This window comes from Leuresthes tenuis, unplaced genomic scaffold (assembly GCF_036924035.1).
Source record: "Leuresthes tenuis unplaced genomic scaffold, fLeuTen1.0.hap1 SCAF_2, whole genome shotgun sequence".
NCBI classification, from domain to species: domain Eukaryota; kingdom Metazoa; phylum Chordata; class Actinopteri; order Atheriniformes; family Atherinopsidae; genus Leuresthes; species Leuresthes tenuis.
In genome coordinates, this window is record NW_027325356.1 from 11,950,822 (window position 1) to 12,022,910 (window position 72,089).

At 40.5% G+C, this 72,089-nt stretch overlaps 1 protein-coding gene across 1 annotated transcript; it reads left to right on the top strand.

Annotated features, from left to right (window-relative positions):
- Nucleotides 1-13,109: 13,109 nt before the first annotated feature.
- On the top strand, nucleotides 13,110-17,486 carry irx5a (iroquois homeobox 5a). The gene is made up of 3 exons (XM_072380196.1): nucleotides 13,110-14,362; nucleotides 15,188-15,593; nucleotides 16,229-17,486. The coding sequence occupies exons 1-3, from the start codon at nucleotides 14,120-14,122 to the stop codon at nucleotides 16,936-16,938; spliced, it is 1,359 nt and encodes a 452-aa protein (XP_072236297.1). The 5' UTR covers nucleotides 13,110-14,119; the 3' UTR covers nucleotides 16,939-17,486.
- The last annotated feature ends 54,603 nt before the right edge of the window (nucleotides 17,487-72,089 follow it).

Consider the following 72,089-nt stretch of genomic DNA (forward strand, 5'->3'; position numbering starts at 1 on the left):
CAGACATATTAGTGTACAAACATTCTGAAAAAAGAAGCCCTGCATTTGATGGAAAAGACTCAGGTGTGATAAGAAGGGAGAACTCCATATATGTCACACAGATCCGTTCAGCTTTCACCTTGTGATCAGAAGCATAATTTAGACAAAGAACAAAAGATGGCAAATATTTTGGGAAAGAAGAGAGAAATGGTCCTGTGTAGTGAGTTGCAAGAGTGAAACTGAGCAGGGCGGTGCGCCCAAAGAGCCCGCTGGTGTAGGCTACAGTTTGCGATGCGTAGAAGCCGAGATCTATGAATACAGATCAGGGGAGATGTGAGGGAATTTTACAGCAGGTATTGTCTATCACTCACCCCGTCTGTCTGTGTGATCACTGCCTCCTCTGCTACCGTTTCATCTTCCACTCCCTCATACATTAACACTCACATACACACACAAACACTCCTCCCCCAGTGCTACCACATAAGACCTGGTGCTATGGTGTGCCCTTGCCAAAAAGTGACAGGTGTTCCAATAAGAAAACCAAAAATCAAAGGGCCATTATTCCTATTATACGTTATGATACCCTGCTTATGTCTGGCTTAGTGTAAGTTACTGACATCTGGATTTGACAGAGAATATAGCACATATAATACAGAGTTTATAATCATACTTAGCCATCAAATAAATATCTAGATTTCTTTTAAATCAATTTTTCTCAATATAAACAAAGGCTGTGGTTTATTTGTGTGTCTGCATAACCTCGAGTCCTTTTACACAATATAACAGTGTTGCCCAGTGGCATGTAAAAATCTGGACACCAGGGGTCAGAGGTTACAGTAAATAGCCAGCAAGTAAGTAATCTAATTATATTAAAAGAGAGCAGCAAAGGTTTGGTCAGGACTAAGTAACCAAGCATCACGGCATGTAAATGCTTTTTTTACCATCTTTCCTTTGGTGGATTTTCACCCATTCTTCCAATAATCATCTGCGAGATCATCTGCGAGATCCTTGGGCTGTCTTGTTTTTAGTGATGTTCATTAGACTATGTTGGCCAAAACCTGAAGCTAGCGTGTGTTTAGGTAGCCCCGTGTAGACTTTGAGATGTGTCAAGCATCAGTATCCTGTTGTAGATGCCAGCCTCGCTTCATCCTTTGTACTTCTACCGATGGTGTGATGTTTGCTTCCAGAATTTCCTGGAATTCAATTTAATTAATTTTTCCTTCGTACTGTATCAGTGAAATGTTTCCTTTGCGACTGAATGCAACACGTCCAAACATGAGCGCTCCACCCCCGTGCTCAGAGAGTTGCATAGAGTTTTTTTTCTCCACAAAACATGCCTTTGTTTTATTTCCATCATCCCACAGCCTTGTTTGAATGTTGATGTCAAATTTATTTGACCGTGTCTCTTGTGGTTCAGGAAATGTTTTCCCCCGATGACACTTCCATGAGGGTAGTATCTACAGCAGGTGTCTCTACAATGTTGACCAGAGCAGCAACACTGAACCAGAGCCTACTTAATGTTCATCAAGGTCTTTTGCAATCTATTAAGGGTTATAATTTGCCTTTCTACCAATCAGTATGAAGTTCTCTAAGGCAGATTTCTACCAGATCAACTTGATGACCTCCACTATTTACATAAATGCCATTCGATAATTACATTATGAACTAAGAAACCACCAACATGAGAATACGTTTTCATATCTATATCTATAAAAAGATACCATATCTTTTTATATGCCTATCCCACATTATTGGCTTGGATCATTTTAATTTTCAGTATGCTATACGGTTACTTTGTAAAGCCAATGGCTGTTAATTATTGGAACATGGTTTGAGGACTGATACTGTTTAAAACCACGTCCTCTCTCCCTGAAAACAGGCATGTTGGGAAGATGACCAAAACACTAAACGAAAAGAGCAGAACTTTTGCCTAAGAGTGTCAGTGTTGATTTCTAGCACGAGTAGACTAAAAACACACATAAATCTGCCCCAACTGTTCACTCACAGTTCTCTGTAAATGGGGACGATCTGCATTCTCTGTTAGCTAAGTGTAACGGACAGCTGCTGTGTGCCGAATGGAGAGCGTCGTTAATTCTGTAAATATAGAGCTTCTCTCATGTGTCTGAGAATCACCCACATTTAGTCCATATGAGCTACAGCTTCACCAGTGTCTGGTAAACTGGGCAAAATGCAAATGACTCAGCAGAGCACAGAGGAAATTCAAATGTTCCTTTTGGGGAATCTGATTCTTCTTTTGAAAAGAAACCACGGTTGCCAACATTACTACAAGGTTTTTAAATGTGAAGGAAAATGAAGCATCTTTTTTAGATAAATAGAAGTTATTGTTATCTGTTCATGTTCCAGTTGTAGCTCCATTTTGACTTCGCTGAACAACAATGAGAAAAATAAATGCTCTACTCTTTCAGGAGCATAGCAGCATTCAAACTGATGGGTTAGCACTTGTATTGTTCTTTAAAGTTGGAGCAGAGAGGCAGCAACATTCTGGCTCTTCTTTTATGGGCTATCAATAATCTTTTTTCTGACACATTATTTGCTGGGCTGGAGGAAAATAGGGAACAGCACGGTCAGTGGTTCACCACAAAGACTTCTGGGAGCTGGCGAGGGCAGTGTACGTGGGCGATGCATCCACCCTGGGACTCTGCCAGGATGTCTTTTTGACCAGGCTGCTGGAGCACTAAGAACCCGCGACAGAGCTACACACAGCCTCCGGGAAAAGCAGACCCAAGCAATTAGATGACATGACAGTCACGAAGATGATAACACTTTGGGAGCTCAAGCTCAATTCAGTTTTTTTGTGTACATTCTTGTGACTTCCTGGTACATTCTTATATTTGTGATATATGTTTTTCCAGTGCAATGATGCTTAAACTCTTCAGTATAAACATTTATTTCACTTCTTCTTGATAATCTTAACTATCACTCTCTTTTTCATCTCTTCTTTTCATTACTGCTATTTTTCCCCTGATGACCAACGTACTGGTGTGAGGAGTTTTACAACCATATTACTTCTAAATTCAGCACAGCTATGGCTTTTGGGGAAATTAAATAACCTGAGGATTGAGCTACTTTAGGAAGCCCAATTAACATATTTGCCTCTAGAGGAAAATATTGCCTGAAGTTGAATGGACTGCAATTTTACGCATGGATTTTTCCATCGTAATTCTCAAAGCTTTGAATAATCCGTAGAATTTGTTTTACAGAACAAGGGCTTTTGCATTCTGTGTTGGAGCTAGGGTGGTTGATTTTTTTAAGAGAGCTGTATGTCAAAACAAATAACACAGCTTTTCAAAGGGGTTACATTTTCTGTTGTGGTAATTGAACATGGTTCGGTGATTCAATTTGGTGCAATCGTCTTCTTTTTTCTATTCTGTGTTATTGCAGATTCACTAGAACAAGATCCAAGTCTTAATGATCACTTACTTCTGTTGTGGCTCATTATGGTTTATCATATTTCAACAGAAGCTTCTTTGATCATTGCAATGTTGGACAATCTAACAGTCTGGCTAACTCCTGTGTGCCTCCCCTGAGTGGCTAATCCAAGACATCCATATCAGTGAGGCCTACAATATTTTACAATCCAAAATGTTCATCCAAGCTTCAGATTTAGAGCTTTTAATTATCTCTCTGTCGCCAAATCTGCACTTAAGTACACATATCAAATAGGGGTCAACTTCCAAGTCCCATCTTAGAGTACCTTCTATAACTAATGTTGAAATCCCATTGCGGACAAAGATCAAAGTCTTATAAAGTTGGAATAACCCTTATTACTTCTCATTAGTGGGAAACCTGATGCACACTGACATGTCTAACAGTTGCTGCGGTCAGCTGCTGATGCCTCCAAATGGCCCAGCCCTTGTGTGAAACCAGCTGACCAGACACCAAAGTAGTCCCTGAGTCTAGTCTAGTGTAGTGTGGCTTAGCATGAACTCCATTTGCGCTGTCGCCTCTAGGCCCAAACCAAAAGGGACTGTTAAAAATGAGCTTTAAGTCTCCAACGGCTCGGCTGACATCCACTTCTACAGATCATTACGGCTCCACAGCTTCTCCCTCGGCAGCCTCACACTCACACACTAGCAGAGTCATTAAAGGCAATGTGTAATTAAAGTTGGAATAAACAAAGGCTTTTCTCCAGGTCTTTTATTTCTCCCTCAACCACGTGTGCATCTCTCTTTCGCACATTTTCACACACACTTTCTCTTTCCCTCCCTATTTACATTTCTCTTTTTTCTCTCTGTGTCTCAGACTGAGAGTTTGACACATCTGAGAGGAAATTCTCATTGGCTCCCATGGTGGTGGTAGGCATGGACGAAGGCCCTCAGCCTAATTAGAAAACTAAATACTCTGAGTAATGCCTAACCCCTGGGAATACAACTGCCATATCTCTTACACATGTGATGTGGAAGGACCCGGAATGCCACTGGGGTGTCTCGCTGAAATATCCTGTGCTGTTCCCCTTTGCACAGCTGTCCACACAGACTCATGCACTTAAGACAGGCTCGCTTTCATAGTTAAAATAGAAATTTGTGTCCTAAGTGCTGCAACACAGCTAATGCTAAATATTTAATTCCCGTGGGTGCTAATTATGGGTGAGTACTGGCAACACGGATTCCCTTTTTTCACTCCACATAACAACTGTAAAAGCAATTTAAGCATTTTTCAATTAATTAAACACATAGTCTTCCAGTAACCTCTTGTCATTTTGCCCTCCAGGACCATAGCTAATTTGTGTAGAATAGAAACCAGAGAGAGGAAGGAGTGGGGGAGGGTGCTGTTTTCATCTTTGCTAAATGCTTCTACAAAGGAATTAAAAGGAGACACAAAATTTTCATAAGAGTTTAAAAAGATCACACTCCATTATTCTTTTTCAAAAAGCCTGTAGTATTGTAAGAGCACTTTTGAATGTTATGAACCTTAATATCAGATGATTGTAACCATGAGCAACCAGACCCCATTATGTTATCAAAGCAATAAGAGATAGTTTGGCCGTGAAGCTAATCCCTCATGTATTTTTAGTCACAACTGACTGATGAAGTGAAATTACTACATCAGTGATAAAATGAGGCTCTCTGTAAAGCCTCTACAGGATCGTGCAGCAACCAAGAGAGCTCTTTAAGTGACTGCACTTTGAAATCAACATGTACAGAAATGGTGACATATGACAATATGGTTAAGTGTCAGTGAAATTAAGATAAGGGTTCTTTGTGCCTTTATAATACACTTAATTTTTTATTTTTGTTTTAAATCTATGTTATCATTGAGGTATAAGGCCATCTAAAAACACAAAGTCATCCTGTTTAATTTGTGCCTAATTTATTAGTACAAAAAAAACATAACTTTATGAATAATTTTTTTAAATGCACAAAAAATCATTTTAAAGAAAACTGTACTCAGGTGGCATATACTATCATGCTTCAAATATTAGACAAACTCATACTCATATCGCTTTCCATTGTGTATGTGCCATTGAGTAAATGTATCTATGTACATGTATGGGGCTTATAAGGAGGGGCAGTGGCTCACCCCTCCTCTTATAAAGGCCCCTGTCATTGCAAAAGATCAGGCGCAGGCTGTGAAATCCAGCTAATAGTCATTATGGGATGCCGGTCCCTGCACACGCTACCTGCTTGCCAAGGCGGCTCCCTCACACTTCATATTTGCATTGTGTCATCTTATCAGCATTCACCCAGAGAGAGGACAGATCATGTTGTAGAGTGACAGCCGCATCACTAATATCAATAAATAGGAGTATTGGAGAGGCAAGCAAAGGAGAATTAAGGTGCCTGGTGCTCAGCAGAAAGCACAAAGAAGTTAAATAAGGCAATAAGGCAAGATACAACCTTGTGTCGATTAAAATAGGCAGAAAAATATTGTTTTTCTCCTGATGTAAAATTAATGTGCTGACACTTTGTAGATGGCCCTAGCATGCAATACACCCCCTACTGTTCAGAGCGACCAGGAAGGGTGAACTCTAAGAACACTGTGTGCTCAGTCACTTCTGGGCCCATGCAGTCAATAAGGCTATTTCTGATCTCCGGATGGCTAGGGTTTCAAAGCCTGTTTAAATGGGCTCCCACAAAGCCGGAAGCACCAACCTCAGCCCTCTCCCTCCCTGTCTTTCTCCCTCTCCCTTTCCTCCTCCACGCTTCCTCAAAATATTGAGAGAGAGCTCATCTTGCCTACCCCCTTGGTAAAGGGGTAGAGGGTGAGTCGAGGGGGGCACAGCCCTTCCACATGCACGGTGGTGAGGAAAGACAGGGAAGCGCAGGGTCAGGGATCCCGGTGCTAAGCTGTGAAAGGCAAACGTTTGGCAGAGTAATTACACGCCGCACTGCTCTGGGAGTGATTAGTGATAGTTGTCTGTTCAAAGTGTTTGGAGCTCACAGCCTTTATGGGCTACGCTTGCCTTCCTTTCGCTTAATGTTTAGATTGCATTTGCATCAGGAAGAGAGTTGCATGTGTCAACATAAGCAGTGTGCCTGGAAAGCTCACCAAGTGTGCACTTGAATATGTTTCACGGATGCATTATTATTAATACTATTATTATGTATTATTGTGGAGCACAGTTGTACAGTTCATCCATGTCAATTTCATCAATATGGAGCATAAATTATCCATGACTGAAATTTTAATCTTGCACTAAGATCTCAAAATTCTTGAATTTCTTTCTCAAAATCATATGTTTTAACTCAAATAAGAAATTTTCCGACATCCTTGGACTCTTAGACACTGCTTTTGAGAGTGTATTACTATCACTGAATACTTTGTTACTAGACCTAATTTGCTTTTCTTGAATTTTAACGCCCCTACTTGGCAAAGTAAATCCTCTCCATGCCCTGGTCAGCTGACACTGCGATGCGCTTCGATCAGCACGCTCAGGTGGTGCGGCGTACGATGCCAGCTTTCGATGTCCTTACTATGTTTATGTAGGCCAGCAGTTCTGTCTCAGTACAGCCTGCAGATGTGACTGTAAGCTGTAAAGTGAACAGCAGCACTGCAGAGTAACATGTCCACTTGTATAGCACACCTATCTGAGGGTGCTGAGGGGGCTTCAGTGGTTGTAAAGAACAGGAACAAACAGATAAAAAGAAGAGGACAAATAGGAATAAGAAAAAGTAATGAGGTTAGCATTGGAGGTGTTTTTATGCCAGTAGTCATTCTGACAAAGTCAACTAACTTGGTCAAACTTAGACCAACTCTAATTATGTGACAGATTAAACTTCTTAATTCCAGTATTCAAAGGAGACATGAACTTTAAACAAATGTTTATTATCATTATTGTTTTGTTGGATGAGAAGAGGTTCAAAACTGTTGACACAAAACCTGTGATACAGCTGTAATAAGACTTTAATCCCACTGAAATAATTTAGAGCTTCGCAAATATCAACACAAATCACAATCATGTGTATCAGAGGGATGATAGGTGTCATATTTCAGCACCCTTTTACCCTAATCCCACACAGAGGACGACTGAAAGAGGCTGGATAGATGGGTGGCAAAGCAGAGCAGAAACAAACACAGCCGTGGACAGAAAAGGAAATGCCTCAGGGAATTTCTGGGATTGGTGAAGAGGTAAGGGAGTACCTGTAGTGCAATCCCTTCCAAATCTGCACCAGGTGTCAGGCATTAAGGGGAGCATCTCCGCTTTGGATTTCCACGTCTGACTCAATGACCCAGGGCAGTGTGTCAGATGTTGGACAAAACGGGTACTCTTGCAGAGGAGGAGGAGAAAGAAGGCCTGCAGCTCAGCGCAGTACAGAGATTTCTAATTTCACAGAAAAACATATATCTGTAAAATAAAAACACCCTGATGTGGGGGAAATTTAATTATTTTGCAATAATCCACACCCAATGTGTGACATTTAAATATGAAATCACTTGTGAAAATAGTCTTGTGAGAATAAAATATACTGCAAAAGACTGCAGCGAGAAATTATGGGAAGTAGAACTGGACACTTTGAGTTTTAATGAGTTAGGATAGATTTAGAAATACATTACAATGAATCCCACTGAGATTTTAAGTTAACTACAAAGACAACCAAGGACTGACAATTCCCCGAGTAATAACACAAAGCAAAGGGTGCTCTAGAGTACGCGTTGCTCAGTATTAATATTACACCCTCAATCATGAAGACAAACTCTAAATTGAACCCCTGCCAACTTCTCAGTTTCAAGGAAGTAAGCATTTTGCAAGTGCAGCTGTCCTGAGACAAAACAGTGGCATCAGACTGCTACAGTACCCAGTGAGGGACAGGGACATAAAGTCATGTTGGCATTGTTATTGCTACAGATTATACATGACACACCGAGTAAGAAGGGCTGATTGTGAGACGTTTAAATGTATCAGAGGCATGGGAGAGGAAACTTAATACCTCAGTGCTGGGAGATGGAGAATGTGACCGGGCACGTGCGGAATGCAGAATGGCAGGAGGAAAGCAGCAATCTAAATTTCTAATGCTGAGGATGTTTCCTATTCTGTGTTTATGAAACATGGCTACCGGGACTACAAAGGTAAGGGGATACAGCATCAAAGCCTGCCCTGACAAAAACAAAAAGCAACAATGCTGCAGAGGAATGCACGACAGAACATTGTACTCCACCTCCTTCTCTGCTCCCCTAAGCAGTCTCATTTGATTACAGTGTAGTAGGCCCAAAATCAACCCCTTAATCCCAGTCCTCACTCCCCACTGGTGTTGTGAGCTGGAGGTAAAACACAACTTGCCAAAGTGGCTGAGGAAGAGGAGTTGGAGAGCTGATGTTGTGGAGGAGAATCTCTCATTCGGAGAACAAAAGAACAAGGGAGATGGTGAGCTGAGGTGTCCGCCGCAGCAGTGGAAAGTGGTTGTTGTCCTGAGTGTGGCGACCGAGGCAGAGACTGCATGTCTGATGACGGTGAGGTGGCGTATCGTTTACAGGCTGCCTCTGCAAAAGCCCCTCGCATGTCCGTTTCCAGCCACAGAGTTTTCATTCTACTTAAAGCAACAAGAGTCAGGCTCAGCATTACAAGCCTATTAAAAGATACTTTTAATTATGCCCCGCTCTCCGGGGATCACTTCTTCTGTGAACTCTGTATTTCTTTGGCATGTGCACTTAGGAATGGCACAACCAGAAGCACGTGTTGTTTTCTCTTTCCAATTAAAGGGCATGTTGACAGATTAAGGCTGCTTCTGGTTTGTGCTCCACTAATGCATTTAGAGAAGATGATGAACATTGTGGGGTGGGGGCTCAGAGAGAAGGAGAGGCTGATATAAGAGAAAAAGAGAGAAAGAACATGCACATGAACCCTGAGGGATTAATGTGTTTACATTACCTGGGTTGTGATCTATCACCAACCTCGTCAACTTCTATTATGCATCACATACATAAGCAAGCAACAGACCTAGAAGCCCCTGCAACTCACTCATACTATTCCAATTGGATTAAGTCAGAGCAAATATCTAGGGCACAGCTCCCACACTGTGGTTTTAGCATTCTGGCAGTCATTTGATTTGTACATTGTCTCACTTTACCTTTTTTGTAAATGCATATACCTCCTACATACCTCAAGAGCTTTTAAGTTGTATGAAATTATCACCATACAGTACCTATAGCACCTTAAAATATACTGTTTTGCTGTAGGTCTTGTTAAGCAACAGTGAGACATTGAGACTCTCATATCATGACTCAAAGTATACAGGTACACACCAGTGAGAGGAATAGGTAAATGTTGAGTAGGTGAATTAACCATATGTGATGTTCACTAACATGAGGTGCATTTCATTCGAGCTGTAATTGCAGCTCTGTAAAACACTCACTCAGAGAGGTCTCGCATCACTGTAGAGATGATGACAGTGAGAGCCACTGAAAGAGCTCATATTCACACTCCAGCTTCATTATATTCAATCAATATTCATTTACTCACTGAGCCTATTGACTCAGATCTGAAATAATACTTCAGGGCATCTGTCTTGTCATGGAAAAGGGTGAATTATCTCTATTATACCCTCCCCCATTTGGAAGACGAAGAATGGGGTGCGTTTGGATACAGCCTATGGATACAACCGTAAATAAATATTTTTGATAAAACACAGAAAAATCAATGGGTGCTTCCTGTGATCCATCACGAGCGAATCAATCATCATCTGTGCAGCTGGCAGTGTGGTGCAGGCGGACGGCGTGGCGGTGAGAGAGAGCTGCAATCTTTGTCTGATACCGCTCATTTTGGAATCACTTCCCATAATAGGGTCATCATTTCATCACTTAACCAATCCAGAGGCCTGCCATTCAGCCTTGCGGGGATCACAGGGACTGTGGGTGGGGGGTATGGGTACACAAACCCCATCAGGAGGAAACACACACACAATCTCACTCCATACATCTTCATTCAGGTCAATAAAAGAAAAAGAGATGACAAGAATAGAAAAGAGATCAGAAAAAAGATTTGCTCATTTCAGCTCATTGTGCTCCATGTTAATTGCATAAGTTTTTCATAAGAAAAAAAAAAATCAAGTCTGTGTATTAATTTGTGTGAGCAACAGCACTGATGTTCATCGGGGAACAAAAAAGAAGCTTTTTATGCAACAATCACTGCAATAACCACAGTATAGTGTCCTCTAAAAAGGTAGGAGAGAAAAATGGTTGAACTTACAGAGATGAACATTCTATTAGAGCATGTAGGCTATGCATGACCAGTCTTTAATTATCACTTCAAAAAGGGAATAAAGTTAATTTGGTCAAACTGTTCCTGTATGTGTGTATTGGAAGGTTGAAAGAATACATTTCGCTGACTGCTTGGTGACTTCCACAACGTGGATCTGAATGGATTGAAAACAAAGAAAATCAGTCAGTTCATATGTTAATGCTGTAAGAAGTATAAAAAAAAAGCATCTGTAACTTTGCAGCCATATGCACAACAACAAGACAAAACCTTTAAATCATGCAGTTCACATCATAAGATATAACTATATCAAAAACTGTATCTAAAAAAAATACAGAAATAAATTACTTAAGTACTTGAGAGTAATTACAGCTAACCTTTGCTGTATTCTAGTTGTTTAGTCAAGTAGCATAGTGCACATATGTTTAATCATTTAATAACCCTCCCGTTGGAAAAAAAAAGAAAAAAAAAGAAGCAAGGTCAAAAATAAATTACATCCATTATTTGCAGCAGATCTCCCCAAAGCATTCGGAGCGAAAACTGTTTTGAATTTCAATTGGCTTCCAAGTGGCAAAAGCCCTCAGCTAATACATCAAAGAAAAATTGGTGTCAACTAATCGGTTTAGGACACAGATTTAGAATGGTTAAAAATCCCATGAATACTTCAAGCATTTTTCTGAACACCACCAAAGGCTTTGCGAACAGTACAGCTGACCTTGCGCGCTCCAGAAACCTGTCCGCCACTCGACATTAACTGACTGTTTAACTCACCCAGCCGCGCAATTAGTCCGCCTCAACGCATAATGTTGTGTAATAATAGCCTCTATATCCAATTTAGATTACACTTGCTCCCTCAGGCATTTTAAGTGGCATGCATCATCTTTCATTCACTTCTTCTTGGCCAAGTAAAGCCGTTTTTTATGCGTCAAAAGCGAGGTCGTTCTTTCAAGGGAAAAAAAAGACAGAGGAAGCAGTTGTGAGCAGGAGACGACAAAGTTGGAAAGAGGAAAAAAACTATATAGACTTAAACCCGGGTCAGTATATTGTGATGACAGACCACTTATACGCCTCAAAAACCACCTTCCCAAAAGCGCAAATGAGCAAAAACTGTACTCACCTCCACCTCCTCCTTTATCAGTGCGGTGCTGAGAGGCGGTAGCAGTTGCCATAGCCCTAGTCCTATTAAAGCCTCCGTGATCTCAAATTATGGGTCCTCCTCCTACTTCAGAGAGAGACTCTGAACCGAAACGCATTAAGGAGGACACAAGGCACACATACCCTGCAGTCATAGTACTCTGGAAATACATGGAAATGATTCATGTAAAAAAAAAAAATGCACGATACTGAATCACAATACAGAATGATTTAAGAAATGTGCCAAATGTGCCTTTTTGAAATAATATTCCATAACACAAAATAAGTTCTCTATAAGAGACAAGTACATCATTGCAAAATGATGAGGCTTTAATTGACATTAAAACAAAAACAATAAGGAAAGTACAAACTGTTTTCATGAGAGAAAAAAATGTTCCAATACTTCACTGAATGTCTAATCGTTGAGTGTTAAACAGGTCTCATGGTATCACTTTCATCTGATTAGACGATACTGTAGGTCAGCTTTGTGTATCCCCCCCCCCCCCCCCTGTCGCCCTTTTCTAAAGTCTGAGTGTGCTCCCACTGTACCGGCGTCATCATTCTTTGCTCTCTTGAGGTTTTTCAGAGCGTAAGAAGCACGTGACACCGTGTACACACACTCTTTAGCAGCGCCTACAGCGATCCCTTTCGGCTTATCTGAGACTTGAACTGCAAAGTAAGTCACCAGAGTGAAAACAGCTTTTAGATGCTAAAACACTTAGAATATATTTTTGTTGTTGTTGTTCAAGCCCGCAAATATTTTCTTAGCTATCCACGCACGTAAAGCAAATAATGACAAAAATGATCATAATAATAATAATAATAATAATAATAATAATAATAATAATAATAATAATAATAATAATAATAAATGTTCAATGGACTATCGAATACGCTGCGGATATTAAATCTATTAAATCTGAGAAAGTAATTGCCTATAACTGTATTAAATGCTTTCCAGTATTAAGAAAAGAAATGTATCTACTCTGATCAAATGAGATTACACTCACTAGTCCAGGCGGATTTGATGTAGTTGGCACTAATCTGCCCTGGCTTGAGGGTTTATGACTTTTTGAGCGCGTGTATCTGACTGGTTTATTCCAGGATCCGCTGCAAAAACTACTTAGCCTCCGCCACAGTAAATCAGTCAAACACAAGTGATGGCCCAGAGAGCCACACTCCTACGATCGAATCATAAAAAGACTGTCAGCAAGAAAGACAAAAAAAAATAATGGAAGTTTGTTAACCTACCAAAAACATTTTAAAAAAAAACTATTTTAAAACGGCTGTTCGGTTTGGTCTAGCGCAGTTTGCGCCATCTTACTTTCTATCGACGTGTATCTTACCGCTGCAGCGCTCAGCTGGCGTTAAAAAGTCGACGTGCACAATTGTAATCCATTTGTAACCTCCGTTGCGGATTTTAACAGAGGGCGCGCGGAGATCGCAGAGTAGCAGTCTGTTGATTTAACACAAGTCTACGCAAATAAGTTTTTTTTCTTTCTTTTACGCAAAACGAAGCAAACGACAAAAAGAGAGAGCGCTGCAGTGGAGCGCCTTCTTAATTCCTGCTGGTATCTTGCAAGCCCATATCCTGGCATACAATAGCCGATTTGTTATTGATCGAGTGTGAAAGTGAGGACTTCTATTTGGAAGAAAAAGAGCAAAGTTGGGAGTTGATAGACTCGCATGACGTCGCCATCCGAAAGGGGGGCTGCCAGGCGCACTTGAGGCTTACTGCAACGAGCCTTGTTAAAGAGGAAAAAATAGAGAAATAGAGAATGAGAAGGCTTGTTAGTTAACGCGAGAGAAGGGAGGGGTGAGGAGGAAACAGAGAGAGAGAAAAAGAGAGCGAGAGAGAGAGAGCATGGGTTTGGGCAGGACTGTGGTTACCCAGCATAAGCTTGCTTTTCCCTTCGGTGACTACACCCCGAGAGGAGGAGCGTGGTGTGCAGCGTAGTAGGCGTCAGGAGCCTCAATTTCCAACTTAGCATCTTGGCAGGACATTTTCCCAAGCAAAGCCCCCGTCCGACGGGTAAAAAAAATAAAACTTCTGCACGAGCATGAGAGCGACGGTGCAGCTCAGATAAGGGAGAAGCAGAAAGGCAAAACGACACAAAACCTCCGACGAAGAGTGGCTGGCTGGCAGCGACCAAAATAATCCACCCAACACTCAAGCCTCTTTTTATTTCAACAATTTACTTTTTTCCTTGCCATCACCACTGTCATTCACAAGAGGGGGACAGGCAACGGGTCTGCAGTCACGCAGCTCTATGAGCTCCGACACCAGCGCATGAGAAAATATAAGGGGGGAAAGTGCGCAAGTTAAGTGGCTTACACTCTCCGGGCTCCAGCATGGCGTATCCTCAGGGCTACTTATACCAGCCGTCCGCCTCTTTAGCCCTGTATTCATGCCCCGCGTACAGCACCAGCGTTATATCGGGACCCAGAACTGAGGAACTTGGGAGATCCTCTTCGGGATCCGCATTTGCGCCCTACGCCGGATCTACAGCGTTCACCAGCGCCTCGCCAGGCTACAACTCCCACTTACCATACAGTGCAGACGCGGCGGCAGCTGCCACATTCACTTCATACGTGGTGAGTAAATTAAAGATTATTTGCTCTAATAGGAAGTAAAAGACAGAGAATTGACTGGTTGTAAAAGTCTCGGTTGTCAACTTACACGGAGTGAGGCATACTTGGAGGAAATGTTTCACTGAAGAACGCGTGGATCTAAGATTGGATGATGAAGAAACATGTTCTTGGGCAAATACAGCCTCTTTATCAGAGAATTCTGCCAATATGGCCATAAAGCAAACGGCTCACGACAGACAACAAAACGCCGTGTGATGGCAGCTCGGGTCACTCTGTTTATTTTTTTTTTGTAAACCTATTAATTGTGCCAGAAATTTCAAAGCCGAAACATGAAAAATGGTGATACATAGTAACTTTTTATATCAAAAGGCATTTTATTTTAATTATTTTTATTGTATCCTCTGATTGATTTCATGGCACCACGATTCATTTAAAGTGACTTAAAAGGCCTGGTAACGACAGAGAGACGGGAAAAGACAAAGAAATATTTTAGGCTTGTCGTCAACGTCAATCCATCGTGAAAACTGCAAATTATTCTATTTTAACGAGAGTGAGAGACACTGCTCGCTCACATCGTGTAGCAAAGTATTAATTTAAAAGAAATGTCACAGAAACGGAAATCACAGTCAAATTATCCGACCAAGTTTAAAACAACCATAAACTTCAAACTTGAACTGCTGGATTAAAGCCAGTGTCTATGTCGGCACGCGTGTCTGTGTTACGGTGCGCGCGCGTGTGTATGTGTGTGCTCGCGTTTGTATGTCTCGGCTATTTTGCAACAGTTTGGAAAATAACTTTTTCCCCCCCTTTGTATTTTAATTATCACAGAGTTCTCCGTATGACCACACTACGGGTATGGCCGGCTCAATAGGATACCATCCTTACGCAGCACCCTTGGGCACCTACCCTTATGGTGACCCCGCATACCGCAAAAACGCAACCCGGGACGCCACTGCCACCCTGAAGGCCTGGCTCAATGAGCATCGCAAAAATCCTTACCCCACCAAAGGCGAGAAGATCATGCTGGCCATCATCACCAAAATGACCCTAACGCAGGTGTCCACCTGGTTCGCGAACGCCAGGAGGAGGTTAAAGAAGGAGAACAAGATGACCTGGACACCCCGGAACAGAAGCGAGGACGAGGAGGAAGATGAGAATATTGATTTGGAGAAAAACGACGACGACGAGCCAAGCAAGCCGTTAGACAAGGGAGACACTACAGACACAGAAGCAGGTCGGTGTTGTAGTGGGAATAAAAAAAAAAAGAGGCAAAAAAAAAATCATCAATTTTTCATCGCAGTCGTTTCCACTCAGGGTGGAAAATTGATTGCTGGTTAATGGTGGTATATAATTTATAATGGGACAATTGCTTTAAATAATAATCACCTTGAACTCCCCTCGTTTGACTTGTCAGGGGCTGAAATTGCTGGTGACGCACAGTGTTTAGCAGTCAATTTATCTTTAACTGCATAATAAGGATGCAGCTGGTGAACTGAGCTGGAAATGTAACTAAATGTGCTGAATACTTATCTTAACTTGTGATATTATATTTAAGAGATACAATGCACTCATAAATAAAACATTTTGGGTGTAAGCTCACACTTATATGCGTGCTAGGTTTATATTGTTTAACTACTGGGGAGAATAGTTCATTCACCTTTTCAGTTTGGCACTCGTGTTTATGGGGGGATTTATAGCACGCACCAACTGTTTGTAGGGGAAACCAGTGTAAGAAGCCTAATTAATTTTATATATCCAATTTTACTGTACATTTGTATTCAGTTGCCTCGTGATCGCATGTTACAGATTTATCAGCATTTCAATGTTACGCATATTTGGCAGTAATTTCATTCTTTATTTGTGCTTTAGAACACAAACTACTGAACCCAGGGGACATAGGCTGTGACAGATTTAAAGAGGAGAACCATGGCAAAGACATGGATCCCCTTCTGAGCGACTCGGAGTTAAAAGACCAGGAAGAGCGGACTACAGAGTTGCTGCCTGATTCCGCAAAACCAACCACTTCGTCTCCTTCGGCGGTGACCCGGGGGAACCAGACCGCCGTGCAGCAAGACAAGCCGTCAGATTTGAGCCAAGCACCAAGTGTGGTGACCAGCAACGTCACCTCTGTTATCCACTCACCTCCATCGGCCCCTAAACCCAAACTGTGGTCTCTTGCGGAGATCGCCACGTCCTCAGACAGGTGTAAGGGCAGCGGCGAGGCGCCACAGGCTTGTCCCGGTTTGGGTCAGAGCGCTGTAATGGTTACCAGCGCGTCTCCATCACGTTCCTCCCCTCAGTGTCCGCTCCCCAACAACACGGTCCTGTCCAGGCCTCTGTACTACACCTCCCCTTTCTACCCCGGCTACACGAACTACGGTGGCAGTTTTGGACACCTTCACAGTAACCACGGCTCGGTAACCACGGGCTCCACGGCACATTTCAATGGATTAAACCAGACTGTGTTAAATAGAGCAGAGGCTTTGGTAAGAGAGAGCCAGAAAGTCAGAGGCCAAACGCAGGTAGATCTTTGTAAAGACTCCCCTTATGAACTAAAGAAAGGTATGTCAAATATTTGAATATTTTCCACTCAACGCGGACTTTTATTTATTATTATTATTATTAATATTATTTGTGGTTGCATTACATAAAAAAGGAAAAAAAGAACAATGATGAAGCATATTCTGAGAACAGTTATTTTCTGAGTAAAATGCTTATCTTCAAATTTTTAGTTTCTGAATGGTTAATCCTAAAATGTAACAAGAATGGTCTTAATCGCTGCAGCCGCCTGAGTCTATTTGTATTAAAGACTAACATGTATATTTAATGTAGCATTTTTGTATTTAAAATGGACAACACACTATCTTTGAAGTAAATTATGGAGAAAAAAAATACTTGTGCAACGGTTATTTGGGGGAACAGCTGGCATTGCCTGGTGTGTCAACAGCGCTTTAAGGTCAGTTAATCTATGCGAAATTTTAATTCCATTTTGCACAATGACAGATGGTTCAAAGGTAATTATTTTTTTAAATAGCAAGGCAGTGGGAGTATAAAAAGAAGGGCCTACATTCAGTCAAAGGATGTCGAAATATTTAAACAATAAAAAGGTTTAGTTTCGTTTTGTTGGTGCAAATATTCAGAGTTTGTGGCTTATCACATTTGTTTTTCTCCCTTGAAATTCCACCAAAGGGCCTATCTTTTTTTCTTTTTTTTTCTTTCCTGAGCACGTTTCCAGAAGTGGATATTGATATGATAACAACACCAAGGCGCAGTCATTTAACCCAATTACTTTTCGTGTTTTATGCAGAGCAATCAGGTGGTGAACTCCGGTAATGAGCTCGATTTTATGCCAAATTTAGACCTCATTACTATTTTCCAAGGCGTGGCAAAGCAGTTAAAAGGAACGCGACCATGCATTTAAAACATACTGCTCTATTATATATAATTAATGGAGAGTCTCTTTAACGGCTCGTTAGATATGCGGGGAAGCTGGTGTTTGGACCAAAGGGAAAATGTTGCCATGCACACATCAGATCCAAAAATGATACTGTGGGTTGTGTGCAGCCGATAGTCGAGCAGGCAGTGTCCTCTAACTCTTCCAACTTCTGCAGGTAGGTGTCACACTTGCTCCTAATTTCAGGAGGAGGACGAGGGGGAGGGAGAGGGGGGGGGGGTTGTTAATCCGTCACGGAAACCCATCCTCGATCAAATGACCTGGTGAAAAAAAAAGAAGCGGAGCCACTGGGGCAACAACAATGATCACAGTTATTATGAGGATTATGGCAACTTTGACAAGAGGATAAAAAAGAATGAAAAAAAAATAATACAAACCTGCCTCACATGCTGAAGATAAAAAGGGGGGCAATTAGAACTTTTAAGGCACAGTGTAGACCGAATTTTTTCCTTTTTCTGTGCGTGAAAAAAAAAGAAAACTTATTAGAATGCGTTGGTTCTGGAACAGTTGAAGGCCTCTGAGCCAAAGGCCTCAGCTAATGTCCCTCCGCCCCAAAAGAATAGATCATTCATTTATTTTTCATTTGTTTATTTTCATTCGCCATCGTGTTTTTTAAAGGTAACTGACAGAGTATAATTGTTATTATTATTAATGTCGTTACTGCTGACCTCCAGTGTTATGGGGCAGCATTATCTTGTTTATGGCTGCCATTAATCTCTATAGTTTACTTTCCCCTTCTCCAGTTTGAAACCTCCCCTGAGGTTTATCTAATTCCCTTAGCCTTAATGTCTTCTATTCGCTCCCCTCTGTTTTAATTTGACAGAGTGTGCACTTCAGCCGGCTAAAAAGCATAATTATGTTGGTTTTTATTTCGTTTTGTTTTGTTTTATAATGCTCTTTTTTTTCAAAAGAAATTTACGAGTTAGTCCAAAATGTCTCTCCTAATCTGTTTATGAACTGCCAGCATTAATTGTACTATTACTATTATTATTTTTATTTTTTTCCGGTAAGAAAAATAAGGGGGTTTTAGGCATTTAATACAGATTGCACTTTTTCATAGCATGTATAGCCGAAGGGTAGGACCACTTTAAATTACTGTAGTTATGTTCAGTTTGGGGAGGGGAAAAAAAATCATCCGACAAATTACTACAGACTGTATATGACCGTTGATTATTCTTGTTCTATTTCTTTGCGTGATAAAAGGCAGCCAATTAACCCCTGATTACTCGAGGAAGCGGAGCGGGAGAATTTGCAAACCCTTCATCAGAGGCATGATAGCCTACAGGGGAGATCCTCTCAGCAACTTTATTGAACTTGGTCCCTGGCTTCTCTTCCTCTTGAATGGCGTGTCGGTTCATTGTTGGGATTGCTACAACGTGAGAATACTAAGTAGGGTTGAAGCCGTTCCCACGTGTGAAAACGGGGGAAATAATCCGGCAGGAGAAGAAGCTGGAGAGAAAAGGGAGAAGGTCTGTACCTTTCACTCCGACTTTGTTGCTGCAGGTTGAGCTTTCAGAGGCGGCTTTGAAAAATTGCCTCTCGTTACCTTCGTTATAATTCCCCCCACCCACAGAAAACTAACAATAAAGGCCCCTGGCAACAGGCTGTATAATTTATTAGGCCCTCATATAAAGCCTAAATATTTGTCATGCAATGTTTCAAGAAAACAATCCACCGATCTTTTGCGGGGTGCTCTGCCGTTGATCACTTTGTTTATGCATATTTCATCTAAAAATAGATTTGTCCTCTTCAGCGTGATGCTGACAAGACGTTGAAAACAGTGTCAATATAAAACCAACGATTAACAAGAGTAACCAATGCTTTTCTCCTTACTTTCGACATGTTTGGCAACGACAGGTTGTAACAGAGTGAAAGTTCAGTCACATCTTCTTTATCTGTGCAGCACATCCGTCCGCGAAGAAGACGCGTTATTCAAATGTTAAGATGCATTCAGGTCTATTGTCCAAAAAGAGTGGTACTTAAGAAACTAAAAAGGAACACGATGGATGGTGTCAGCATGGGCAACTTGAAATCAGCTCCGCCACTTAAAGGACTTTACGCCCTATTTAGCCTACAAATAAATCACGTGAAAATTCAAACAAGTAAAAGCGAAAAAGACTTTCAAAACGTGTGAAGTCGCTAAATGTTCAGGCTGTAATGGATCCGACTGGCCAGATAATCTTCTAGATTCGCCATCTTTAATTTGACACTGTATGAAAAGGATCAACTGCTCCTCGGTAACTTGGACAAGAGATTTGCTGCAGGGGCAGAACCACTGTGGACCAAACACATTATAGACACCGACCGCTGGACAGTGCCTTGAACGCCTCTTAAATGCTTCTGCATTTCAGACTGCAAGGTGAAACCAAAACCTGTTGATGCACGCAGATTTCTTGGCGGAACAAACGGTGCATCTTAGAAACAGACTTTTGATTCAACACATAGGCACCGACTTGGAGTCAAATTCAACTCAAATGTGTAAACAGACACCGTGTAGGCCTACATGACCTGCTCAGATTATTCGCTGGGCGAACGGGCCTGAGCTGGAGCACAAGTGTTGCCAAACGCCGTATGAAATGGGATTGAAATAAAAGGAGGGCTGTTTTTATGGAAAGGAGGTTGTTCATATCTGTGACTGAAAAGCAGACGGTCACTGAGACATTTGATTCCACAAAATGTCTCCTCTTCAAAAAATATCTTAAAATGCAATGTGGCCTGTGGATGGACAGATGAGACTTAAAAGTGAAAGTGAGCGTTCGTGATATTTAATGTTTGCAATCCTGTGCCACAAGATTAAAAACATTCAGCTCGTCTTTTCCAAACTGAGAAACTGTTAGTGAGGTTCAGAAACTGCTCGCGGCTACTTGAACATACTTTTTTAAAAGAGAAAGCTAATTAAGAACACATAATTTCAGCTTTCAGCTTTCCTCTGGCAATTCTGCACCAGGTTTAAGACAAACAGCACTTACAGTAGACGCGTTTTGGTACAAGCGAATGTGAAAAAAAGAAAAAGCTTAATTTCGAGTCCAGGAATTTAAATCTAATATGTGTGCTTATCCTCTCACTTTCGGGGGAAAAAAAACTCATGTCGGTGTAACGTCACTGTCAAGCTTTTGGAACCGTCGACGCTCCAGTGGAGTTATAAAACGGCCCGGATAAGGTGGCAGAGAGTGATTTACCACCTTTTTTTCTTTGCACTTCACGGACTGTTTCTCTATTTCTCCATAGAGCTCCTCTGGGAGAGATTACACGTGTAATTTTCAGCTGTGAGATGTTTTAAGTGACCTCCCCCCAACATAAATAAAACATTTCAATGAAGTGAAAAAAAACATGAGGGAAGAGTGATGAACTATGAAGTCCTTACATGGCAGAGGTTGGACTGAGGAGATTCAGTTTAGTAAAAAGTAAAAACTCTATTTATATCTAGCTGAATTGGCATGTGTTCATTGCTCAAAATATCGACATATGTTTTAAAGTGAATTTTGGTCTGGTCATTTATATAATGGGCTTGAATTATTTGAAATGTTTCTAAAGTACAAACGACTTGCCTAATTTTGCTTAACACACAGAGCTCCACTCTGAAAGCACCTTGACTTCTTGAAAGGAGCTGCTCATTGACCAATCTGCTCTGACAGCAGTGTGGCGTGAGCCTCTGACCCTGTGACTGCAAAGGGTCTGTGTTCAGTGGCCATGTAAGGGCTCACTGGAGAGGGGTTCTGCCCTGCCATGGGGGGAGGGGGGATGGGCACACACATACACATCCATGAGAGGATCTCATGGCCTACTCCTTGCCAAGCCCCCTCAGGTATGTATGGCCACAGAGCAGTAAGTGTGTGCATCCAGTTTGGAGGTGGAGACAGCCACAGGCTCTTCTTCCTGTTGGCAATGTATAGGTCCCGTCTGTATCTTTGCTTCTCCTCCCTCGCTCTGGTCAAAAGGTGAGCAGGTTCAGCACGAACAACCTTGAAACACAAATGCATATGCTTTATGGCACAACTCTGCCACCTCTCACAATGTTGCATCTCTCAAATAAATCTTCATCCCACACTTGTATCACATTCAATAAATGATTAAATATCTAGGAGAAGGATGATTTTTATAGGAATAAATCTATGTACGACACGGGACTCCAATTTTACTAAATGAATGGTTGCGAAAAAGATTGATGGACTGTTTTCTTTCAGTGACTTCACAGGGTTCACAAGGGAGGAGGGGTACCAAGCTGCCTGACTGTTTATTTACATTTGCCCTTTTTAAATGATCCCTTTCTTCTCAACATCTGCTCCACATTACCACACAGATATCTGTCCTAATGACCGCTATAATGCCTGTGCTCACACACTTGCTCAAACGTGAGCACTCACACATACACCTCCTGTAACAGTACCATTATCCACTGTTCATCTGGGACACTTTACTCTCTTCAAACCACCTTGCACAACAAATGGACCTTCTCTCACTGCTGACCCTTTTTGTTTGCGCCAGCTTCCCACTTTTACTCCCAGTTTGGTGCAGTCTGATGGATGCAAATGGGCACTTACTTAATTGGATCTTGGCCTTGAAGGAGATAAAGGGAAATAGTTTTTTTCTTTTTTTTTCTCTACACAGCTTTCCCCAAGTTATTTTTGAGCTGTGCTCAGTTCAACGGTGTGTGGAGACAACATTAATGAGGAGCCGCCACTGCTGCTCTGCCCCCAACCAGCCCTCACTCTCACACGATGAGTGGAAGAAAGGTGGATGGGCCCCTTCTGCAACAGTGTCTCAGTACCACAAGTAATTTAGTGAAGTGCCTACAAGTGATGTAACTAGCAAACCACCCAATGATGAACAAGCACAGTTGCTGTTCTGGGTTTGGTACGTGCAGGTACCTGCTGGACTTTATCTTTCAAAAGATAAATTAGATGGCAGCCAAATCTAAACACGAAGGGAAATAAATTAGTTCGGTTCATGTCTATGCGTGCCCGTGAATGTTCCAGACATTAACTGAAAAATATTTGGTACTTTTTTTTCCTCCTGAACCACAACACATATCCAAAGGGGGGTGGGGGGTTCAGGCAGTGGCTGCATGCCAGTGGGAGTGTGCTGGCTGCTGCACCCTGATTAACAGCGCAGTTTACAGCCAACTCCAATAGGTAATCTCATCAGAGAAGGGCTTTAAACAGATAAAGACCACCCCTCACTATCCCCCTCTGCCAACCGCTCCAACTGCATCCCTTCCCACTTGAGATGTCCCATCTAACTCTCTAACTGAGAGCTGCTAATACCTGACGCAGGCTAACATGGCCAGCCACAATCCAGGCTCAAATCATCTATTGACCTCATTTTCAATAAAGGAGCCATTTCCAGTCTGATGGATGATTTGTTGGTCTTGCATGGAATGGCCATCTGGATGGAAGGATATGCTCGCTGTAGTAGGTATGCATCACCTGCCAGCTAGGATTCTTTACAAAAGCTTGCAGTTTGCAGCTATGCATTTCTCAAGCTAGTATGTGTAAAACCAGACCAGATTAGAATAAAGAAAGGGGGGAAAAAGAAAAGCTAATTGAATTTTGCACCATATGGTCACTATTGGCTCAGGTTTTTCTCATCTCAAGGCAAACATGAGGTTATTTTGATCCAATATGAGAAAATCCCTTGTTGCATCTGGAGACATAACAGCAGTTCATTCAGATATCAAAAGCTTTGTACCCAGGCCTCTTTGTTGCAGAATAAAGAAGAGGAATCCAAAACAAATCAGTGAAAGAGCTCTGGCTATAGTAAAACCCCTTGTCCCACACAGGCTCTCTTTTTTTGTTTGGGGAGCTCAGATTGGGTTCACAGTAGTTGCACTTTAAGTATAGAAAGATCTGATTTATTAGCTTGTCAGGGGAAGTATTGTTCAAGAAAGCAATCAAAAAGCACTTACCTAGCTCCTCTAAAATTACTGCTTTTTTCTCTGGCTAATTTGTGTAACTCCCATGGAGAGGCTGGCAAAGAGTTTGATGAGCCATATAATGATGATTAATGAATTTATTGCCCTGCTGCTCGTCAATTGGTAGTAGTATATACTTCTCTCTCTTTCTGCCAATGTGTCATGTGGGCTCCAGACACAGCGGCACAGATGAGATAGTGTTGCCCTGCTCCCTGCTGCCTCCCTTTGGCTGTTAACCTGCCTGACCTGATGGGCATGAGACTGTAGCGGACAGTCTGTGGGCAGAGAGGAAGCACAATGGACAGTTTAATAAGAGGTTAAACTGAAAACGCAGGGAAACCTGCTGCAAGGGACATGAGCTCTCAACTTTCAGCCTCTGATCGCTTTTGTGGGAAAAGGAGGGGGAAACCAGATCTGCATCGCTTCTTCAGCCCTCCACCACGGCAATCTCTCCCAGACCTCCTTGCATCGGCCTTAAAAGGGAAAAAGGGAAAAACAACAACACAGAAGAAGCTACAGAGTTCTATTAATGAGTCAGCAAAAATCAATAAGTAAACAGTTTGCATTAAAAGTGCCCGTCGTGCTGGAATAAATGAAAGACAAGTGTTCACATGCTCTATTATTTCTTTGAAACAAGGCCTGCGCTCATCACAAATGATGATTAACGACTGGCTGGGCAGGGAGGGAGAGTGTGTATGCGTTTGTGTGTGGCTGTTGTTGTGCACTTGTGAATCGGTCACTGTGGGGTCAAAAGCCCGTCTACATATTTGCTAAATAAGCCCACATCCTCCACCCATCCAGCTCCTATAACTCTGGGGTCACACATCTCTTCGTTCAACATTGTATAGGATGCTTACACTCGATTACACCCCATGCTCTTCTATGCCCTGCTCTTTGGTCGACTGTGCTTGATTAAGTCAAAGCTACTTCACCATCTCTTGCTAGTAAAGAAGGTATTGTTGCAACTCCACCACCACCCTCCTACAGCTCACACACGCATATCCCTACCCGAACCCAATCACCCCTTCTGAGATCAGTTCCCTGGATAGACTGGATTCTGCATTCACTTATTCATTAGGTTGGTCCCTTAAATACATCAAAGAGCTCCTTCTCTCAAACAATAAACCAATAAAAGCAATTATAACCCCATCTCTTCTTGGCAATGTTGATCTCTTGGGTGCCAACATTAGATAATGAAAGAACTGGATGACATAAGTTTTCTGAGAAAGCTTACTTTCTGTTTCTTTCTAGTGTGTGTGCTCTTCAATTGGTGCTGCCTCTTAAGCGTGTTGTGCAGTGTCACACACGGACCGTGAAACATACATGCGATTTGCCAGCCCAGAATTTGTGCTGTAGGTAAAATTAGAAGCTTTTTAAGCTTAGTACAAAGCCCTTGCAAATATAGTTGTGCTTTGCCTATCATGTGTTTCATATTAAATGTTACCAGTTTAAGTTCTTTAAATATTCATTACCCTCCCTCGCTCTCTCTGCGTTTGATGGAGTGGATGGAGAGGTTCAGGCACAGGCTATCCTGGATCTGATAACCTTTTCTTTTGGAGGAGATGAAATGCATTTGTCAAAAGGAGAAATTGAGATTCACTCAGCACTGCCTGATATTGCTTTCATTCCTTTTCTTAAAAATAAGAGACGGCAACCCAATCAGGGGAATCGGCATATGCAGATCACAGCGATAAATTTTTCATGAGCGTGTTTCATCCTAAAGCAGATAAAAACAAAGAAGGGAAAAGTGGCTATTAAACAAAAGATGGAATCAACAGAGTGAAAAATGGCGTTAAAAATGAAGTCTCTAAGTGGGTGTTTTGCTTCACAAGCCATTTCAGTTCTCTGACAAGTATGCATATAATATGGCTTATTGTGCTGCAAACTCTATGCTGAATGGGAGAAGTTGAAACCTCTTTTTATGCAGCTTGATAGTATTTACAGGATATAATTTTAGCAGTGTCATTTCTGCATCAAGTTTTTTTTTGTTGCTGCAAGTTAAAAAAGAAGGAAGCAAATCTCCCCTCTCCTTTTGGAAACACACTAAACCGACGGTCAGCAAGTTCACTTGCATATATCACCAATAAGTTATAATCACACTGTTTGTTGCCTGTGGTAGTGCTGGAATTTTAATGAATGATGCTTCAGTTTCCATAAGCTTATGAGCTCTTGTCCCTCTCGACGAAGGGAACGCTTGTGGAACAGCTTTTAAGTAGTGCTTGCAAACATTTCCTGGTATTTTAGCAATATCTGCTGGATGAGTTTATCACATAGAATCAGGTTTGGCAGGATGTCGATTGATTGATTTATTTTTTTCATTTTCTGACCAACTAATCTGATGTAAAATGGTTTAATTTGAAAAATAAATTCTGAATAAAAGCATAAACATTAAATTTTAGGTAAAACTTAATATAATACATACACTAGACTACACTAGCCCTTTGAGATCTTGCGATGTAAAGGGCACTACAAATAAAATGTATTATCATTATTATTATTATTATTACTGGACGACTATGTAAATCAAAATGAGCTTGAGAATAAAGGGTAAACAGTACCCATAATGGCAAATAATAAAGTCAAGTAAAATGTATAAAAGGATTTCAGAAATTAGACATGATAAAAATGCCTTTGAGAAAGGCTTTTTCTTCCTGAGCTGTTCTTGTGGCGTTCAAATAAGGGGAGAGGGTCTGAAACAGACTGAAAAATTATTAAAGTGTCTTCCTTTGAGCCAACCAAAGCCACTAGCAGAGGACAGATATTCAGTCCTTGACCCATTCACTGACTCTGAAATGCACCGACTTCATTAGCAGGTCATCAGCGCTTACACTGTCATTAGTAAATACATGAGTATTGACACATGCATATAAAAATCTTATGCACATTATGTCATTGACTCGAGCAGTGTTACCTACAAGGCTACAGGGCATGGGGCTGATAAGAGGTTGTCCAGCCAATTACAAGTGTTCTACCTGGAGCAGTCGATAGCAAGTAATACTGTGATTGATTAGAAAATTGCATGGGTAAAAATGCAGTTAAAAAAAAAAAAGATTTATTGACTAGTGTAAGTTGGTACAGTCGCATAGTTCTATTTTGTGTGCATAATTGCTTTAATGTGGGCTATTAAGGCTAAGTGGATATGATTTTACTGTCTGCCCTACATTCAGTATGATCCCTGCTGTGATCAATACCCATGATTTGTAAGTCACCAGCTATCAATAGCATAGAATGAGTTAAGTGTTTGACCTTGTGAGGAAGAGCTCCTTCCTTGCTCTTGACTGTCAGAGAACACACTGAGGAGGGGTACATTCTGTAGATCCAAACTTTATTTTTCCTTCGATGTGAAATCATGAATTAAATCCTTTGTTTCATTAAATATAACTTTGTGTGGGCAGGTATAATATGACAATATAAATAATGGGTCTAGCTGTGGAATAATTGATACTCTGTAACATCAAATACAAAGCAGGCATGCAGGAAGAAGAACGCAATGATCTGTGTATATATATATATATATATACCGATATATATATATATATATATCGGTGTGTCTCTCTGTCAGGAAGTCACAAAAACACATATATAAGCACACTCTTAAGATTAGACGTTGAGTCTGAGTGACTCAAACACTAAAAGATAACTCTTAGTATGGTGACAGATGGGTAAGCAGAGCTATCTCAGGCTGTAATCTTGGAATAGTTTGAGACACTTTGTGTTTTGGCAACAGATGAACACGACATGTGATCTTCCCCAGAATGAATGAGCAATACTGTTTAAAGCGAGTGGGATCTGTTTTTTATTCGTGTTGTGTCATGTTTTTACCGTAGGTGATCAGAAACCAACATCTGGCGTGATTACTCTCAATTCCAACAATAGTATAACTGTAAGAAAATACAAGACTCAAAAAATCAGAGGCCCCACAGTTAAAGAGTTGGATAACTCACACATAAATCAGGTCGGTGAATCATCTGTCTTACCGGGACGAGATACATCCTCATAGTTCTAAGTAACTGCCAACACATGCATAGTTATGTGGCAACTCACTTAATACCAATCAGTCATATCCAGTTCTGAGGGATTTGAATGAATAAGATGGACGTTGTGTAAGATCAATAGATACAACATCCGAGAAGAAGAACTCCCTGCCTCATTAGTATTTGTCAGTTTTCACACGGGTCAATCAGAGCCTGATAAAGTCCTACTCTAAAATCTGTTGAGTGAATGTCTATTTGTATCTGCATGCATGTGCATTTCACAACAATGCAAATGCTTGCGATTTGTGAACACTTCTGGGCATGCTGGGGATATGTAATAATCAAACACTTCTAAGTGGTAATTAAGATACAAACATCAAATCCTTCTATCTAATCTCCTTGTCAGTCTTATATGTTACTCAGTGCAGAGTCAATCATCAATCAGTCTCCCGTTTCTTCTCAAGCCAAATCTTTCCACAGGCAGTTTTTGACCAGCGGCAGGAGTTAACTTTTACCGAATTCCATCTTAACTGTCTCTACAGAGGCATATAAAGGGAACAGTACCAGGAGGCCTAACACAACACAGTGATCAAGTGCTGTGAGCATGAGTAGCCACAATACAGAGGGCTATTAGTTGTGAATGATACGGTTGAAGTTACTCCTGTGAACTTTGCCGTGACTTGATGCTTGGTGCTCTTTGGGGGGTGAGGGGGTGAGGGGTGTAACTACTTGAGTTGGGGGAGGGTATATGACCTAACAGTCGATATATATCCCACTGGCCACACAACTCCCCTCCTTGTTTCCAGCTGGATTCCACTTATAAGTGCTGCCATTCTTTCATCCATTGAGTGCAGGCAACACGTGTTTGTCACCACACTCCCTTTCTCTCCCCTTAGTCTTTACTCCATCTCACTCCTTCTCCGGCAAACCCGCTTATTAACACAAACACTGGCTGACACTTGTTTGTGATTTTAATTGTGTCTGGATGTTATGTCTCTTGCAAACACATACATTAGCATTTCTCTGGCACAGTATAATCACTCCTTCAACCACAACGCCATGCAGAGAGCGTACAGGAAATTACCACATGGAATCGTGTTTGCTGCACAAGCACATTTGACTTCGCTAAGCTCTTGCATAGTCTGCCGCAACCTCCAACTTTTTGTTGGGAAATGTGAGTAAATGTTGTTTGGGATGCCGTTTTATTTATGCACACATTTGCAAGTGCAGTCACTTTAAACTGAATTACAGAAATGTTCAAGATAGATAGTGTCAAAGTATTATAATTATATCTCATATAATGAAATGTAAAATACAGCTGCATTTACAATACAGGATGTGTACACATTGCCCTCTTTTCTCTCTCTGTTGGCAGAGTGCTGTGGGATTATCATAAACTTCAAAGTAGTAATGAAAAGACTGATCGTGATAATAGGTTTAGATTCTCCTTGTTTTTCTCAGACTGATATATCATGAGCCACTCAAAGAAAACCTCCTTCTCCTCAGGCCTCTTCACATACTGCGAACAAAGCAGCGGTGTGCCAAGGATTACACTGTGAAATATGCATGTCCCAATGAAATATGCATATAGCCGTGTGTCATCAATGACATGGCTTCTACAAAGACTATACCAGCTACACAGAAACGTGTGTTCCTGATTCTATTCCCCTGACTTTGGTGAGTGTAGACATGGGAAAGGACTCATCTGGGAGAGTAATTAAGCCTGACATCAATGTATTTGGTGGCATCTGAACACATTTTAGTGAGGCACTCGTTTAGAGTTTTTTTTTTTAATAACATTGAGAATGGTAATAAAAAGAAAAGCATGCAATAAAGGGGCTCAAAGCACCAGTCTGCATTGTTTCTGAATTAAATGCCCCAAAAAATAATACTGTTTTCCAGTGGATGGGGGCCTAATCTACTCAGTCATGGTGGTTTGAAAAGGGAATGTTTTGGGAGTTTTTACAGGGTTGGTTTCAGCATTCCCACCACCTCAGCGATCAAACTATGAAGAGGAGCTTCTCATTTGCCACTAAAGGGAAATGAGGTTACATGGATGAGCTGCGAATTATATGGAACAGCTAAAGCAAAGCAGCTTGAATGCTTAGAACCTGTTAAGTGTCATTGATAATCTAACTGTATTTATCACAATGTGATGATACAGCATTGTATCATATGCAAACAGTACAGTGAAACTTTGCCTCTCTAAACACAGATTAAGGCAAATACTTCTTTGTATTCATTACAACTAAGAAGATCATGGCTACAGGGCCACCAGATAATCTCCTCATGACTCATGAGTCCCACAATCAACACAAAAGCATTAGAACCATAACACTTTGACAACAGCCAAGTACAAGAGGGTGCAAGCAGAAGGAAGCAGTGTAAGTTAGTCGCCTCTAGCTGCTTTGGATCTCAGGTGTCTGCTTCACTACAGGTATGTGTTACCATAATAGAGTAGTTAAGAGAGCCTCTTGTTGAGGGCCCTTCCCTCCTGTCTCGGCACACTGTCTCCAGTGTGAACAAGGATGCCTGGACGGTTTAGCACAGTCTTGTTAGATTGAGTATTGCACAATGGAAACTGTCATGTGACTTGTAATGCGTAACTGAACTTGGAGCCATTTTTACTTGAGAATATTCAGACCCAACTCACTTTGAAAAGCAGACAGACATACTACGCACTGTTTGCTCAGAGGCTCATGTTTTGGAGCAGGAAACAGAGATTGAGAAACACTTGCCAGAGTCACTTTTACCAAATGCGTAGTGTCCACTGCAGTTGCACCCTTCTCTTATGTCCCCAAAAAACCACAATCTACCACCGCCCTCCAACCTCCACACTGCTTTCTCACAACCCACCCCACCCTCGCAGGGACTGTTTTGTCCTGTGGAACTTTCATTATGTGAAGAGGATAAAAATACAGCACAGCATGTGAATTTATGGTACTGTCAGAGTTGCCATTGAAAATAAGAACTTTTCAAACTTTCAATCTGAAACCAAAGTAAGAAAACAGGGTGACCACAGCATTTATACAGATTTGCCGCAACACTGAGGCCCATACTCCCTGCACTTCCACTTACAGCTTCTCGGTATTGAAGTTCAGACACTAGGCTCAACACACACACCCATATACACGTCCACCCAGAGCACATCATACAAGCCCATAAACATTTAAACAAATCCACATGCGTCTGTGTGAGGAAACTGACCAATGAAAACTTGCAAATATCTGCACCCTTGAATAACAAACCCTCATGCAAACATGCACACACACACACACACACACACACACACACACACACACACACACACACACACACACACGCACACACACTCACACACACACACACATTCCATAATCCATTACATCCGTTTGGATAGGTTATAGTTGCTTACTGACTGTGCCAATTTTAAAGGACAGTCTGTGTATCTTTTTCATTTCAAGTGTAAACCTCCCTTACCCATCTCAACCTCAGACACAGATGACACATCCATTTAAACACCACTTTCTCTCGCATGGACATATGACTCAATGATAATGACAGTATTGAATGTTTTATAGAGTCATAATTACAATTATCTAAACCTCCATTCTTGGGAGTTTATGTCCATGACCACCTTTCTTTCTTCTAACCTCTCCCTTTCTCCTTTGCAGCAGCTTTTCCTGGGAAAGTGCTGCTTTTCTCAGACGATAATCTATTGCCTTCCTCCCGTCGCTTACATGTCGCTACATGGTGAGTCAGTGCTGTAATTCCGTCATTAGCTGGATAATGTGTAGGCTGTCTGTGTGTTAAAACTCTAAGTGCCAGCTTTGCTTTGACCCTGAAGCAGTCTGTGGGTTTGAGTGATGCCATGGGTTTGCCAGTGATGTCTGCCCACCAAGTGTCATTTCAGCTCTGTAATGGGTTTTGTCCAGCTCACTTTGGCCAAGAATGGCTTTGGGTATCAGGACCTTCACATTGTGTTTGGACTACATGCTAAATGTCCTTCAGGCAAAGAACATTTGACACGTCTTAAACCTGAAAAAAACAAATGTATTATATATCCTGATAGTTTTCTTCAATGTGTTACTCTTTCTTTTTCTTGATGAACTTGTCGACCGTGGTTCGTGACATGTCTATGACATGTGATTCACACCAGTATACAGTAACACCCAATCAGGTCCTGCCACTTTTTCCACTGCCAGCTGTTACTGAGCGAGCATTCACCACACTGCCTGCCAGACACAGACATCTCTAAATCAAAAGGTAAATCACAGTAAAACACTGGTTGCGTTACACCAATATCTTTAGATACATCAAGAGACACACAAGAAAATTGATAAAACATGTCTCAGCTCAGTCTCCACCTGTCTTTTTCCAATAACAAACTCACAAAATTAGGTCCCAAACTCTGCCATAAATCTTACAGGACCCATGTTTAAAGAGTCCTTCCAGGCAGACATACATTTGTTTTTGATTGCAGCATAAGCAATATTGAAATAATTTTGTATCTCGGTGTGACTTTTTTCTCCTAAAAGTTATAAGTTTGACCTACATGCAAACACACTGAGGCAAATGGAGACATACCTCATATGTGAATACCTTCAAAAAATTTTGACAAGCACACAGAAACACACAAGTGCACACGGACACACTCTCTGCATGTGTGTCACATTCACACACCGTATTCAATCACAGATGAGCTCCTACCAGCCCATGACAAATCTCCACCTGTGTGTGGGATCAGTTTAGCTGTACATGTGGGAGCTCGCCCTGATCCCACAGCCTCTGCACTATCACCCACCACCTGAGGCCCTGCCTGAATGACTGACTGACTGATGGGAGAATCTCATCTGACAAAAAGCATCAGTGATTGATCATGGAGGCTCACCTGAGCACCTGAGGGGAGCCCAGCGTGCCAAAGACTGTGGGCCCCAACAGACTGCACCTTTCCTGGGCTTGTCCACCTGACTCCCTGGGGCAGATTCCCCAGCACATGGATCTGTGTGGTCATTACCGCAGCTATGTGGAGACACACATTCTGTTTCAAAACTACATCATACCAACTGAAAACACACACAGTACACCTGGGGTCTCAGGAAAATTAATTACACACTAAATCATTTATACTTTGAGATAAGTGACTTTCCTGTTGATCTTGAAAGGAAGTCTCCAACGAAGCAGGTCTCAAAAATAACCTTGGGCGGTTACACTGACTAGTCTAAGCAATAGGATTTGCCTCATTAAAAATAAATCAGGCCATTTTACACCAAACAAGAGCAAGTAAGATTGGGCTACGAAAGGACAATTAGCACAGAATCAATCCTTTTCTTCCCGTTTCCTTTCCCTCTCATTTTGTTGGCGATTTATTTTAGCACCATAATGAATACTATGGGAGAAGAACACACAAACCACGAGATTCTTGGAAGAAGAAGGTAGACAAACCCCCATCTTGCTCATAGCTATGTCTGGATTGCCTTCTGTGCTGAGATAGGAGTCAACATGTTTAGCGACATCAAAAGAAAACCTGATACCTTAAGTATAAGAAGATTAACACTTGCAGTGATCTTGAGCTTAGGCTTCTCCAGGACTTTCAACAGACTGTGCCAGAAGGGACAATTACCGATGAATTGGCACCAACATCTCGTAGTTATTTAACAAAATCTGGCACTGTGTATAAGCTCTCGTCCCTAAGACTTCCTTTCAAGTCTGGCCCCAGTATCAGAAAGCTAACAGATTGGGGAATGTGACGAGAGACGACAGCAGGGGAATCTGCAGGAACATTGACAGAGGGAGGTGGAAAAAAGAAAGAAAGCAAGTGAGCAAGAAAGAAAGAAAAATAAAGGAGACCAAGAAGCAAACAAAGAAACAATCATATCAGTCAGTAGAGATTTTTTTTCCTGACTTTAGGGCTATGTCATATCTCAGGGTGGATATTTGTGGTGTGTCTAAGCTCACTGGCATGTCTGTGGGTGCTTTACTGTTTCCCTCAGTGGACTCAGTTTGACAACTTTAGGAATGTGACATTGTATAAGACTCTAAAAACAAATTATGACAATATAGCTGGGAGGCACGCATGCATGAAAAGCATGAATGTACACAAAGACAAACATTTAAAACACATTTTAATAGTATAATAATTTGAATAGCACATTATTTCATGATTATTACTACTTAAAGTAATTCGTAATACTTAAATGTCAGAAAGCTACACACAACTCAATGATGGGCCACCTGTAGGAGATGCTATGTTGCCACAAGCTCTCTGCTAATCCTTACCTTGAGCATTTCACCACAGGTCCTTTCAGGGTTTAGAGAGTACACTGCTTTTTAAACATATATCACTCCCTCTTAATCCAAAGTACATACTGTATGCTTGTACCTACAATGATTTTTCTTACAGCAACTCTAATCTGCCTGTCAGAGGAGATGCCAAAAGAGGAAGTTGCAGACCAACTCTTTCGAAAAAGACTGCCTTTTCCCTGCAGGATATTGATGGCACCCCTGCTTTTCAAAGCAAAGCTTGAACGTTTGTAAAACTTTAGAATTTTCTTTCAATTTCAGCATATGCATAACCTAAAATGGCATTAGATATTCACACAACCCATAACTGCAGATAGGTAGAGCACAATAATAAAAAAAGGTTATAAAAATTACTTAGAAAAAAATAATCTAACATTATATATCTGCTGTGAACCTTAGACCACAGAGGGAACTAAGACAATCACAGCATTAACAAACTGAAAAAAGGAGGGTTAGTGCACTTTGGGTTGCACTTGTGTTTGGAAAGTCCAATAATAACAGAGTTGCATAGAGATCTATGCTGCCTGACCACTCCTGCGTGAGCATGGACAACACCTTGAAGGAAATGTTTTAAAACATCCAAGCTGCTCTGCTGAGTTTATATTGGTGCATATTTTCAGTACTTAGTCAAACAAAACTTAAGGTGTTAAAATCACAGAGGTCATAACTCATTACTGCACTTAATCTTTACATAGTATGTTCACTTACTTTCTGTTCAAAATAACATATTTAGACTTCACCGCTTGACTTTTTAATTCAGTAAACTAAAGATTTTTATAGTATTTTTTTTAACAGTATGAAGTTCTAGAATGGCACCACACAAGTGGCCGCGTGTTGCAGCAGCTCTGGTCATATTGTGTCTTTCCTTGTATCGATTGGGGATTTTCTACTCTTTGTTTATTTATTTATTTTTAAGTATCCAGATTTGGATATTTGTGCTGTTGGAATAGTTTCTGTCAATATTTCTAGCACTTTTCAACGTTGGTTATAATAAGTAACCATGCTTACAGGAAAGTTGCGTACATCTGGGAGCAGCTGATTGAGCTTTCCAAAGCCCAAGTAATGACCAGAATAAGATCTGATATCTAGACACGTTGAAGAGGAGATGTCCAGGGTGCAGGACAGGAACAAAGTGGAGAGATAGGAAGAAGAAGTTAATTTTTTTTTTAATTGGTAAATAACATAAACAAACTTGGAGCACTGATAAGGACAAAGTGAGAATAATGAGAAAGTAGAACATGTTTCAGAGACATGGTTACGGATACTTATTCTCAAACTGAATGCCTCTGGTTAACACACTATACAGAAAGACAGAGACTGCTGACAAAGAAGCAAGAGTAAAGAAGGAGGGATTTCAGAGCTTGATAACAACAGCTGGTATAATCATGGATATGGCAATGTAAAGGAGCATCTCTGCATTGCAGATACTGAACTCTCAGCTGTGAGTCTCCATTCACATTTTCTGCAGAGAGATGATGTGTTGCCTTTCAACGCTGCACAAGGCGTTATGACCTCAGCTCACTAGATGCATTAAAAGGGCAACCAACACATTTAAGATTCTGTTTGGTGGTTGTTCTCAATTTATGAATTTAGTTTTTCTGTCCCAAACTGACCAAAGATGATTTGTGGCACTTATCTATCTTATACGACAACAAGACAAATGATTTCTTCAACACTTTCTCCAATAGGAATTATGGATTTTTGCCACAAATGGACATATTACATTAATACGCACACTTTTTTCTTTTCACAAAATATACTAAAAACATGCTTTCAATGTCCCTACAAAATTTTGACGTGAAGTTTTGCTATTAAATTCTGAAAAATTACAGCACGACACATCTAAAGAGTGATAAAGGTAATAAGGATTAGGCCAGCTTGGTTATGGTCAGTCATTTTTGAATATTTCAAATTGACTACAAAACAGTTTGGAACTTAAGTGAAATGCGTCATCTCACCTACTTGGCTTCCGCATATTTTTCTCTCTCTGCTATGTAAGCACCACAATGCTTTGTGTGTCACTACACAGAAATTTGTTTAAAATTAGTTGCACATCAACTTAATTTCTATGAAAAGTTCTTGCTTTTTAGAGAATGCATCTATTTCTGTCATTTTTTCTAAAGTGGTTGATTTATGTCCAGTTATTAACAAAGTGCACATGCTGTAAACCATACACCTCGCTAGATTATCGGGGGAAAAACATTTAAAAGTTAGTTGTTCCTGTCGACCCCATTTCCAGCTATTAGAAGTCCTTAAATCGATGGCATGTTTAATGTTATGAAACTCAGACTCTGCATTTTTTTTAAAGAAGCTGTGAGTGATCCAACACAGAACTCCAAGACATGGTAAAGATAACAGGTGACAAGACAAGAGGCGCCAGTTCGTTGTTGGATCTAGAGGTCGCCTTGGGATACTGTGACAGACATTGAATTCTGACACATCTCCATGGATGGGGAGGAGCAGGAAAACTGAGCGATTTGGCGTTGTTTGGAGAAATTCCCTGCAGTCATAGTGCTCTCTCATTCCCTAGCCCTCTCTGGAATGGCTTTGACAGACAGACAGAGGAGACGTGACCTGAAACAAGACGCTGTTTGATCATCTCTGTACTGCTTTCATTCTGTCACAGAGATCTATACAAAAATCACTTAATATTAAAAACGTTTTCAGTATTATTAAAGTAAAAATAAGCTTGCTGATGCCAATGCATTATACATCAATAACTCTGACAAAATCTATTTTGTAAGTAAACTGATGAGCCAAGAGAAGAAAGAGAAATTGTGATGAGTCTCAAGAAGGGTATGACGTAGACCACAGAGAGACACCAGTAAGGCGTGTGTGTTATATAGGCAGAAGGGGGAATCCTTTTATCAAAATATTGACTTTTAATTTCTACCCACTTTGAAAGCCAATCCGAATATCTTCTGACCAGTGCATGCAAGTGCTCACCTTTTTATCTTTGTGTGGAGAATTTACAATTTGAAAGCATAATAGTCACGTTTTTGCAGTTAATGACAACTAAGGACGAACACTTTTACGTTTTATGCTTCTGGTATCTGATTCTGTTAAGATAGAGTGGAAATGATTTTTTTTTTTTAAAGGTAACTGTATAATAAACTGCAATGCCAATGCCTTACTAATAAAGAAATGGCAGTTAGAAATTGAAAAATTATATCTTAATTGGGTTTACACTGCTAATACGCACTAAGACGTCCACACAAGATGCTTAAGTATTTTTGTTTGTTTGTTTTTTCCCTTAAAAAGAATAGCTGTCAAAGTTTTACATCATCTTACTAATACTAAGTATCACTTGATTATAGAAAAAGCAAAGAGTTGGTGAAACTAGTCTTTATGGCCAAGAGTTGGTCACTATAGAAATGAGAAGAAATTATGATTAAGCATTTGCTCTGAATCAGCCTTAAATTGCCTCAGAAGTCTTCTAAGCTGCAAACACACACACTAACTTCATATTATCCCAACACCTCATAAAGTCAAAGACCGCCCACACCCAAACAAATCTAAAACAATCAGAGGGTTTGGAAGGAGTAGACTGCCGTAGTCATTACTCAGGTCTCACTGACAGCTTGCCCTGCTCACCTCATCTGTTTGCCCTCTATAAAGACCAGCCTTATGGGCAGGCTAAGAGTCCCACCCCCTAACCCCAAGACCTCTTCTCACAACCTCCTTCAGACACTCCTATGGCCCCTGGACCCTCTTAGCATGATTTAGGTATGGCATGCTTAGTATTGCAGGCACAATGGCTTGTAAGGACCTTTGAAACAACTTTGAAAAGGCTTCTTTTTTGAAAAACTGTATTGTAAACTCAGCATAAAAATTTGGTAACTTGTCATTAACAAATACGACTATGTTTGAAAAAAGAACTTGCAACATTAATGCTACATCTGGTATGTGACATCCTGCAATCTAAGATAAGTTCAAATACAATTTTTTCTGTATTTTTGAAATAGTAGGATATCATTTTTGGATGGGTACAGGCCATTATATTCTGGCTTTGGGATAACTGGGTAACTGGTTAAAATAAATGTTGTGTATACATATAAAACAAGAAATATACTGAACATCCACCCTCCAATGTCTTTCAACTTTCCACTTTTTACAGTAATACAACAATATGAGGTGAAGAATTAAAAAAAACACAACAACTGTTTAGGACAGCAAATAGATTCAACTACTCACCTCAAAACATTTCAGTCCTTCTTTTTTTGAAAATTATGTATTGAAACACTTAAAAAAAGATCAACTTTTTCCACATAGGCAGACAACCCCCCCAAACACACACAGGGACTCACAAACTAACTCACCCTAATGTGTGCTTCGACAACTCTCCTCCACTGCTTCAACCTGCCACAGCTGACTTAGCCAGGATTTACGTAACCCAGTCACAGCGTCTCCATTAATTGCAGAAAGTGACACCATGCACGGTTATTACACGATTACGACATGACAGCTCTCGTTTTTCACCATTAAGAGGCAGACAGGCCTGTGCTCAGCTGCAGCAGGGTGTCAGCGCATGGAAGTGGAAGTAAGTCAGTAGGAAGATTTGGAAGAATATTAGGAAGAATATGGAAAGAAATTTTCCATATTGTCATCATATGCAAATGGTAAAAATCAAGTAGCAATGAGGCTGATCAACTATATGCACATAAAATTCAGAAGAAAAAAACAAATAAAGCATATATTGTTTTGTCCTTTATGACTAAGAGTAGTAGGAAATAAATTAAAGTAATTGTGAACATAGCAGACATTTAAGAAAAATAATGGAATGTCAGCAGGGTTTCACAGGAGTTCACAGGTAGCTTTGCCTTGATATATAAATATATATATTGTAAAATGTGTGTGTGCAAAATGTTCAGTGACACAGGGGCCAAAGTCCAATTCTTTGGTCAGCTGTTTAGACCTATTTAGTTAAAAAGGAAATGTTAGTTTACTACATGAAGTTGTTTTATTTCACAGTAGAATGCAAAGAACATCAGGCTCTCTTGCACCTCCATGAACTTTTTCAAGATATTTGGTGGGTAGGTTGCACCAAGCACGTTGGAGCCTTTTTTTTTATTATGGCCTCAAATTTTCTTTGTTACTTTTCACCTTTTTCTGAACACTGAGGATGCAATATCATCTGCTGCAGAGCCCTTTATTCTTTTTGTCATTATTCATACATTGTAAGTCTTTCTTTCTGTGCTGTACATTTGTGGTTACTGTAGCGGTGCAGGCCAAGTTATCAGGAGCTTTCCTGAAGTTTCTGCATGACTAATAAGAATCTAAACATCTGGCATGCCTGAAACTTTTGCAAAGTACTGTATAATACAGTGAAATATTTGTTGTAACTTGAGCTCATGTTTCATTCTTAAACAACTCACACCAAAAACACGTATTAAAAATAATCAGCTTGCTTATTAAATAATAAATAAACATTGCGGAACATTACCATAACATTACCATTGAACATTATCATCATAGTATATCATAATCTTTGACAACAAATAATATGAGAGAAAATCGACCCAAGTTGAGGTTCCACTAATTGGTCATGTGAAGAAAAGACGTCAGGGCTGTATGGATTTTCTGCCGGGAAAGTCATGGGTGACTGTCCCCTCTCCAAATACAAGTGGGTTGGGGTGTGTGGGGAGGGCAAGAGCGGATGTGAATAATGCATTACAAGGTATGAGGCTGGTAAGGAGACGGGGCTCTGGGAATTTGAAGGCATTTGTGTGTCACACAAATCAGAAAGTCTTGCTGCACTTGGAGGTAAATCAGAACCGACGGAAGAGAGAAGAGAATGACTACACCTTTTCGAGAGAACTCAAGTCTGAGAAGGAGGCAGAGAGAAAGTAGGCGTATGAGTCAAAATGGAAAACAGAACTGAAAAGAAACAGAAGGAGGACTTAAATGGAGCAATATCTACGCTTCTGTTAGAGGTAAAAAAAACAAACAACGGAATTACTGTCTAAGTAAATAATCCAACCTCCGCTCAATGGCATACATACACCAGTGAACATGCAGATATTTCATCTGAAATACATTCTTAAATTAATACTTCAAAATATTAGGTATCAAATGTTCTACTGCGATAATTACACAAGAACATCACTATATTTTCAGACTGCTGATACTTTCAAACAGTAGAGGAGTGAATCTTTACTTGCTTCACAGTTCAGTAGCTCTTGGCAAATCAAATAATCATCAACACGTGCAGAAAAGTGAACTCCCGTTTTATGTAGCACTTAAAACTCTGAGCTGCTCACTTCAGTACTACACATACCAAATTACCACATGAGTCCAAGAATCATATGTAATGACTACTTGACTAGCTTTACTTAAAAAGTCCATTACCTATGCTTTAGTTTTTCTGTAAAGTGGAGGCATACCTGTTTCCGTACTGAAGTTTGTGATGGGGGTATATACAATACCTCCAAGGTCTTCAACAGTTAACAAAATAATTAATTTTTTCAGGCAGATTATGTACAATGGGTGCATCTAGTTTGTGCTTTCTCAAAAGTTGAATATATTGGAATCACAAAACTTTACAACAATGTTGTTCTACTGGGCTGGAAAATCATCAATAAGTTATGGTATACTATAATTTTATGGAGGATGCAATCTTTTTATTATCTTCTATTACTGCATTGATGCAGAGTTGTCACATACACATCGTGATGTATCTTAGAATCAAGAAATATCCACACCTCTATTATCCAGAGTGACTTTCAGGGCAATCCCCTTGGATTGCAGTGTAATCATGGGTTTGAGTGCCTGAGTAATCCTAGAAGTTGTTTCAACAATATCAAGTGGGTTTGAATGTGTGGGGAAGGCAAGAGAAGAGTGATTACATCCTGGAATAAATACAATTTGTTCCTGGGTGAGGGGGCAACTAGGTGCAATTCAAATGACTCCAAAAGAAAAGAATAAGAAAACAAGATAGATGACTGGTAAAAGGATACTGTAGCACGCACTTGAGCAAGGGAGTCATCAACAAATGTGTGGTAGTTGGCTTTAAGGTATAAATGTTGTTGAGTCGTCCAAGCTTAAGTGCTAGTGCAGCGTTACATGAGGGAAAAAGAGCCTCTGGATTGGTAAATGAGAGTGGTAGTTTCCCTTGTCAAGCAAAGGGACTAAAATGTGTATTCTAACCATAGGAAAAAAAATCCCACTTCTCAGCTTCCCTGGTAAAGTCTAAATCACTTTTCACACAATGGTATGCAATTGTTAGGCTCCATTGCCACATTTTGCTTACTCATACTGACCAAACAGATCTCAGCATTGTGGAATCAGAGGAGTGACAACAGTACAGGTCTTAGGAAAGAAGTGCTCTTCCATGGTTGCATCAACCATGTTACTTTATTATGTTACAGATCTTCACAGGCAGAAATAGACCCCATGATTCAACATTAACTTGCAGCTACTACCGCGAGACCCTAAGATGAATACGACTCATGCTAGGGTCAGACATACTAAAGATAAAATCCACTGACCTCTGCTCAGGAGTTTCTGTTCCTGCCTGGCATGCCATACTCCTCTGTGATTTGTCTGTCAATAGGATCATGTGTGTGTGCATGGGTCTACATAGGATAATTGATGTGTGTCTGTGAGGGTTGCAAGGTTCTATCTATGTTGCAAGGTTCATTTGTGCTCCTGGTGTAAGCCTGTTAGTTCCATCTGAGACAGCCTGGAGAGGTAAAGATTTTCACCTTAGGAGTGGCTGGGAGGACAACTGGGTGTGTGGATAGGTTGGGTGGTGTTGCATTGCAACTGATGCAGAGGTTGCTGAAGTGCAGAAAGACAGGAAGCAGATCAGTCTAAGAGGCCAAGCCTGAACAGTCTCAGCCTTTTTTAACCCTTCCTATGAGCACACTATGTGCTTCACACAATGTCCACCGACTTTGCTAATCTAACTTATCTAATGCTTTTAAAAAACAGATACAACTAGACAAATAGAACTGATTACCTCTAAGCAAGACAATCAAATGATGATGAAACATCCATAGAAACAAAAATGTCAAAAATGTCAAACAAGTTTTTTTTTAGGGGGTAGCTTAAAGTAGTTTCCTGTCTCACTTCTGACAGGAGACTGCATGTCACTTAAGGTAATGGTATAAAGGCGCGGCTGCCAAGCTGTGGCTGGCAGACACATACCAGACCTTCACTTAAAAGGCTGTGTCAGGGGTTAAGTGGTCATGGAAAAGAGGCAGAGAGCTGCCGCTAAAGTTATTAGGCAGCATAGTTTCTCTCGTCAGCAGGTGGGAGGTGAGAGCTGGTGTGACGAGCAGGTGCTGCTCAGGGCCAGAGATCCCAGCTGAACGTTGGGCTGTGATAAGCCCAACGACACTTAAATTACACCCCCAGCACCGCTTTGACCCTGCATGGTTTGTATGGTGTGATACAGAGAAAGTGAGAGAGTTGAGGGTAAGTGTGAGAAACAAAAGCTGAGACATGTGGATGGATGTGAGTACATGTGATGAGTATGGGTGTGTGAGTTCTTCTTTCTTTCATTAAAGATAAACTTTAGTCTACATTTAGTCTATATATAAAAAGAGAGAACACTGATGCTAAATTAAGTCCAGCAGAGACTTCATTCTTGAAATCCTCTTTCACTTCAAATATTCACTCCAGTTGTTGATTTGCCTTCACAAAAACTAAGGGTGTGGGGGTGCATCAAGGCTGCCAGTTAAAATGGAAGATGGAAGCCTATGTGGTTTTGTCAAACTTGAGAGCTCATCCACAAACTGGCATCAAGCTGCACATTTCAAACCCTGGTGTTTTGTCTGAACCCAGTGTTGACACATGTTGACGGGATTTTGGAAAGAAAAAAGGTGGCAGAAAGGGCATGTTGAGGGATGAAAGTGGCAGAGTGAGACGGTGAGGAAAGAGTAGGGGCGGATGCATTTATTTGATGATTACCTTTTTGTAATCCTAGAGGCCGTAGGGACCCCAAGACCCTGTGCCCTTCCAGAATCCCAAAATCATAAACAAACAAAAAATGGTTGAAGAATCTGGGAATGAAAGTGGATAGAGACCAGAAGCACAGGGAGCTTTGAGGATTTGGCGAGGTGAAGTATTGATCATCCATTGACAAACACAATAGAAATTTTAGATGTGATGTGAGAACCCCCATCCATAATTTATCAGTGGGCCAAATGTGAGTGACATGGGGTGTGGACTGGGGAGCAGTGAGTATTGATTAGTGGGGGGGCACAGAATAAGAGGGGGGCTCCAGAGAGAAGAAAAAGTGGGGAGGTGGATGCAAGACAGAGATGGAAATGGGGATTTGCAGGGGCAGGAGGGGGTATAGCTGGAGCACAGGAAAGCCATTAAGGATGGCAGTGTTACCAGACACTGGCAGCGCTTGAGAGTGCAAAAGAAAGAAGTGCAAAGATTTAAACAGAAAGAAAGAGAACGTTAGGGAGAGGTCAACACACATCCCCCGCCACTAACACACCCCCTTTACACCACACTCCAGTCGTCTCTCTGCGCCACCTCAATCAATATGACCATGTCAAAACATAAAATGCATGCTTTTGCTCTTAAGTAAAAGGTGTCTAAGATTTTTAAAAGCATTGATTCAGTAACGGGTCGATGAAAATCAAGGCATATTTTCCTGTGCAAAGAGGGGTAATAACACTCAGCTGATAATGGCACAACAGAGGGGACCCGACTCTGTCTGTAAGGTGTATGCTGGTCAGATTACGGCACTCCACTTCACTGGGAGAGGTCACAGGAAAGGGGCAGGTCAAGGATTTGAGCTCTCTCTACACAAACTGTCTCTGAGATTTGTCTATGGGGAGAGCGCAAGGAGGAGGATGAGTTGATGGCACTGGACTTTTACTGGAGCATCTGCCAGAAACATTTTACACATTAAAGTGAGGAGTACCTAGACAAGAAGTTCTCACAGGCTTGGTCCTGGGGGAATATGCACCATCAAACAAAGCCAAACAGAGACGATAATTCCTCTTTTGCAATGCTAACCACATTGAGCCAAGCCATTTAATGAGAATTCTTTTGAGTGATATATCGTTGTTTAAACATGTCAATCATCCTACTTTGGAGTGATATTGTCATATCATTCTTACAATTAAACCTTAAACAAAAGTCTGTCTAAGGTGAAAAAAATGAGGCAGAAAAGGTCTTGAATGCCCTTTTGTGGGCACCATTGAGGCGGAGACAACGTCCACGCCAGTACTTGGGAACACAGCGTTGTGGGTTTGTTCCTCTATGGGCGCATAGACCAGGCACAGAAAGAGGAAAAAGAAAGAAAAACACAAGATGAAAGACAGAAAAAACAAAACCACGTTCCATAATCAGAAGCTAACCTCATACCTACCACAAAAAGGGCAATGGCAGTGTGCATCCATTTGTCCCCCAATGCTGCACCAGTTAGCACAGCAGCCACATAATGGAACATTATAGACTATGGCAATGCAGCAGCAATTAGCCTTATCCTTGGGTGTGGCTATGGGGAGACTCATCTATCCATGACCACAGAGGCATGTTTATGCATTTGTAAGTCGCTTTTATCTAAAGTGATGTATAACATTACAGCTAACATCAAAGCTTACAATAAGCTAAATGAAGCATGTCTGGAACTGCATTACTGTGACACAATGAAATAAGCATCTCGGTAACTTTGATGACTCACGTCTGCACTGACCCCCTGACATTTCTTAGGCTTTAATCCTTTAATCAACAGGCATGATCACACTTCTCTGAAAACTGGCTGAAATATGACCTCTTTCTCATAAAGGATCATTTTAAGTAACTGGCGTGGTGTTGATGTCACACTGGAATAGCAGCGTCCAACAGTTAGATCGATGTTGGCTCTGGGTTTATTTCTCCCTTCGTTGGCAGGATTTAGACAAAGATTGAAATTATCAATAAATGGAGAAAAATGAGGAACTTCATCTCCTCCAAACTTCACATCAAGGAATCATATGTACTCCAGCCTGAGTCCCACCACATAGAATAAAGATGCTCAGATTACAATACACCCAGAGACAGCGGGACTTTGTTCAAGGGTAAAGGTGCCACACTGCTTGATATAATTACTCAGAAAAAACAGTTTGCTTCTATCTGATGTTCAAACTATAATATAAGTAAGGTTGAAACAAAACACCATAAATGTTGAATAAATCTAATAGTTTTATGAACATAATTTGAAAATTATAGCAAGTTGATATGCATTTCTATTCGGGCTGGGCACATTAACAAGTTATTTTTGAGTTAACTAATGAATTCATTATTGCCGACAATTATTTGTCTCCCATTAACGCAGTTTTTATTATTTATTATTTTTATTGTAAACGTCTGTTGCTCACCGGCTTTTATTTAGAAAAAGTCCATCATGAGCAAGCCTAGTATGTTGCTTACCGCTGCGGCGCTCACAGGAAACAGTCAGAAAAGAAAAGAATGGCGAATGAAGCGGGCTAAACAAACATGGAGAAGGTTACGGAACTTTTACATGGCCATTTTCATTTCAAAGTTCTTCCAGACGGCGCAGTCAACAAAGCCAAAGTTATTTGTAAGCACTGCAACGTTGAATTGTCTTCTCACCAGAGTACTTCAATCATATGATTGTACAGTTCCAATCATATGTACAGTTCCAATAAAAGTGTGTTATATGCTACTTTTAAATTCATTATTGGATTTTGCGTATAACAATGTGATTAATCGTGATTAATCACAGGAAATCATGAGATTAACGCAATTAAAGAATTTAATATTTGTGCAGCCCTAATTTATATGATTTCTTAAAAGGTAAATTGAGGACTTTTTTTTCAGTATATAAATTAGTTCTGAAAGCTCAACTTTCAGTGTACTGCAATTGTTTTGTCACCTTTTACCACCCCGGTACTTTCCAGATCTGTCAGAACAAAAGGTGGAGATGATGGGCCTCAAAACTTTGTTTTGTCACATACTTTGTACCGCCATGGGAAAGCAAGTAAGTCATCCATTAAACAAGCACTAACTCGTTGTTCTTTTGGAACTGACAATTTGACAGGGTGGTGACAGTGGTCATTGTAGCCTGAAGTTGAACCTATGTTCTCCCTGATACCCAACAATCTCTCTCACCACCAGGCCATCCTAAAACCCAAAACATGGTTTTCAGCTCAGAGTGCTGTCCGCTTTACAGCCAGGATCAACCACTTTGATGGCTTGGAACACAAGCCATCAAACTTTAAACCTGATGCCAACACCCTAGAGTCAACAAGGTCAGACCTGAGCATTTCTCTGACACATGTTGTGAAAATCGCAGGCAGTAGACAAGTTGGTTGGTCATTTCATTGGTTTTGTTCTGATTGTGTGTGATCTGTTGTCCGGGTGGCACATGGGAATGTAGGAAATAAAAGCCGTCAGGAAGATAATCTGGTCATCCGATCCTGGCTTGGTCAAGGCTCTGACAGCCGTGCTGTGCCACCGTGTGTCATATGATGAGGGGGCCAAACGGCAGGTGACTGACTCACCGCCTCGTAATGAACAGATGACCATGTCACAGAGAAGATGTATGTGATGAGAAGAGTGAAGGAGGAGGAAAAAGAGATAGGTAGATGGAGATAAAGAGCCAGGGCCATAGCTTTTATTTAATACGACATTTTATGTGAGTCTTGTTAAAAGTGGGACTGATGTGAGGTGGTGAGGGAATGAGGGAGGAATGGAAATAAGAGATACTCTGTTTCGCACTGCAATAGGCTGGAAGGCTCTCTGCTGGTGCTCCAGCGACACTGTGTGAAGCCAGCAGGTATGGAAACACTGTGTAACACATCCATGCTAGTGTGATCGAGGATGCATGTGAACTCAGTGTGCCTGTAAGTGTGCGTGCCTGTGCATGTGTATTTAACAGCTTAATCAATTACCTACCCTCTTGCCAAAGAGAAAACAGGATTTGCTCAACATGCCTCCCACCTTTTAGAAAAGGAGTCTACACAAATAGCTTGTGTTCACAGCTCAAACAAAGAACAAAGCATCCCCCCTCCTTTTGTTTAAAGTACACTTCTGGTACATTGCATCAATATCAAGAGTTTGATGTGGAAACAAAGCCAGATGACAGTTGTCAGTATGAAGCAGACCACACAAACACATCTATATTAATATCTTGTATGACTACAGTCACGCAGGACAATTGCCCAAAATAGATAAAGGGCCAGGGAGCATGCTAACACTCTCATAAATGCAGATGTTATGCGGGTGATTTAATCACAGATGTTTTTAGGCTGCCCTCTTTCATTAAAATCCTACCACAGCAGATCGTGGAATCACAGATTATTCGAGGAATTAGGATATGAAAAGCATGTTAACTCATTAAGAAAATTAAATTGTATACATTAGACTGAGCCTTGTTCAACCAGCAGCAAACATTTTGCCGGCAAAGCCGGGGCATAATAAAATCAAAGAATCACAGCTTAATTGAATTGCACTTAGAAAGGATCATGCTGACAAATGCGATTGTATTGAGTCGCTAATGTGCACACCTCCTCCAAGTACTCTTTAAATCCAATGAAATTGAAATATCCTTTGCTGCTGACCATCTCCTGATACAATCAGTCAGCCAGCAGCACAGACCATGTGGAAAGGAAGAACAAGATGACAAAAACAAAGGCAGCAGGTTGTCATATTAGAACCTACACATTAGGACAGTATCCCCCCTCACAATTATATGCTGCTCTCTCTTCTCACACAAACACAGGAAACGTAGGATATTAGGTCGACTAAGAAGTCCAAACAAATTAAAGGTTTACTGTAGATGATAAGCCATCACGGCCTTGTCAGTCTTGTCCTACTAAAGCAACCAATTCACTTGTTTGAGCTCATGACCAAATGAGGAAAACACCTGAAACAATAGACCATTTTGTGTTAAACTGGAAGCACAATTAAAAAGTAAAGCATGTACGCACACTCATAAGGAACATATCTATAAACATATAGTGCATACAAACACACGAGTATAATAAATAAAAATATACTCTACTGTATATTTCCATATATCACATTTACTTTAACTAAAAGGCACTGTGTAGGAGCTCAGTTGGAGTCTACAGCATGACGCACTTATTCAGGCATGTGCGGAAAACAACATCACGGTTTGCAGAACTATAGCCCAGAAAACAAATCAACAATTAAGATTTAATGCTTGTGTATTAGGTGTTTGTGCTTCTTGGCTTGGACTAAAAGCGTGTTTCCATCCCAGGAATGCACCATTGAACCATGGAAGTGTCTAAATATTAAGACATACATAGAGTTCATATATTCAGCACAAAATGTATTCGACTGCATTACAGTGGTAAATGAAAAATAAAAAAAACATCTTATAACCATGACTATGACCGTAAACAACTACCTCCCTCAACACCTTTATTTTATTTAGTAGCAGTTGATGAGAACATTGTTCTTGAATTGCAAACACTTAATATAAACATACTTCTTGCAACTTACACTATGTTTCACAAACAAGCCGTTCTTTTCAAATACATATGCAAGCCAACAAAAATAGAAGGTACACGGTTGGACTGCTTATATGGGAACAAAAAAAGTAATGTGTTTGCTGTTTTTCTTGTCATTAGTGTTTGCTGCTGAGAGCTGTACTCTCTGAGGTAATTCTCTGGAGGAGCCACTAGGGGAGCTTCCAACCTCCTTTTAAGCAAACTTCAACACAGTGGATGCAGAGACAGAGGAACAGGCACACACACACACACACACACACACACACACACCTACGCGGATATAGTAAGACAAAAGGAGAAAAAAGGAGGGAGAAAGAAAGAAGATGAACTTGTTTTAATCATGTAAATGAACACAATTTGTTCTGAGCCTCATGTTTTTATCATTGTCATCCCTTCAGCAACCAGCCATCCACAAGCTCCTCTCACAGCTGACACTGCTATGTGACTTGGTAGAAAAACCAGCATGCTATTGTAGTAAAGTCTGATATAGTGATGGGAATACTCTGCCCCAAAGTACAGAACACACCTCCATTATGCATTACACTTCTAAGATATTTAAGCTCTTTGTAAGAGTTAAGTCTCGGAGCCGTGCCGTGTCATTCTGTGGGGGATGATAGGGAGCTTTAGACATGTCTGTATTAGCAGGATGACTTCCAAAGCCTCTGGGATGGGGTGTTACAACCACTAGCTCAAGTCAGTCGCTGCCTTGTTGCCCAAACTCTGCATAGCCCTGAGCACCAGATCAGAACCCCAAATAGGCCTTGCATTAAAGGGGATCAGCCTTACCACAGGGACTGACAGTTCAGAAAATAAGATCAATCAGTGTAGGTTTATTGTTAGTCAAAATAAACGGAAATGCAATGGTTCAACAGTCCAGCATGTAGATGGAGCCAATGAGAAAACCTGTCTTCTGCTTGGGGAAAACCAAGAATGTATGATTTTACTTTAAAATAAGTCCTAGGGCGGACAAGTCAGACTTGATACTTGTGAACATAAACTGACATGAATTCCAGGACACATGTCATCTTCAGAAGTGGGAAAAGCAGTGTTTTTTTGTCTTGGAGCAGAACATAGTTCTTGTTCTAAGATAAATACCATCCATCTGTCTGGTGCTGTTTGGTGGTGGGGTGTGTGTGTGCCAACATCGGAGCCCTGCAAGAGACACTTAGGTCTGTGTGTATATTTTCATAGTCTGATTGAAGTAAAACACAGCCTTTAATGTATCATTTCAAGTGAACACAGTGCCCAAATGAAAACACACACACCTACAAGGCTCACTTAATTTAAGGCTACAGGTTTTCACATAGCAGGCAGGTTTTTTTCCTATTTTTTTTCCAAGATAGGAAAAAAAAAGCACTTTTTGAAATCAATATTCTCAACTTGTGTTGCTGCAAATTAAAGCTGCCATTCTTAGGCTGATGTCATGGGGGACCGGCACTGAGAGAGTGAGAGGGATAAGAACTGCAACAGTAAAGTTTTAGATTTCAAGAAAAAACAGATTGAAACGTAGTTCTGAATCATATCAAAATGACTGAAAGAGAGAAGGGAGGGAATACATACACACCAAAAGGGATTGAATATGCTATTTCGGTTCTCTGACAGCATATGAAAAACACATTCCAAAATAAGAGAAAAATAAAAATATCATGACTTGATCATAATTTCAGATGCCTCCTCTTGTATTTTTCTTTGAGATATGGAATTATAGTGTTAGTTACAAAAACTTGATGTTGACATACTTTCCATCTGTGGGAGAAGAATTTGATTGGTACAAGTTTCATCCTTCATCTCAATAACATGCAATTCCCTGCAGTTAGTCTACATAACATGCAATTTACACACAAGACTGCATTCTCCTTGAAGTCTGCTCCAGTTGACCAGGGCTGTGCTTTTCCATAAAAACAGATCCACTCCTCAGGAAGCTCTGTAGTGCCTAAAAACCTCAATTACCTTCATCAATATTTGATGGAATGGCTCTGATAAGGTCTGCTTGCTCCCCCCCTCCAGTGCCTCTGTGCTGGCGTGATGTCTTTAATTGTTGGCCCAAAGCACAGGAGACAGACAAAACATTGTTTTCTCAGTAATGGATGGCTATGTTTTTAACACAATATTGAGACTTGTCTTTGTGCTTTGCTGCCACATTGGTTGCATGTAGCTAAACTAGAAAAGAGAGGGAAGAAGACGGTGGAGCCATTCAATAAACACTGAACACCCATTACACCCCCAACAGGATGTGCTTACAGTATGTCAGAACATATTGGCACTTGTTAAAAGGGCAAGAGAACACAGGGTGTCCACTGTTCCCTGATAGCGCTGTAAATTTGTAGTCTCTCATCCACATCCAGCTCTTACAAATTCTCCGTCACCATGTAAAGCACAGCAAGCTAGAAGTATCCACACCCGGCCAAGATCTGTAAAATTATTTTAGTTTTCATTCCAAGACTTCTGGGATAAAACAGACACAGGGGGAAACCTGAGAGATAGTCCTCATCCTCTCTGGCTCCTCCTTTGTCTTTCTCCTTCCTCTGGCAACTGAGTTACTTTCACCTTGGCATGCAGCGACTTCGCCCTTTATGATCGGCTGTGCTCTTCATCCAGGACCCCTGAGCTGTCCTTTAGGATGTGCCTTCACTAAGGGATTTCTCTTCATTGACTTCCTGGGTAAATTGATTTTAATAGCCAACACTTGGGGCCTTTTCTCACGGTCTCTTCTTTCAGCAGCGGCAGGCTCCGTCACGCCCTGCCATATTTCCCCACTCAGGACGTCTGGGCTATTTTCCAGGGCTATTGGAATAAGAACTGACGAATCCCTTTCAAGGTCCCAAGGAGATAATCTCCTGTCATTTCTGATTTGCATAACATTATTTAAAATTTAATGTAATGGCATTAAGATATAGAACACCCTCCCTTTTCTGAGCCCACATCTGTTTGCAGTGTGTGTACGTGCACAAACTTGTGCATTTGTGCAAGTGTATTCAGACACCGTGGGCGCTCATCTCTGATGGGATGACAGGAAGACTCCTTCCTCCCACCGCTCCTCTCTTTCTCTTCCCATCTTCCCAGAGCGACCCCCACCTCACAATCTCTCCCAGCTAAGACTAAGTACGACCGCACTGCATTAAGATGATCAACAGATAGGTCAAATAGACGAAAGAGGTATAAAGTCTGTCCACACTCAAAAGCATACACACACAAAAAGGCCAAGAAAACATCATGTTTGAGAGTACAGGGTCAAAGCAGAGCCCAAAGGGCCGAGGACCGTCATTTGTCAGATCTGTATGTGTCCTACTTAGAAAGCTGCAACGGGACTCAATTAAGCTAGAACCAAGACGAGCTGGTAAATTAATTTATTAATGATCAGAGTAGAATGAAGAATGAAGGGATGAGCTTGTTCATTTGTTCAGGGCTGGCTAGGCCAAACAATTCCACTACAATACCAGGCTTTCATGGGGAAAGAGATGGGTCAAACTGGGATTATGCAATTGAGCCTTTAATAGCTATGTGGTGGGTTTGTAAGAGGAAAAACTCTGGAAATGGCAAAGTCTGATAAATTTAGTATTTATTAAAAAAAATTAAAAAAACACTTTTTCAGCTGCAGTACTGATATGTATACACACACAAAGGTGCAGGTTCATAGGAAAACACGTTATTACAATGCAGACATTAACACAAACAATTCTCTCTTATCTGTGGTAAAGCATCTTCAACACATTAAAAATAAATTCATTCAAAGTCAATTTACAGAATGTTTGGTGATGCAGGGCAGGAATACCATCTGAGCTTTGGGAATAGTAGATTGCTCCCCCTTTCCCTAAGGCATTCTCTTTGTCTATCTATTTGGTGTGATTAAAAATACAATGATGAATGCATATTTCTTCCAGATGAATAACTTGAAGGGGTTGGCAGCAGATGAATCAGGGAGCAGTGTGTTGGAAGAGAGACCAGCCAGGTCAGACAGATTCACAGTCAGATCCTCTGTAAGCTGGACTTCATCAGAACAGAGAGAGTGAAAAGAGGAGGTCATCTGGACAACAGTCCACAGAACCACGAAGGGCTGGAGCTGGTTAAATTCCCATCAAAGCTGCAGGCAAGATTTTTATGTCAAAACACAAAATGCAATAATTCTAAAAATAGAAAGAAAAACCTTTGAATTCGCAATCTGAGACATTCAAGTTCAACTTGATTTTGCAACACGTCATGTTCACACAGAAAATAAATCAAGAATTTGAAAAAGTCTTAATTTTCATGACAAAATGTTCATAGGCTCAAATCTGGAGAACCAGAAAGAAATCAGAAAAATGACCAAAATAATAACATCAGTAATCTAACAATTACATCGTAGTGCCTTATGAGGTGACCAATGTCTGATGTTGCTTTGAGAAGCTTTATTTCAGTCAGAAATGTGTTGAAATATGTTACAGCAAGCCACAGCAGCATTACAACTGTAATTTGTGCTAAGGTTCACAAACGCATGCCACATACATGTTTTTGTTTATGTATTTGGCAGATGCTTTTATCCAAAGTGACTTACATTCATATCCCAGGTAGGCAGGTAGCGTAAGGGGGTCTTAGCTAAGGACCCCTACTGGGGGTAGTACCTTTCATGCAGGAAGGGAGGTCAGGATTCAAACTCCAGTCACCCACATGGAGGGCAGTAATCTTACCACTACACTATCCACTATACATTTATGTATACATACGTCAACTAGGCACCAAACACACAAAATATAAGCCCTCCCAATGGCTCGAGAAGGCTTGAAAAGGAGCATTTGAGGCTTGTATCCCCAGTAGAGTTTGCTCCTGGAAGGGCTACTGACTGTGCCCCCCACCCTCATTGCCCATATAAACCAGAGAGAGAGGAAGGCCCTACTCTCCTTACATGTCAGCTTCAGACAGCATGCCTCTTGCTGCCTCAAAGCTTTGATACCAAAATAGTCCAGGAAGCCTCTGTCTTAAAAATGCCCCAGCAGACCATGATTCCACAGATAGAGGGAGGGGAAGAAAGAGTTTGGAAAGAGAGAAAGCACAAGAGAACTAGAGTATTACAAGGAAAAAGAAAAACAAACTGAAGAAAAAAATATGGATTCTGTGTGTTTGTTGAACACTTTAACGCATAACAAAGCACCCCAGAAATTCAATTCAATCTTGACCCATGATTAAATCTTTGCTTTAAAAAAAAAAATCAAGACGGACTTGGTGCTGGGGGACCAGAGGAAAAAGAGGTTCAAAAAGGCCCTTACTGGAGAACAATATCGGCCACTTCCAAGGTTTTCTGAATGTCCAGTATGCTCCGGATTTATAAAAATATGTGTTGTTCACATCTCAGAAGATGCTACTGATTTTAGACAGGAGGAAATACTAAACATCGGTCAAGGCAGGGCTTGTGCCTAATGATCTGCAGCTGAAGAGAGAGCGCGGTAGCAGTGTGATAAAATATAACCAAAGGGACGAGAGACTGAAGGGAAGTCAGACATTCACAATGGAAGGTTAAGAGTGTGTGAAATCCAGAACCAGGTATGCAGAGAAACATGCTTCTGACATGTTTACCTCTCCATGTATTAACCAATTTTATGACAATGGTTAATCACAAAAGGATAGAATTCACGCAAAAGTGCTTTTGTATCAAGGAAGCAGGGGGTTCATCCAGCCTTGGCTAAAGAAATCTTTCACAAGCTTACAAAAGGTTACAAAAAGCTGGGTAAACCCAATCACAACACAGATATCTCTGCATACCATGTAATTGTATGTCCCTGCAGTGGATTTTTTAAATGGATTTAACATTAAGCAAAGAGTAGTGATTTAAGTCAGGAAGCATTCGATGTTTGAAGACACATGACCATGAATTTGGTTCATTCAGAACAAAGTGACAAACTGATTAGGCTGAAGCATTTGTCAACCACAAAATGGATCCAAGAACTCTTTTGTAATATGTGGGTTGGACATTTCCTGTAAACCAGTGGTAACTGTGGTGTTATGAGGTCCCCTCAACTTTGCAAAATGAAGCATGCCTTGAATATAACCCTTTGTTTTTTTTAAACAATCTATATTGGTTTAAAAAAACTGCTAAAATTCTCTGCATTCTGGCTTAAATGTGGTTCTAAACCATGTGGCTATAAACAATACAAGGATTGCAAAATGAACCAGTATAAACTGAAACCAGATTCTAATGTTAGAGATATAATTACATTAGCATGCAGATGCTTGGATCATATAAAATGTGCCATGAACTGGTCAATAGCCAGATTCTAATTAAGATCCCGTCCACAATGTTTGGCTGCAGATCCTACTCAGAGTCAAATTCAAGATTTTTCATATTTATGTGAGAGGAAGTGTCTGACTGTGTCAACACCTCTTCTAACTGGCTGTGAGCAGAGAGAGCAGACAGCAACACCATTTAAATTGCATATAAGCTGGCCTGCTTGCTGGTCACCCCAATTAGATCCAGCAGTGAACATATCTGCTGACCAAAGCTAGCACAGTTTACAATGCACCATCCAATCAAATATCTGGAAATAATCTGGAATTTATGAAAAGGAAGGAACATTGGACAACAGTCTGTAAACCAATGATTAAGTACAGCATTAGAGTAATAGGTCTTAAAAGTCACCTGGTGAAACATCATGGTGAATCTTTTGAAGCTAACACAGCTAGCATAAGCAACAACAACTCACAAAATGAAGACACAGGCAATAAGACTTTCTACCACAACTTAGCAAGAACTTTGCAAGGTCAAAAACAATGGCAGCATCTATTGCTTAATCTCTTGCTAAATACTTAAAGAGCCATGGTAAACAATACCCAGAATAAAGAATTTCTTTATAAAACTATGAAGAATTTCATCATAAAACTATAAAGAATTTCATCATAAAACCATAAAGAATTTCTTTATAAAATTATAAAGAATTTCACCATAAAACTATAAAGAATTTCACTAACAAATGTGTGGCAGACCTATAAATTAGCAAAGACTAAGTCCAACAAGTGAACTTGTTTACTTGTTAGATTTAACAAGTTTTGCAAGTGAACTTGTACTTCTTATTCCCTGGTCTTTTATCAAACTTTTATGCTTGTGGGTAATCAACTAATGTTACATTTAAAAAATACCTTGTTCTGATTTACAACGGCACAATAAATCGATATATATGTTAAGCATTGTATCAGATTGCATTGAATCAAATCATATCAAATCAAATGATTCTGCTGGAAAATCTATCTTTAACCATAATAGCAAGAGGTTTGGAACCTGAAAATTATGACACCATAAATTCCCCGGATTAAACCCAACTAAAAGCAACCTGTAGTCTGTCAGGGAAACAATGCATTCCATTTCTGAAAGAACTATGGTGTGAAATAAAAAGCCAACTTTTAAACTTTTTTTTTTTTTTGTCAATGTTTTCCTGAGAGTCAGAAATCACTGATCAATGGCACAACAGACAATGTTCTTAAGATAATCCCACCGACAACACTATAATGTCCTAAATATTAGAGGCATTTGTGTCTGTTTTGCGATCTATGACATCTCGCTAAGCATCTGAAGTCTAGCTAGCGGACTTTGCTGTCTTCATCACGAAAATATATCTTTCACAAATAACAAACAGCTCCTAGAAGTGATGAAATTAAGAAAAATGTTCTCACTTTTGTGAAAAGCCAAGTTAAACAGCCACAGACTCACAGAGGTATGAAGGCTATACACAAACTCAAATAATTGAGGTTATGCTCACTTGGTGTCTCATTAGGTGTCTACCAATGCACTCACAAAATCAAGACTTACTAGGGTTATACTTGGTGGTTTGTTTCTATAATGAGACACATTGATGGAGAGCTGGAGAACACTTCCTGCCTCTGCAGGGTTCAGTTTATGTCACATACTTTTAGTTTTAGTTTCACCAACGGTGACTGATGGAGAAACCACAGCAAAACAAAATATGACTTCATTTACCGCTGTAAAACGACCAAAATATTTTCTCTCCATTTGAGATGCTACATCTGGCATATCAGGTGTGATTAAAACAAACTCGGTTTTGTTTAACTGGTTAGCACGGCTCATTTGGGCCGGCATATAATCTTGAGACACGCCCCCGGAGTCTCCAGAGGAAGAGAACACGACTCATTCTTTCAAGCACTTAAAATACTGACAGCATCATGAAATTCTAGATTCAGTGAAGATGCTAAAAAACATTTCCTTTGTTCCTGTATTCAACTTTCTGTTGCACGTTCGAAACTTCCCAACTTTTCTGGAAATGGGGTTTGTAATGTATTTCTTGTTTGAACAAAATGAGCCGCCGCTTGTTTCGTACCTTATTCACTAAAGTTGGATACTCATTTTGTAAATAAACATCTCAGCCAGATCATCACTCACTCATAGCTCGCTAAAAAAATAGCTGCTAACTGGCGACATCCTTTTGAGAATTGTCCTTGGCTTTTATCTATCTGGAGACTTATTTCTTGAGTTAATTTCACAAAAGCTTTTAAACACAAACAATTTAATAGACACATAAAGGAATACTGTCAAATCAGAGTTCATTAAGAAAAAAAAAAAGAAAAATGAAAAAGACAATTATACAATTGTATAATTTTGTTTGACGTATTTGTCTACTTCTTCACACAAACATGGTTCTTTTCTGACAACGTGATTGAATAAACTTTGGGACGAGGGACTGAAAATGGTTCCTGATAAATAAGGAAGACGATGTTAAAAGCATGTTTCTGTAAACAACGCATGCTTTGGGGTTTTGCCTCTTGAAAGCATGAAGCCACAGTAAGTGTGACTGGATTCTCGTCGCATTTCCATCTCTATTATGTCGTTCAGACATTGTGACGGATTGCTGTTGCTCATCTTATATGCAGTGATCCAGCAAACTACCAGCCTTCCCTCTGCTGCTCCACCAGCCTTTGATAAGAACAGAAGGAAATTAAAATCATGAACCTGAATTATGAATCCAATGACAAGAGACTCTCGGAAGGCTCTTTCTCTACACCGTCTCTCTTGGTTATTTCTCCTCTATGTTTTTTGCCGCTCTCACACTTTTTCTTAAGTTCTTTTTTTTTGTTTCAATCACAGAGTTGTTTCGCCGTGTTTAATTTTCTCAACCCCCTTCGTCTTTTTTTTCTCTCTTTTTTTATGGGTATCTGAAGATTCAGCTGCTAGCATATTCTGTAAGAGCAAGAGAGACTGAGGGATAAGGAGGAGGAAAAAAAAGTTTCAAATGATGATAACACACAGTTTGATAAAACTGACAAGGGACTCAATTAAGGCTTCCCTGTCAAAGCAGGAGTGATATTTTATTAAGCGGCAACGTGCCATTCGATGGGTACATCAAGCGACACATCTGTAGACGAGCAAGCTGCACCAGCTGAGTAAGAGGGACACGTGTTGCCACTTTCAGGAAACATCAGTCGAAACTCACTTCATCACATCTGCTAAAAAATTAAGAAGTCTCGATATTATGATGCTCATTTACTTTTTCATGCACCACCCCGAGTCTCTCTGAGACTCCTGCCATCATCCTTTTTATTTTCTTTTTTTATTTCAAACGCATCCAAGCACAAAGATTTATGGTATTAGCTTTTGTCACACTACCATCAGAACAAATGAAACCAAGATTCTAGCACATTCAAGAAAGAAAACACAAAGGCCTGCATTGCAGTTGTTGCGCACCCACAGGGGCACTGTGTGTCTGATTATTTTGCAACTGCGAAATGTTTCCGAGTCTGCTTACAGTTTCAAATTCAGTGCACAGAAACATTAAACCGGGCCAAATTATTGTTGTATGAGGTCCTGTTTTTAAGGAAAACAAAATCTTCTTAAAAAGAATATTTAGAAAATATTGACAGAATCAGCTTGGCAAACTTCGAAACTCTCAGCAACATCAGACACAGTTAGCATACTTTTTAATCAATCCCAGGAAAGGTAAATAAAGGTACATTTCATTTAACACATCTGCAATTTTCCTCAGGAGAACAACTCCTTTTAGAGGACATGTCACATCTCACGAGTCTGATGTTGGGATGCTGCGGCTTTAGCTCTTAACCGACTTTCCCGTTGTTTGCATATATAAATTAAAAGTCAGTCTAGCGTTGCACTCATCTTAAGTTGCTCTGGATGAGAAAGTCAGTGAAATAGGCAAAATGTGAAAAAGAAAGTAGCATTCTTTGTCTCCCACTGCAAACAGAGGATCTGGGTATCAACATTACATATGAGCCTCGTTGTTTGTGTGGACAGCTTCACATATATTCAATTCCTCGCTATTTTAAATTTCCTTTTATGTAAAAGTAAACTTATTCTCTCTGAGAGAGCAAACATGGTTGTGTGGTTAAAAAGAAATCAGCAATGCTGTGATATGTCTGGAGGAGGCCATAGTGTTGCAGTAAGATGAAACTGTAATTCTCAAGTCTCTCTTGTAATTGAGATTGCTCTTGTGGGATGTTGTACTGTTGAGAAAAACCAGATGCCCCCTTTGACTCCCACACACACACTATAAATATGTGTGCACATGGGTTTACATGTTGTTGTACACAAGTGCGGCTCTCTATTCCGACTCACTCGCAGTATATTTGGGATGTTTGTGTATGGCTGTTTGCAGTCATCTCCACAAATGCATGCATGTGTGTGTGTGTGTGAAGTTGAGCTGACACTTGGTTGTACAGGAGCTCAGTTCTGACCATACATAGTCTGTTTCATCTAGAACAAAAGCTCTGTTGGAGGACACAAAAGGCCAGGTTCAAAAGCATTGCAGGCGTCAGGAGCCCAGGCCTAGATACATGAAACAATCAGTGTAAACTTGTCTACAGCTAAGAGGGCTGTGATGCACCTACAATACAATGCTCCGCATGCTCAACTGCAGGCACGACTCTGTCCACATAAGAGAAGATTAAAGCACTGGGTAGATCAAACAGTGTTTATGATTAGCACAAAAGAATGTTTTGGTGTTTCTATCATTGATTAATATGTTGCTCCCAAGACAAGCAATGATTTATGCATGCAGTGTTCGACCAAAATCACAGCACATCACTGTTACTGGCGTGGCTGTGCGGCGATGGGTGGGGGTTCTCTCATATGTGTACAAATGAATGCTGTGTGACAATTGTGATGTGGCCTTGAGTATGAGTTACACCCACACTCCCTCATCTCAGTGACAGCTACCACGGATACACTGACGGATTTAGGCAGTGACAAGCGGCAGTGCTGTTTTAATGAAGAGTGAAGCACACACACACACACACACACACATATATATATATATATATATAAATATATACACACAAATTCCTATAAACGTCTTAAGGTCTGACTTTCCCTCTTCTCTGCTATTCCCTCATTTCTACCTCCTCTCCTCCTCCCTCCAGAACATTCTCCTGGATATCTATGACTGATAGATGTGTCAGTGCTCTTGCTAAACAAATGAAAGTTGCACTTGCAGTTTCATCAGCACTCCGCACGCCTGGTTTGATGTTTGGCCCCATCTCTCTCGTGCGTCTGGGCTGAACTTTTGATAAGCTAGTGCTTGGGAATGTGACATTTACATTCAGCCACCGCATGTACCAAAACTCGGTTTCCAGCTGTAGGGGGCTGTGTAGGCATTACAGGTCTGTCACTGATTACATGAAGAAATTTATGTTCATGTGACTGTTGAATGTAATTTTGATCAACTATGCTTTTACTGCACTTGAAAGGAGAGTTACGTTGAGGTACTTCATCTCAGAAAGTAAGAAATATTCTTCTTACTGGACGACAGTAAAACTAAAGTCCTACACAGCCAGGATAGATTTTACACAAGGTTGTTGAGAACATCGTAAATTTAATCCCATCTGAATTGACCAGGTCACTAATTTTTATGGAGTAAGTGCTGCTGTGCCAGTAAAGATTATTTTACCACTTGTTTAATGCCTACTAATAACTACCTTCCAACAGTACTGTGCAAAACCTTGGCAAATCTTAGGCCCGTTTTCATGACTATTTAAGCACAAAGCCCCATTAACACTGCCTTAAGCAGACTTAGGCAGACTCCAAGTAAACATATACACACATATCATACTTCATGAAATAAAGAAATAAAAAAAAATTTAGAACATTTATAACAAACTGAACAAATTTGAAAAAAAAGTTATTGTACACACATTGTGTACATTTTAAAACGAGAAAACAGAAAATACATACACGAAGGGCATTGAATCCTTAGGAAAGGGGTTTTCAGAAATACAATAATCACTCAGTTCACAAACTCTTACAGACTGAGGTCAAAAAATGAAGTAACGTAATATGGTGGTATACGAGCCTCTATCCCATGACCCACACGTACGTTAAGTACAGAGGAAATTTGTGCATGAGTGTAGTAGAAAGACCATGTTGGTGTGTTTCAGTGTGTGTGTGTGCAATTATCCACATACTGTTCTCCTCCCTCTGCATCTGCCGGCTGTTTCTGCCCAGGCCAGATACCAAAGGTAAGAGAGATACCAAAGAGATTTTATGTTGTTTGCCAAGTTTTTGTCCTTTAACTAAAATTGTTTTCACTTGGAGCCCAGAAAGACAACCAACCATTTTCAGTGTATATCAACCTTGCTCACATATCCGTACCCATGTGGGGAGAACAATGTCATCTGGATGGATACTCGGTCAGTGGGCAAAACAAAAGAAATCCAGAGGAATCACTCTGTTTCTCTGATGCATGTTGGTGTTCTGTAGATATCATGCTGATAGTATTAGCCTGGTGCCTCTAGCTTCAGATTCCCTACAGAGACCGCATTGAAACAGTTGAATAATAAACATGATCCTGAATGTAATTCGAGAAAAGAAAATAATGAAAAGGCATAGAGGCTAACAGTACACCACTACAGAATTTTAGCACAGGAATGCACACAGAAAGAAGCTGTACACAAAGAGATACAACAATATATTCACTTTCAAAAAAGCAAATGCTTTGTACAAAAAGTTGCAGCAGTTCGAATACAATCCCACGTCTTCAGTGTAGAAAGGCCACTTGTACAGCAGCAGAAAACAGCAGCACGGCCAACTGAACTCTTATGGGCTACTTGTCAAATCAGAAATATGGTGTTAACTGTAGTTTTTTCTGGTCTAATGCATTTCAACAGGGAGTAAACAAAGCTAACACAAACTCTACTAACTACAACTCTGATCCATCAATCCACTGCAGACAAGTATTTACTAAGAAACCAAGTTGTGTTTGTTAGGTAGTCAAAGCCTCCTCCATTATTGACACATTGTCAAAAGAAGCTTAAAAACACTGGTCTCTAGGATTATTACAACCTACAGGGAGCTTGTTTGGCTTACAGTACTTATATAACCTCCACTTGCTACTAGCTGTTTTGGCTGGCAGTGGGGAAAAACACACAATTAAAAAAAAACACAGTTTCTTCACAATGTACTGTCTGTCTGATGATCTGTGTTAAAAGTGGCATAGCCTAAAGGGCTCAGTCAGTTGGGAGAAATCAAACACAACCCTGTGAGTAAGCTTCTGGTTCTGACCTTTGTTTAGTCCAAATTGCTCGTGGCTTGGCACGCACTCACACACACACACGCAACAAATATTTAGTCTACTCTAAACATGTATGTGTGTATCCGAAAGTGAGAGGTAAACAAGTATAATCACCCTGTTCCACACCGATTCTACTGACAACTTATGCTACCAGTTGAGGAAGAGATGATGAAGGTGATGCATAAGGGTTTCACATAGTTGAGGCCTTTGTAAAAAAAAAAACAACAACAACAAAAAAACATAATGAATGAAAACAACACATAGTCAGGTGGTGATGTCACACAGCCTAACAGCACTAATTGGATACATATAGATTTGTAGAAGATAACTTAACGGGCTTTTTAAATTATGCATTAATCAAACAAAGCTTAATATGAACTGACAAGGAGCCTGGCAATCTGGCAGCCATCTGGAAGACATGCCTGTCAGTCACAGAGAGGTGAGAAAGACGGATGGCTGAACTCTGAGTTAACCCCACAGAGAGGGAGAAAAGAGAGAGAAAGAGAGGCACCAAGATGGAAAAAAGGGGAGACAAGAAACAAGAGAAAGACAATGTGAAATGGAGGTTGAGAAAGACAGTGAGATCATTTGGGTCTAAAGGTTATACCGACAACTATGAAGAATACTCAAGTTGATTTGGACACTGCTAAAGATGGGGGGGTGGGGGTCAAGTTTCCCTGACACTAACACAAGGTCAGGTAGAGAGGCCTCCTTTTGACAGCTTTGGTGAAAAGCATTGTCAGAGTCATCATATCTCAGCTTTACAAATAGTCACAAGGACACACACAATGATCTTTGTGCTGGACATCGACGCAGACAGTCACACTGATGCACACACAGCTAACCACACACAAATTTGCAGAGCCACTCACAAACATCGCATTCACTGAACCGTGCAGAATGCTACACAACCACCCATTATTTCCCTCTCACACAACACACACATTACAATTTCCATTCCGTAAGCGTCCAACACAAACTTCATTTAACTGAGACATTTCATTTGCACTTCAAGCTGAACTGCAGCATGTACCTCATGAAGGCTGTGGACAAGCTTGCTTGCTGTTGATAATATTACTGTTGATTGAAGTATGCTGTGCATGGAAAACAAGCGCTTATAATCAGAAAGGTCTCCAAATGACACAGCTATACCACCAGGTCGATAACCTGCCATCAGCCACTGCTTCTCCCTGCAGAAGGGGACACAATAACCAGAAGAACAAGAAGAAAACTGACAAGACTGTGATACGAGCAACAAATGATACTTCTACCAGCTCGCAGGGCACTTTGATTCGCTCCCTCCAGTGGTTAGAGTGATTTTGATTTTACTTGTCTGTATTGTACTTGCTCTTTTTCTTCTTTAAAATCCGAGTCTGATTTCACATTGTTCTCCACCTAAGTTATGTATGACAAATGCCTGGGGCCAAATCACCATCAAAGCAGCGCATTGCAGGAACACAGTGCTTCCGAGCTTCTTAGCGATGACAGATGTCACTTTTGAAGTGAGCAAGGGGATGAAAGTGGCGGGGATGTGACGGGCGGCATGAGGATAGATTCTATGCCACGACCTGCCATCGTCAGTACTGCTGAGGTGTAATGGGGAGAGACTGGAGGGGCCTGGAGGCGTCCGCGGCCGTCTTGGGTGTCTGTCTTAGTGTCCAACAGGGAGCTGGTCTTATATGTCATACCCACCTACTCTTCAGGCAGCCAGCACCCAAAGTGGCAGCCCATCAACCAGCCAGCAATACTGCGAGTCAGCCAGCCAACCAGCAAGGCGTCATTCCTATGCAACCCATTTGGGATGGAGCTGTCTCCCTCCGTTACACTGGCTGTTCTGCCAGTGCATTCATCAGGGTATAGAGAGAATAGTTAATCTGAGGGAACCAGCAGCCCAGAATCAAAGAGCCACTGGCTTCTCTCTTCCTTGTGTGGAGCAGTGCTCACCTGGGTACTATCCCTGGTGTGACAGAGCAAGCAGCAAGAGGACTTGGTAAACAAGGAAGAGCAATGCAACTTTCAAACATAGAGGCAGCTAGTGCAGGGAAACAAAAACAAACTCTTAACTCAGGAAATTCACAGAACGTTTCCCTCTGCCTTCCCCACTGTTCCCTCTGTCTTTATTGTGGCTTGATATGTCACCACTGTCTATGTATCCTACTTACTCAGGACTTCAAGTGGCTGTCTCTATTTTGCTTGGCCATAAATTATTCAGTGCCATGTGTCTTCTTAGTATCTGCGCTTTCCACTGGATTGCTATCTTATCCCTTCTTCTAAAAGAGGGGCTGGTGCTTAGAGACAGAGTTTGCAAAGGTAACACGGGAACTTCAGCATTGACAACCACTTTCTTAGCAGGAGCTCTTGTCAAGTACATATATTTGTTCCAGCACAAGGAAAATATGAAAAAGGAAAAAAAAAAAGAAAAAAGTTGTATCTGAATACAACATGGAAACCAACAAGCTCCACTGCTGCTACTACAACAACTTGGACTTCTATCTAAGCTAAAAATAATGACAGTATTCCACATAGACTGTGTGTGTTTTGTTTCCCCCGGCACACACGTGTGTTTATGTGATTGTGCCCAGGGAGCCCACTATATGTAAATAGCCATATGAGACTGCATAGCATTACTGTCCAGACATTGAAGAGGTGACCTGATCCCAATTAATCACACAATCCCAGGGAGAACTGTCACATCTCATCTCCATCAGCAGTACCATCCTGTTCTCTCCCTCTTGTCATCCTCTGTTCCTCCATCTCTTTTCCTCACCCTTTCTGTATCTCTCACACACACACCAAACTGACGCTGCATGCATACCCTACCAGGCCTCATCATCCCCTCACCGAAAATCCCCCTCTTCACCTCCCTGCTTTTATTCAAACACACAGGGTATAAAGCTGACAGGTCAGCTGGCGTGGGCCATTCGGTCCCCACCTGTCCCCTTGCTTCTTCCCCAGAAGGCAAAGTGCCAGAGGAGCACAGAGGAGGCACTTCTATCTTTACAGCTGCCAAAACAGGATGCTGCCTTAGGCTTCACGTCCCCCAAAGAGATGGAGTGTTTGCCTTGTACAGGTATAAGTGAAGTTTATGGTTTATCAGTTTCTTCCACTAAAGCACACTGACGATGACAAACATGTTTGACATTAGTGTATGAAAGGAAGGTTGTTCTGTTAAAATTGACAAAATGGTAATTCTAATGTGGTGTATTCTTAACCTCAATAGTATTATAGTATGACCCCGCCTTTAAACGCAATGGGCATAATGACTGCATAGAGTGATTGAAGATTGTTTTGATGACTTTGTTGGTGTGATACAATCATTCTCAAATGGCGGTATATAACCTTGCAGGTCTTTATGAAAATTATACGATATTTTAAGTAAGTGTCTGTTTATACTATGTTTCCACCGTTACAAATACTTTAAGGTAAAGATTCATCGGCAGCCTATAACGCGACAAAAAAAACAAAAAAACAGGAAACATCGTTGAATTCAGAGATGGTGCATGACTCGTCTGTTTCTTCCAAGGGACTTCTCTAATGTGGGTTTTTTTCACCAAATCTCTCAGCAGAACTAGAAAGCAACATTTCCCATATTTTAGACTTTGATAGAAGTCGTGATCAAAACACTCAGCATGTCTAAGAAAGCGGCATACTGGATGCAGGAGTCATGTTGTAGCTTTGTCTTGATTCATCCTAATATAACCATTATGAGTATTCTCTTTGAAAAAATTGAAGTGGCATCTTGTGAAATCACAGAAAAAGTCAGGAGACTTTGTTACACATCGTTAAAGTTCTATTGCTTCAGCCATCTCTCGGTTGTCTTGTTCATGGCAGCTTTTCAAGCTGTTCCCTGTTGTGCCGTTTCTGTTACAGGCCTGACATAAAATCAGAAGTCAACAAAGGAACAGGGAAGGCAGATTAGAGGTCCTCATTCAAATATCATGACAATTGATGATCTTGAAAAGTATTTTGTGTTATGATGAAAAACATTTTGCTTGCTGTTGCTTGGAAAATTTGGAATAAAATGCAGTATGAGACTGAGGAAGACACGTAACCTACTGACTATATTTTCTTTGCTTCTGATTCAAAATCGTTTTACAATTAGCTCAGGGTCGCTCACCATCTCTGTCTCTCAAACTTCTTCAACTCCTCTCTTCATTGAGCTTCCCCTGCTGTCAGAATAGTTCCTCATGGCTATATTTGTGAACGATGACTAATTGAGTTTGCTGTGAAAACCTAAGAACAGGTACATGAGGTGAGAGATAAGGAGCCGAGGGGCCATTGGAGGACCCCCCCGAGGAACTCACAGAAAACAGACCACAACATCGGTTTCAACCTCAGAGACATGAGAATGAGGAGGAGAGGGATAGGTCTCCATTCCCAGAACACAATGAATTTCCCTCCTCTTTGTCTGTCTTGTGCTTTTCACTCACCTTCTCTCTACTGCCTCCTCTCTCACCTTGCCATGGAAAAAAAATGAAAATCGGGAAAGAAAAAAAAGATGGAACAATGATACATATTTATGAAGGTAATGAGGCCCCGAGTGGTTTCTTCTATCTTAAATCTTTCTAATCATTAGGTGAGCGCTAAGAATCCACAAAAGACAGCAGCCAGCGATGGTGCATGAAACAATCAGATGCACAGCTCCTTACAACAGTAACACCACAATGGAGACATTAACTTTCCCAGGCTGGGAAAAGCCTCCACCTCTCCTCTGAATACGTTTGCTTCAAATTTCCACAACCTCTCCTTCAAAATACATTTAACACATAAATGCTGTGCCCTTGCTATGTAAAGTGAATTTATTGCTTTTATCTTGCATAATAAATTTTTTTTTTACAATTTTGCTTAACATAACAATTATACTATGCAGTGCAATTATAAGGACACAAACTATGGATTGGTAATAATAAGCTTCGAGCTGCGCTCTTACTGATGCGGCTCATCAATCCAATACTTTAATGGCAATATTTCCTTCTTTTTAAAGTAACTATTTTTAAGAAAAAAAAGAGAAAAAGATTACTTTTATGTGTGTTCTTTCGCTCAGCTCAAAATAGATCAATCATATTATAATTATTAACTTTTTTTTACTTTCATGGCACATGACTTCACGCTTCCATTTAGGAAATCTAGATCCAAATTTGTGAAACTGATACACCCAAATAACAACAATGAAATCCTTTTGGACATACCTCACAGTATGCTGTTACCATAACCTACTGCTCACATCTTGGGTATCTGCAAACAGAAAATGAAGGCATGTAAATATCAACCTACCTGTGTGACACTGCATTCTGGCTTTTTGGCAACATTACATTCCTCTGCACTCATGAGACAGCAACAGATATGATGTCTTGTCCATTCAAACAACAAACAAAAATAAAACAAAGAACAAAACATGACTAACTGCAAAAAGTTTCGGTGCAGCTGGTACTGCATGACTCCTGCAGGTTAAAGATTCTGAACTTCCTCCTAAAAATTGAAAACAACGTGGGCTGGAAGCCACTCTAATGTGTGGAAGACACCGTGTGTCTTTGAAAGCACTTTGCCCTCCCGTGGGTTTTGCATGGTTGTGCTCCTTATGGCAATTATCACAGCCAAGTCAAGCTCAAAACTTAAGATGTTTTTTTTGTGGGTAAAAAAAAAGGTGCAATTGGCAGTGAATGGACATCACGAAGCTTGGTCAATAAATCTGTGTGGTTCAAATTTTGTGCTCTGAAGAAGAAACTTGCATTTGTATATAAGCAACAGAGCTAGGAGCAAAAATCACTGTGCGTATGTCTGTCAGGCTCGAAATTACCACATTATGTTCGCAAATACCAACAGTACTTTAATGCCCAAAAAGTGATAATAAATCTAGGTCTTTGAATTGTTTTGATTTCTCTGATTAATCAGATTTCTGTCTAAAGTAAAAAAAGAAAAAGAAACAGATAAAAATGAAAGAAATGATTTTGACTACTTGCTATACAATTATCTTTTTCCTGACTGTACAGGATGATGACAGCTGAGATGATTGTTTCAGGTGGACTTTGTGAATACACCGCACCTGGCCACTGGTTGCTCCGATTCATTGGCCCGTGTTCTTTTGATTTAGATAACTCTGTGCATGGGGTATTTTCTGTCTGTATTTGATCCATCCACGCGAGAAATTCACAGATTACATGCAGAAGACCTGTAAAGCTTCAGCTAATGAGTATTGTCACAGGCAAAGTATAATCACTATTCTACATGTTTGATTCTGTCCACCAATGTGGCAGGGAGCAAAGTTTATGGTGCAGCAGCTCATGAACATTTTGCGAGCTGCCGTAAGCGTTTTCACACAATCTCTCACAGAGGGAGTAATATCTATGTTGTGATAATAAAAAAAGATATATAGTTTCTCTTAACTGTCATGGATAACACTCACAAATGATGTTCTGCTGGAAGGAATGTCAGAAAAAAAAGTATGTGTTACAATATGTGCTACATCTCTAGAGCTGACAATCAGGATGGACCACCTGCTACTTTGCACTCATAAGACCTCTTAATGTGATCTGATGTGAAATGTACTGTGGCTATCCATGGCTCTCATAATGTTTTTTTTTTTACTGTACACAAAGAAAAGCAAGACCAATTCTCTCCAGAGGGGTTCCCAAATGGAACAGATTTATTTCCAGATCCATTGTATCCATTTTTGGTTTACAGGTTCATTTTGTGCATTGAACTCTGCATGGTCCATCTGCTTTGACATATCTACTGTAGGCCCTGCCTTGGTAATTATGAGCTACAAAGCTCACTGACCTTGTCAAGATCTCTCTACCCTTCCCAGCCTTGCTAAGTGTAAAAGAGGAGGGGGGACATTCTGCTGTCTGGTTAGCCCCAGTACACACACAAACATGAACACACACCTGCACCGTGACTGTTTACTTGCCAGGTTAAAGGGCCAAAGTCAGCGACAGAAAGATATTAAATAGGAAAGCAAGGAAGGTGGAAGTAGATGAATATGCAGGAAGAGTAGAATGTGAAGGAAAGGGGCAAAGAGAAAGGAGGTAGGGGGTGACAGTAGAAAGCAGAGGGAGGGGGTGAATGCAGGTCACAAAGTGATGAGGGGGTTAAATGCCACAAATGCCATGTCTCAAGGCCTCATAAAGACAAGCTCTGCATTGCACCCAAGGTCAGGGCATGCACACGTGCACCTGTCTGATGGTGGTGGTGGTGGCTTGAGGAGCATGTGTGAGTGGTTAAATGTACAATATGCAATCTAGCCTCTTAAGGCACACTGTCTGGGAAAAGTGGCCTTGCAAAAATAAATTGTGCACCATAGTTATAGGGGATTATATACTTTCAGTCTCGTCAGTGACAAATGGAGACAAATATTGTTTGGCATGAAGACTAGAGGGGGAGCACAAGAGGAAAAGATGAACATGTCTAAATGAACATTTGCTTAAAGAGATTTGATTCAATAACTTTTTTAAACATTCTCAAATAATCAGGACTATATTATGGTGTGTATTTAACCAACTGATTCATACCTCCCACCCCAAAACATAATGAAGAGAGCATCTGTTATGAAGAAAGGTTTTGCTAAATTAAAAAACTTTATAAAAAGATTTAAACTGATAAACTATAAATACAAACTCTGATGGTGTTACATTCAAAAGTCACCACAGAGGGCACAGATTGAAGACAATCTTATCTTTTCTTTTCTCAATATTCTTTAAATTCCCTAAATAGCCATGAACTGTATTCAAACTTGTTTTACTACAACTTATAATGTTTAGGCTGTAAAAGATAAAGCTTTATGGTAAATTTATGTTATTCTTTTCGCCATAATGCTTCAGTTTCTTCTTAAAAATCAAATAAGAATACGCTGGAAACCATCTGCTAAAAGATGACAATGAATAATCCCGATAGTGAATTCAACATGCCCTTGGCCAATCAGCATGTACCAAAGACCAGCCAGCCACTTAAAACCCCAGATGGCTGATCGTACTGTGGTCAAAGGGATCTGGAGCAGGCAGCTTTACAGGCACCATAATCACGATAGTAACTGGGATATCTGGATTGTCTTCAGTTATGGGAATTGGAAGCCAAAAGCTCAGAATTTGCTATTTCCTAACAGATGAGACAGCAGAAAATTAGTCTATGGACACAAGCCTCTCAGTAACATTCTAACTTTCAAGCAAGTATGTATTTACACACACATATCGTAGGCTACACAATCTCAGCGACCAAGGCCCAAAAACAGCAACAAAGTCAGACAATGAAAGTGAAATGGTTAAGACTCTGATCCTTTGATCTCTTCCAATATCCAGTAACTTTTCCAACTAAACCATTATTGTCCTGTGAATTTAACAGGCAGAAGCAGCCTTCAGCCCATTACAGGGTGGCATTAGTGTTAGGCAGCAGTGTGTGTTATTTGAGACTGTCAATTAAAATCACTTATGGGCAGGATAATATCCAGTGATTTAGGCCTAAAAAAACTGGCTTGGGTAGGATTATCCCTTGCGTAACCTGATCTCATTCTCTTTCATTCAAACTAAAACACACACACACACACAGTGTGCTAGACAGACGACAACTGGGTCTTGAGCGGCATTCATGTACATGCTGCTGTCATTCCCAGACAGTTGGCAATGAGGCACCAATAAATCTACAAACTGTAGGTATAGAGTACTTCATTTTATTTCTATTTTTTGTTACCACACACACTGACATGTAGAAACAGTTTACTACGTCTAACTACCATTTGCTTCGCATCTGAACATCTGACCTTATTTTGGTCAAACTGCATTTTTTTGAAGAAGGCACTAAAGCAACCATCCAAATGACAAAGAGGAACAGAAGAGTGGAAGCAGCTTATTCTACACTGAACTGTTGGCTTGGTTTATTTCATGTTCTGTTCAATGAAGCAAAAAAAAAAACAAATTGAAAAAGTGGCCGCTGTTCTACAGTCACCAACAATTTCTTGAGACTGACTCTCCAAAATCTGCCCTAATTTAGAGTTTAGATGATGTGTGATAACACAATTTCACCATTTGACTAATGATCTAACTGAGACTTAAACATTCAACTACCTAAAAGGCTCACTATCCATTTCACAGACCTCTAACCTATTTATCAATCATATCAAAATGAAAAACAACTTTTATGTAAGAGGGCAGCTTGTAGAGAATACTCATATAAATGTTGTTCCTCGTGTATGTTTAAAAACGCACTTTGCATTCTAGTTCAAATACACAAACTTATTCATTTTCAAGGAAAATGTACGACGTTTTCATCTCCTCTTATGAACAGAACTTAAACCAAAGTAGTCTACGCTTGGTGCAAAACACACCACGTTATAAAAAGAAACGTTAGTGAGGCAGCAAACACCTAAATTCTTCATCTTTTTTTCTTGATATTTCTTTAAAGTTATGATTTGACTTTAAGTGGGTTTTATAAATTGTTTATCATGATACTTATTCCTTTGTGTGTGTTTAGGACGAGCTTCTTTGCCATGTGAAAGAGAGGTCTTTGCATCCACAACACCGGACTTCAAATTTTTTTGGGTTTCCATCTCGCTACACTTCGGGAAGTTATTATTACACTTACAGAAACGTTACAACATGTTGTCTAGCTAAATGTTAATTTATTGTCTCCCAGAAGAAAATTAGCTTAAATAGAACAAAAGACTGTTTTCTCATTAGTAAATTACAAAAAAAAAAAAAATCATAATCCGATTAATGCTTCCTTCGTTGTGCTTGTTATCATTGTCATGGATTTAGCACATAGGCACAAAGTTAAAAAAAAATGATTCATAAGTGCGAACACATGCTATTACGTCAGTGTGTTCACCACAAATCTGGAAGAATTTAGACAATCTCTCATTTCTAAATGTCTGACTATTTTTCAATCTTCTGGTTTGGGTAGTAAACAGCTACGGCATTATCTTCTCACTATTTAGGCACTCCAACCAAACCCAAAATTTAGTCCCCTGCAGAGCCTGGAGTCTTCTAATGAGCTGATGGTTACTGCTTTACCGACATTTGACAGACGTGGCATGCCCACAAGCTCTGTTTGCCTTTCTGTGGCTCTTCTGTACTGTCTAAGCCACAATTAATCCTCCCTATAGGCATTTCTTTCTGTTTTTCTTATTTTTTATCTTTATTACTATTTTTGTAACAGCATCCACAGAAAACCATTGAAACACCACC

Bases quoted from the DNA above. Each gene is read 5' to 3' on its own strand.
- irx5a (XM_072380196.1), top strand. From the start codon at position 14,120: ATGGCGTATCCTCAGGGCTACTTATACCAGCCGTCCGCCTCTTTAGCC. The intron at 14,363-15,187 runs GTGAGTAAATTA...TAATTATCACAG, and splicing joins CCACATTCACTTCATACGTG to AGTTCTCCGTATGACCACAC. The intron at 15,594-16,228 runs GTCGGTGTTGTA...TTTGTGCTTTAG, and splicing joins CACTACAGACACAGAAGCAG to AACACAAACTACTGAACCCA.